At 40.5% G+C, this 72,089-nt stretch overlaps 1 protein-coding gene and 2 long non-coding RNA genes across 4 annotated transcripts; 1 reads left to right on the forward strand and 2 right to left on the reverse strand.

The window, feature by feature from the left end:
* Nucleotides 1-4,133: 4,133 nt before the first annotated feature.
* LOC147026927 (uncharacterized) lies at nucleotides 4,134-14,229 on the reverse strand. 2 transcript variants are annotated; one of them, XR_015058564.1, is made up of 3 exons: nucleotides 14,161-14,229; nucleotides 10,611-10,771; nucleotides 4,134-7,918 (listed from the first exon to the last, which is right to left on the reverse strand). It is a non-coding gene; the product is annotated as an uncharacterized LOC147026927 (long non-coding RNA). The 2 variants fall into 2 exon arrangements; XR_015058563.1 differs by lacking the exon at nucleotides 14,161-14,229 and having other exon boundaries at nucleotides 10,611-12,484.
* A 12,555-nt stretch (nucleotides 14,230-26,784) lies between these two features.
* On the forward strand, nucleotides 26,785-31,214 carry LOC147026928 (nicotinamide N-methyltransferase-like). Its single transcript, XM_085882830.1, has 2 exons — nucleotides 26,785-27,058; nucleotides 28,491-31,214. The coding sequence occupies exons 1-2, from the start codon at nucleotides 26,906-26,908 to the stop codon at nucleotides 29,142-29,144; spliced, it is 807 nt and encodes a 268-aa protein (XP_085738956.1). The 5' UTR covers nucleotides 26,785-26,905; the 3' UTR covers nucleotides 29,145-31,214.
* On the reverse strand, nucleotides 31,063-39,612 carry LOC147026929 (uncharacterized). The gene is made up of 2 exons (XR_015058565.1): nucleotides 38,989-39,612; nucleotides 31,063-31,264 (listed from the first exon to the last, which is right to left on the reverse strand). It is a non-coding gene; the product is annotated as an uncharacterized LOC147026929 (long non-coding RNA).
* Nucleotides 39,613-72,089: the final 32,477 nt, after the last annotated feature.

Below are 72,089 nucleotides of genomic sequence, written 5' to 3' on the forward strand. Positions count from 1 at the left end.
GAAAGCGAGGCTTGCTTTTTTTTTATTGCGTAGCACCAGCGCGGCAACTCGCAACCTGTGCACTTTGCCCGCGATGTCATGGCAGCTGTTCGCGTCCCTCATCTCTTTTGGACGGCACCATCTGGCAGGGATTCACCCTCCTGCCGGATTCCAACCATACCCGCAGCCATGATGACAACCGGCGCATTAAAAAAATAAGCCCCGCGTTTTGAGGGGTTCCCCACACGAACACATGTGCTCTGCCCGTCGGAGCTTCACACACACTCTCGCCTCGAGAACCCATCCGGTCCAAATCCATAATCCTGCCTAACCTTTGTCCGTCCGCGGGATCGGCAACATCCACCGCTGACGTTTCTGGATCGGGTTTCACTCCCACAAGCGCGCATGTGGCAGCCTCGTGCGTTGCACGGCACGAACCTCGCGCTCGCCGCTGGGTAAACCCGGCGCGGTCCCCAATCCAACTACGGCCGCTACCCGGCCTCTGTCCCTTATCTGTCGCCGTCGTCGTCTCCATTCAACACACACACTCCCACGTGTCATGACGCTCAAACTCCACTCCATTACACTCACACCGGGAGACGCGGCTGCATGTTCGCTCATGCCCACCGTCATCTCCCTTATGTACCGCTCTCTTACACACACACTGTCTCTCACACGGACCCTTCTCACTCACACCCAACCTTTCACTTGCACAGGGGGTCTCACTCACACTATGCGTGCTTGAAAGCACGCATCTCCGCACACTCGCAAACACACACACCTGCACAAACACACTGGGGATTCGTGTCCCCACAAGGGTTCCTGGGGCCTCTATACCCCCCAAGCTGCACGTGCACCTCTCCACAGCACTCGCCCCCTCGAACTCGCTCGACACGACCGAACCCACCTGGTCGTGACTCGCTTCAAGCGAGAATAGAGTCTCCCTCCGTAACCGAAGGAGGCCATCCAGCTGCTTGCACCGGGTCCCCACACGTTCTGCCAGCTCGCCCCCATTATCCTCCACTAACTCTGTGTGTGTGTGTTCCATTCCTTTCACCCCGTCTTTATCATGCAGTCTCTCTATTTTTTCTATCTCCCGCGTCTCTATACATTCTATTTCCATTGTCTCTTTGTGTCTATTAGTTTCTTCCTGGATCCTCGCCTCTGCTTCCTCCTTCGTTCCATTTAATTTATTCTCGACTCGGTCTGTCTCCCGTGTCTCTGGCAATATTTCTACTTCCTTCTTTGTCTCTGTTGCTTCCCTCTTCTCCATTTTTATTTGTGTCTCCTTTATTACGGTTTGCCCTAATTGTTCTTTCATCCGACGAGTGGCGTCGATCAAGTCCCGCACCACTAACATTATTCCTTGTGGTGCTGTCACACTTCCCACCTCATTGTGCTGTTCCATTTCCTGGCTCCTTTTGAGCCGTTCCTCGTCTCGGAACTTTCTGAGTTCCTCATTCTCCCTCCGGAGTTTTTCAATCTCCGTGGACGCCAATTCTGCTTCCTCCTCGAGTTCGTTAACTTCAACCTCGTTTAGTTGTTGTTTTCTCTCCCACTGCTCCTCCTGCTCTTCATTTTCCCATCTCATTGTTTCTTTCAATTGGCTCATTTCCTTCCTGTGTTTCATTCGCTGTTCTCTCATTACTCTTCCTTGTTTCCTCTCCTGTCCTTCCTTCTCCAGTTTCGTGGTTTGCTTCATTTGGTTAATTTCCCTTTTGTGTTTCATTTGCTGTTCTCTCATTACTCTTCCTTGTTTCCTCTCCTGTTCTTCCTTCTCCAGTTTCATGGTTTGCTTCATTTGGTTAATTTCCCTTTTGTGTTTCATTTGCTGTTCTCTCATTACTCTTCCTTGTTTCCTTTCCTGTTCTTCCTTCTCCAGTTTCATGGTTTGCTTCATTTGGTTAATTTCCCTTTTGTGTTTCATTCGCTGTTCTCTCATTACTCTTCCTTGTTTCCTCTCCTGTCCTTCCTTCTGCAGTTTCGTGGTTTTCTTCATTTGGTTAATTTCCCTTTTGTGTTTCATTCGCTGTTCTTTGTCTATCTCCTCGCACTCCAGCTTCGCCTTTTCTTTTAATTGGTTAACCTCAAATTCATGTTCTTTTCGTTTTCTATCCCATTGTTCCTCTCGTTCTTCCCTCTCCAATCTCCTTGTGTCCTTCAATTGACTGATTTCTGCTTCCTGCTTCAATCCTTGCTCCTTCACTTTCTCCTCGTACTCCAACCTATTTTTTTCCTTTTGTCGTTCAGTTTCAAATTCATACTCTTTTTGTTTTCGATTCCACTGTCTTTCTTGTTCCTCATTCTACAATCTCGTTATTTCCTTTAATTGACTGATTTCTTTCTCCCGTCTCATTCCTTCTTGTTCTTTGTATTTCCTATTCCACTGTCTTCCTTGTTCCTCATTCTGCAATCTCGTTATTTCCTTCAGTTGACTGACTTCCTTCTCCTGTCTCATTCGTTCTTCCATCATTACTCTTTCTTGCATCTTATTCTTTAATCTGGCCTTTACTTCCAGCTGTTCGATCTGTACAGTGTGGTTCCTTAACGTTTCATTCTCTGTTGTCGTTCTTTCTTCCCTCAACATCCTCAACTCATTTTGTAATTCTGTCTCTTTGTTTTGGTGTTTCTGTAACTCAGAAGCTTTCTTTTCAAATTCCTTTCTCATCTCCGCACACTCCGACCTTGCTTTGGCTTCTAATTGTTCGATCTGTACAGTGTGGTTCCTTAACGTTTCGTTCTCTGCTGTCGTTCTCTCTTCCCTCAACATTCTCAACTCGTTTTGTAATTCCTTCTCTTTGTTTTGGTGTTCACGTACTCAGAAATTTTTTCACATTTTTCCCTTCTGGCCTGCTCACCTCTTTTGCATGCTTCCTTCCACAATTCGTTCATTTCCTCACCATATCTCTCTCGGACTTCCTGCCATTCCTTTCCTATTTCTATCTTCCGTTTTAGGCTTTCTCTTTCCTGAATGCCTTCTTCTATCTCTCGCTTTAGTTGCTTTATTTCCAAACCTTTTTTTTTCTCTTCCAACTATTTTTCACATTTTCACATTTCACATAATTAAAAATTCACATTTTTTCTCTTCCAACTGTATTTCCCTCACTCTCCCCTCCAGTTCTTTGAACCGCCTTGTCCCTCCAATATTTTTCCATTAGTTGTTTTACTTCCAAATCGTGCTCCTTTTGTTTCTTTTCGAGCTCGGTTTTCCATTCTTCCTCCAATTGTTTCCGAAGCCCGCCGATGTCCGCCTGCCTCGCCTAACATGCCCACGTGGTTTGAAATGGCTGTTGGGAGCGCTCGCCTCGTGTCGCGCCATTCGCCGCGCCATAAATAGCCGCTCGCTCCGTGCTGCGCTGAGGTGCGATCGCACCACCATTATGCAACTCAGTTTGCCGGCAAAGTTCGTGCTCAGTAAATCGGGTTGAGCTTCCCCACGGATTGTAATTACAAGTACCGTCCTGGGCCATGGATCCTACATTACTACACATATACATTTCTAATACCCCTGGCTCCCGCTCGCCTTGAAATCCCATCTTATTTCGCCAAAGGGATTTAATTTAATGTGCTCGTAATTTGGAGGGAATCGGGGGTCGCTCCACTCACCCCTGAACTGATTCCCGTGAATTTAGCTTGGAGATGGGAGAGTTTGTTTCCCGCTCGCTGACACCAGTGTTGCGAGAAGGGGGATGGGTTCGTATCACACTCCTGACTCCAATGTTGCGAATTCGCGCCCCGTCGGCGTGCGATCGGCCGCTTGACTCGAATGGCGTCCGTCTCGCCCACCGGAACGGACAATTCAGTCGTGACCCTCCTGGGACTACCGCCAGAAACCAGTCACGGGTGGGGGTTTAACCATGCCACCACCCAGTCCGCAGTCTACCCGCGCGAAATAGGGTGAATTGCCGAATGTCAATATACCTAAGTAGCTGCGCGGGTAATCTACCGAGGGATGGGACCACGCCACAGGCCGACTCCGGACACGAACCGCTTAAGTGGTTTGTTCCGTATTACAGGGATAACCGAGCGGAGTAATCGTCGGCCTTGATGGTTCCGATTAATTACCGGGTGTTTTAAAACCCACTATTAATCCCTTACGTGATGCAAGATGGAGCTTTCAATAAGGGAAAAGACGAAGCGAAACGGGGGAACAATTGGACAAGCAAGCACTTTATTGCACACACAAACACAGACAAGCACGTATTCACAATACAATCAAGCAAGAAAACACAGTGAAAAGGAAGCAGGGAAAGAGTTAAAACCGAATATAATTATTTCAATACTTAAACAGTTCTACTTTACAAGACTGGCGCGACACACACACACTTACACAAAACCCACAAGAAATGGAAGTCGCGACTTCCCTGAGCGCGTCGAGTCCTTGGTGACCGTAACTCCGAGTCCCTCCGGCGTGGTCCGCGAGCTCGTGCCGTGCGCCTGCACGTGTCGTCCGCCCGACAGCTCGGACGAACGAACAGAACCTCCAACCAGGGACGATCACCACAACTCTCCACTATTCCCCTTCAGGAACAAGGGAACAGGAAAAGGAACGACGTTCTCGTCGACCTTCACGTCCACGCCTTTTGTCAATCTCTTGAACGAACCAAGAGCCTATTGCTTCCAACCGGGACAAGGGAACAACCAACCCACGACGACTCTTCACGCCCACCCTTTTGTAGGGGCCGGCTCCGCCCCGTGCCCCGCCCCGTTCTTGGCTCCTCCTTCCTTCGAGGCGTTTCCAGAAAGCTCTCGAAGGGGGGCATCCCCCCACTCCGACTGCCTTACGCCATGCATCCACCAATCGGGAGCGAGTTGCCGCACCCCTCCCCTTCACACCAAGCATGGTGGGGGGGATTCAGGCGGAAGCATCAGGCAGGGAAATTAGGTGGGAAAACCCCACAAGCATTGTTGGTTGAAAACCCCACAAGCACGGTGCTTGTTGAAAGCCAAGTCACGAAGATGTGGTAGCGTAGTTGTGGAAGGTGACGTCGTGTAGTGAATTGCGTGATCGTTGAGATGTTGGTTGTGGAGAGGTTCATTGTTCTTTTTGCACCAAATTAACAATAGCCAAAGAAAAACGGCTAACTGAAGCATCGCAGCCCGAATGGATCACATATATTCCCTCTATACAATGGGTTTGGGCTAACTACACATGAACTTACCGATATATCTCACCTGAGGACTCTTCATGGTGTAATGTGAATTTCCACAACCGTAACAATATCTTATGTTTATAACTTCTTATTGTATTCATTTTCCTATATTCTTCTTTCTTGTTCATCAAACAATTATAATAATTTCTGAAAGTTATTGATTTCTTTATTACATATTTCTTTATTCCCTTTAACCTTATCAATCTGATCACCATACTTAGAAGCATATGCCTTTGCTCTCAATCCAATAAACTCACTCATTACTTTCCACCCAACTCATCCTTAAACTTACCAATAACCTTTTCATTCTTTTTGGAAAATAACTCACTCTTATTATTAAAATTACCTGTATCATATACTCCAATATTTTTCTTCATATATTTATAAACATCATCAGTTTTTATATCTTGGATAAAACAATCAGTGTCCATATACAACAATGAAACATTTTCACCATTGTCTTTCTTTAAGCCATTATACAAATAATCATACATCAATATCTTTGATAAATCAAGAACTGCTGTTCCAATATAAATTGGTTTATCCATTACAATACTTTCCTTTTCCATATGAATAGCAGAAAAGTTCTCTGAAAAAATCTCTTCTCTCTTAAAACTTGGTATATTTATCAATCTAAAAGCTTCTTTCCAAGATGTTGCAAATCTAATGTTTTGCCTGTTTCTAACATTTTCCATTGTCTTTCCAAAGACAGCATTATTCATCAATTTATAGAATTCCCCATCAAGTTTTACTTTTGTATTTGTTCTCATATCTGTATTGAATTTAATATACTTTTTCATCCAAGGACTTTGTTTAAATTTTAAAACTCTATGAATTTTAGCTACTCTCAATCCTTCTCTCAAAAACATTTTCAAGCTTCTCTGATGCAAAACATATCCCTCTTTTTCATAGAATTTTGTTAATAACTTTTCTGTTGATTTGCCTTTAATATTAAAACTTTTATGATAATCACTTAACCATTCTTTCTTTGGGGTTTCTTTCTCACATGCAAAAGGAAGGTCTTTATGCTTATTATGAAAATCACTCGGGTACCTCAAATCAACTTCAAAATAATAACCTTCTTCTTCCTCATTCAATTCCTCTTGAGAAGAAATAACAATATTAATCAAAGGCTTTTCATAATCCTTTTCTTCCACCCACTCTAATTTACCATAAGGCAGAGATTGAGACATTGCCCATCCATACAAATTTTTAGCATCAAAATACATCAAATAATTACTATCTTTTTCACTATCATAATTTGGAAGATATTTATTATTTGCTTTAGCATATCTTTTTGAACATACTTGTGATATTCCACCTCTCTTAGACTTCTCAATTATCAAAAGCATATCTACATCACTGATTAAATCTATATCTTGTGTTGTGGATTTTTCTAACCCACCTTGTTGTGATCATTGAAGGATTCTACCTGGCCGATTGTGAACTCCTATTTGACTTCAGACAGAGTTTAACGTTTGTCCGATTTGGTTATAAAATCCTGCATAAAACCTATTGACACTGAAAATCCGATGTCCACACAAGTCCTTCCTTGTGAAACAATTTATTTTCTAATTATACTCCATGCACTTTTCACCCTCATACAATGAACTTAAGAATCCCCATTGATTGCAATATTTTTAATCTTCTATTTCATTTATTCGTACTTTAGTTAACAGTTAGACCAAGCCGATTCAATTCACTTCCACATTACATCAGAGAGTTTTATTCTAACTTGGTACTTGGTCAATTCCAAGGAGCACAAGCCACTGAGATTTTAATACTTCCTCAGGTACTTGCACTGAAACAATTTTACATTTCAAAGCATTTTATACTTTCATGAGAGAGTGGTGTGGGCTATCAACCCAGACTGCAGACGTGTCCTTAAGACGAGAAGCCACTTCGTACACTTCGAGGCAAAGGTTCGCTGTTATCAGCTAAGGTCACACCGCCCAGATGAAGACATTTATCATCATTTAGGGCAAAAGTCTCTTGGCCAGAAAGGACAGCCAATTCAACTTGTAGCATAAAAGTTACATTTCTAAAACTCCATTTGTTACAATTTAGAATACATTAATATTAATTTTTCCCCCACACTCCCCCGTTTTTTTCGTTTAAGGAAAAATTGAATAATTTTTCTTACACATGATTACCATGTCCCGTTCCTGAAGGAGAAAATATTTCCATTATTCAAGTTCAATCAACAATGTCAGCAAGTGCTCATATCAGAAAATGAGTGAGTTTCCATTTAATTTATGGCCTGTTCATCAGCATGTGTCACACATTGAAAACATGCTACCAGAAGTCAGAAGATAAACCCGAAGTCAGAAGAAGAAGGGTGTGGACAGAGCAGCACCGAATGGGAAGCACAATCAAAGCACTCCTTGAGCTGAGGAGAAGGTAGATGTGGGCAAGTACAAGCTTGGGCCAGACACTGGGTTGAAGGAGCGCAGTGTGGAACTCCAAGCCTGTCGTACATTGAAGCAACCACAGCAAGTTCATGATGTATTTGCAGAGCAGCTATCGAGAGTGTGGCTGGGAATATTCCTTCAGGCAGGCACCACACAACGCCGACGTTAAGACTTTGCTCAACCGTCCCCTCAGTGGGTTTTTTTCTTTCTTTTCCCACATTGCTCCATCTTATCTCCTCAGGAAGGGGCATGATCACGTGTTGAATGCTCAATCACCCAAATCTGCATTCTCCCCATCGTCCAATCTTTCAGTTGAAGTTCTTCCCAAGCTTCACTCGACAAAATCGTAAATTGCTTCAAAGACTGCTTTCAACACTCCGAAACAAACAAAGCATCAATTAAACACCAATCGATAAACGTCATGGGCACATGTATTTCAATAAGACAAACAAAGGTTTATATAGAAGCATTTAAATTGCATTATATGTCATATCAATATTTTAATCCCTTTCCTTATTTCCCCAAAACAACATGCTAAAATATACAGAAATCCCAGTTGTATGTGTACTCAAAACATCCATCTCATTTGCTATTTCCATGTAAAAGTAAACAGTCTTTATCAGGGTTCCAATTTGCGATCAATAATTCTTTTCACAAAAAGATTACATCATTTATCCCAAAAATATGAAAGTAATCTATTTCTTCAAGAACCGAATCCAATTCCATTTTGCACAGTTACCATTTTAACATTCACATCTGCTAAACAATTTACAGTTTCATTCACAAATAGTTCCAGAGCAACTGTCATTTTTTTTTTTTAATCTTGATTTAATTCTCAGTAACTTTTCCTTATCCTCAATTAACAGATTGACAAGGGTTTTTTAAATAAGTTTAGTCTGAAAGTAATTAACACAGTTACCGCACAACCCCCAATTTGAGAGTTCCACTCCGTTCGGCCATCCTGACATCGAGTTGCCGAGCTGCAGAGCAACCTTGGCTGCAGAGTGTAAAATATCTCAAAAATAATGTTTAACCAATCTCTCTTAAACAACACTCTGAATTCCATCGACATTTTAAATCTCTGACATTGTCCATCTGTCCACTTCTCTCTCACCAAAACAGCAAACATGTTGCCATTTTTCCAACTCACATACACAAACCATCTATCACTTCCTCTGACCTTCTCAATTACGAATCCATTTTCCTTTATCAAAACAAATAAATCATTTTAAACAGTTGTACAAAAATTGTCAAATCACTTGTCAAATCTGTCATCAGGCGAATATCATTTAAATTGCAGCCCAAACACTCGGTCTACACATATAGCTACACCCTCCCCAAATTTTATCCCAATCTTGGGGAAAGCATCTTAAACTTCAGACTAATAAGCATTCAATCTCTCTTAAACAACTTTTTGGTCAAAACAATAAAATATTTCCTTTTAAAATCCATAAATCAAAAATAAAATCTTCAGCATCTATCCAATTAAATCATGAATTTACATTGACTGAATTGATCAAAGGGTTACACTGGGTTAGTTGCCATTGCCTTCCCAGCAGAAGTTCAGGCAACCTCAACATTCGCAGACGAATAAAACAATACGCCTATTTCAACGTCCATCCGAGGGAATCATCAATTATCTGTGAATCACCCCACGTGCACAACATCATCAAATCAATTTTAAAATCATTCCAAATCACGTTTCTACATTTAAATCACATCTTTTAAGTACAATGGTTACAACTCAGATCAAATCTTCGAAACATTTCTGACACGTCCTCAGAGCTTGCCCAGCACTTAAATCTGCCGAGTTGTGTAATTACAAATCATCACAATGCCAGCGAGAGCTCAACACTCAAGACTTCACATTCCAAATACAGTATATCCCACATTCACAATTGTTATTTCAATTTATTCAAAATCAGGATGGTTTTTCAAATAAAACTTCAACACTTTTTCCTAAATGGACTTCACTTTAAACAGATTCAGTAGAGAGGGTGTGCCACAAACACGAAGTAACAAGGAACAGGAAGTTCTCTCCACATCCGGTGGGAAGAAAAAAGAAAAACTCTAAGACAGGCAAAACCAACAGTTTAGCATTACTCTGTCATGGCTCCAACACGCACACTAAACCACATTACAGCTCATAGACTCGCGTGTGATCACGTGACAATACCAATCACATTTCTATCTCATTTTGAAGTCATTGCCAACGGCATGCACACTTTGACACAATAGCCACCATCCTCTTGAATCTGCATATGAATCGAATTTCACACTGAAAGCTAAGACTCAAACACAGACTCAGTGGAAAGACATGCCACCCCCCACAGATCCAGTTGAGGGGGCGAGCTGCAGTGTCACAGCTTGCGACCTTCGCGTGGAAATACAACGCCAAGAATGCATAACATGCCAACCCAAACAGACCCACAGCTTAATTCAGCATGAGTTAAAATATCATCAAAATCCCAACAGAACACGTTTCATTGCAGTGAATATTGGACTCGCACAAGTTAAATTATTTTTTTTTCAGGAACACATGCATCTCAATGCAAATCACCAACCATGCTTCCAGCAGGTTAATTGTCTCCTGCACTCTACAAAACGTTTCGTGCAAATCATTGCATTTACAAATCCGTAAAACCTCCACACAATATAACATAACAACCTCACTGCCAACAAACGTCCAGTGAGTTCAATGAACAAAAAGTAACTCTTATAACTCTTACAAACAGGTGACTTATAATATTTATCTATTTAACCCTATCTTGGTGTCTCAGCCGTGTCCTTGGCCTCTCTCTCTCACAGCCGGTCCGTATCAATGCAAACATGTGGCATGTTGCTTCATCATGCCCATTTAATTACTCGTCTGGCTCCTCATCGAGCCTCTTCTTGTCATCTGACTCCTCTTCTTCTCCAGCACTTTTCTAAAACAACTACAGTACTTATCGTTTACTTTAAAACAGACTCTCTCTGCCGGATCCTCTTCTTTCTATCAATAAAATTATCTGACAATGAACTTTTCTTTGTTCAAAATGCGTTACCTGCTGAGAGCGCTCTCCCTTACCTTCGCTCAGGCACTTGTCATTCCTCCAGGCACTGCCTCCGGCAGATTAAGCACCTCCGGTCACGAGCACCGCACCAACGTCAGTTCAAATCCAAGTCACCAGGCGCCAACTGTTGTGGATTTTTCTAATCCACCTTGATGTGATCGTTGAAGGATTCCACCTGGCCGATTGTGGAATCCTATTTGACTTCAGACAGAGTTTAACGTTTGTCCAATTTGGTTATAAAATCCTGCATAAAACCCATTGACACTGAAAACCGATGTCCACACAAATCCTTCCTTGTGAAACAATTTATTTTCTAATTATACACCACACACTTTTCACCCTCATACAATGAACTTAAGAATCCCCATTGATTGCAATATTTTGTATCTTCTATTTCATTTATTCTTACTTTAGTTAACAGTAAGACCAAGCCGATTCAATTCACTTCCACATTACATCAGAGAGTTTTATTCTAACTTGGTACTTGGTCAGTTTTCCTTGGTCATACTTCCTCAGGTACTTGCACTGAAACAATTTTACATTTCAAAGCATTTTATACTTTCATGAGAGAGGGGTGGGGGCTATAAACCCAGACTGCAGACGTGCCCTTTAGAAGAGAAGCCACTTCGTACATTTTGAGGCAAAGGTTTGCTGTTATCAGCTAAGGTCACACCGCCCCAGACGAAGACATTTATCATCATTTAGGGCAAAAGTCTCTTGGCCAGAAAAGGACAGCCAATTCAACTTGTAGCATAAAAGTTACATTTCTAAAACTCCATTTGTTACAATTTAGAATACATTAATATAAATTTTTCCCACACACTTGTTTTGTCATTTTCAACATTGCACTCCAAGCTAAACCAGGAGCTGTGAAATAGTGGGAAGGATCTAATCCAGAACAATTTTATGACAGAGTGATCTAAAGGCTTCAAACATATCAGCTAACAATAAAACATCTGTTTGTAGATACAAATCATGATATTCTCCAAGGTTCTTTCTCTAAAATATTTTCCAAATTTCTTGTGTGTGTTTATATTCCTTATCACTTATCTAATCTTCATAAAGGTTATTATAGAAACTTTCTTTTGAAGGAAGTTGTGTTTCTTTAAATCTCATAAATGAATCCATACAATCATAGGGATAAATTCCCATATTTGAAAGAATTTTCTCTTTACTTTGAATTTTATTCCTTGTTTGAATATCCTCTCTAGTTACAATTCCCTCTTTAATCAGAATTTCATCTTTAATCAGAATTTCCTCATTAGTTAGAATTTCATTCATTGTTTGAATTTTCTATATAATTATAATTTCATCTTCAGTTAGAATTTCTTCATTAATTTCCTCTTTACTTTGAATTTCATCTTGAGTTAGAATTTCCTCTTTTGGAAAGAATGAATTAAGATTTGGAATAGACCCCGTGGAGCTTAGATTTGATGCTTGGTAGGCTCGTGGTGTTCCCATAAACTTGTAAGAATCTAGAAACCTAATACGAGTTAATGGTTTTATGAATATCATTTTTGTAAATGAAATATACTTTTGACTTGTGTTTCTTATGGCAGAAATATTCACTGGTGTTTTTGAAAGTTCATTTATAAATAGATGTGCATCATGGTTGGCACTGTTGTGAAGAAAGACTGGAATAAAAGAAGGAAATTTATAATTAAGATTACAACAGGAATTAGCGGGACCTCTATATTTACCAGAAATATGACAATGATCCCTAACTTTAGACTCCTCAATTTCCTCCTCACAAATATGACAGATATTGTTCTTTCTAAATTCTAATTTTTCTTCTTCGGTGAATTTCATCGGTTCATTTGTTTCTTTCATTAATTTAGTTAGTCTTATTCAATCCTTTTCTAATCGTTTTACAAACTCTTGTGAAGCTTTTTTCCCACTATAATGTTCAAGTTTATTATACTTTTCTCCAACAGATGATTTGATATAATAACAGAAACCACAAGGAATATGTTTTTGATATTTATTTGTATGTGATTCTTTTGGATTAGGAGAAGCAGTATTTATCTTTTTTAGGATACATTCAAAATCAGCGTATATCACAAATGGGTGCATGATAGATTTATGATAATCTTCAAAAGAAATCTTTTCACCAGGTTTAGGCATTGTAATTAGAGCTGATTTATGATTACTACAATATTTTGAATGTTGTTCTGATCGATCTTTTGTATGAAATGAATTAAGACATCACTTAAAAGGATATATTTTGTTTGATGTTCTGAATACCTGAGAAGAGATGAATCTTGATAAATTATTCATGAATGTATAATGTGAATTCTTTCAAACACTAAAATATAAAAGATCAATGTGTGTTTCTTCATTTTTATAGTTGTTTGAAATTTTTAATAATTGAACTTTGTTTGTATCCGTTAATCCACGTACATTAATAGAAAGATTATTATTTTTCTCAAATTTAGGAATATCTGTAAGTGGCATTGGGAATTTAAAATCTTTAATGTCCAAGGTATTCTCATATTTCATATATTGTTTTACTCTTTCTGAATTACAATTTGGTGGATGTAAGTGAGCAAGAACAGACCAGAGAAAACATTTATTATCATTGTTCTTAATATTAACAACTGCCTTCTTTAGTTTTATTTCTTTTGGTAATTCAATATAAGAAGAAGCTTTCAGAGGGTTTGATTTTAGAATGTGTATATCTAAAAAGATGATTTTTTAAAATATTAAATCCACTTCCTACCACTGTATTATCAACATCCTCCTCTTGTCTTGATAGTTCTTCATAAACCCCACTGTTCAAAAAATCTTGAAATGATGTTATAAAATGAAGATCTGTTCTCATATAAGGAGTTTTTTCTTCATCTTGTCTTTTCATATTCATTTTCACTCCCATATAAAACTTTCAAGTTTTCATTTCTTTTACTGTCTTTTTAATAACTTTTTCAACATCAGGTTTCACAATTTCAATTGATTCAGTGATTGATGATGGACCGGGTTCTCCAAATTTAAAAATCCTTCTTTTTATATGCCCTTTAAATGCCCCCTTCAGTGTTTTCAATATAATAGTCTCCCTTTACTTTAAACTCATTTTTCTTGTGTTTTTGTGATTGAAGATGTCTATTATAACTACTCTTCAAAACATCCTTTGAGCAGATATCACAATGTTTTCTTTCCAACTCAAGAGGAGATATTTGATGAAATAGATTAAATGTGTTTGTTGGTTTGAAGGTGTTTTTTATAATATTGTTTTCGTGATTACAAACATCGCAGTATGTTGTATTCACCATATTTATATAATAAAACTTTGCTTAAACGAAAATTTTCTTGATGAAAATTTCGTTTAATTTATAGCTGAATCTGTGCTTAAAACCATTTTATCCTCCAACTTTTTTCACTTAATAAATACAATGTTTCAAGACACAAAAGACAAGTTTCAATCAATCTCTTCATTTGTAAAAGATACTGAGAAATATGTCAAGGATGTAAAATTGAACAAAGATAAATATAACAACTATTGGATAAAAACAATTATGGTAAATAATATGAGTTCTTCAATTTCCTTCAGTGGAAGGGCTTTTAGCATACCTGGAAGAGCATCAATTAAAGTATCTCTAACAAAAGTTTCTCCTCTCCTTCTGGTAATATATTCAAAACTAGAAAAAGCAATGAAACAAGAAAAAGTGTCAAAAAATAAAAACCTTATGGATGAAGCTTTAGAAAGAAAATATAAGACCATCTGTCATATGCAAGGAGAAATTTGTATTTTTTTTCAACAACTCTAACGATGTAAATCCTGATGAAATAAAGGATGTTAATATATCAGGTGAAATGACATTTCGTTCAATAAAAGTTAAGGATCATTGTAAAATTACCTTTAATATAAAAAATGTTGTAGTTGAATCTGGTAATGAAAAAAAGTATATAGATATCAATGGTAATGTTGTTTCTACTAATTAAATATCAGTCAATATTCAACTGAAGATTTTGAAAGTATAGATAATTCTGAAGATGAATTTTACTTTCAGTAAAGTTTTACTTTATAAATATGCTGGACTTCCCTCATTCTCCATGTGACAAATTTGAGAATTGTCCTGCGTGTGAAAGACGGGGATTAAACAGAGAGTCAAAAGCCTATAAACAATGTATATTATGTGATTATCTTATAATTAATGAAAATAAAAAATATAAAAAGGAAAATAATTCTTTAAGATTTACACCAAAAATGAATTACTTTACAAGATTGATTAGAGAAATGAATGTAAAGTATGAGGGTGATAACACACCTTTCTTTGCAAGGGAAGAAACTGAATGAATTAGAGAAATGTTCAAAGGATTGTTGTTATATATTATTCATGGATGTGATTTTCAGGGAAACATCAACACAAGATATTGCATAAATAAAATAATGGATTGTCTTGAAATTAAACCTGAACTTAGGATGAAATATAGAGTTTCTAAAAAAAAAACAATAATAAATTAAATAACCTGTTTTCCAAATATATAAATGGATGGTTTTTTTACCCATTTGGGAAAATAAGATAAAATTTAACAACCATAAAAATCTCCCAAATTCATTAAGATGTCTCATAGTTGGTTCAAGTGGATGTGGAAAAGCCTGACCTGCTTACTTTTCAAGATGCTCCTGACTCCCAACTTTTTAGATTATGATAATTAAATAATTTTCACAAAGTCGAGTTTTCAACCAGAGTATCAACTACTCTCACAAGGTTTTAATGCTGGTCTTCGAAAAGAAGATATAATCGGTTTATTTAAACTTAAAAAAAAACCAAAATGATTTTAACATTGAAGATATAATACAACTATTTTGTGTTACACAGAGATGTAAAAAGAAATCAAAACTGATAACTTGTATTCTTAGTGATAATATGGATGATATACCGTCTCTCCAAGATTTTGATAAATCAAAAAAGAACCTCGTTATCTTTGATGATTGTGTTAATGAGAGAAACCAAACGGTAATGGACAGCTACTACACAAGAGGGAGACATTCTTCTTGTAATTGTATTTATCTTAGTCAATCATACTTTCAACTTCCTCGTCGTTCCATCAGAAACAATGCTAATACTTTTATTTTATTCAAGTTAAATTCAATAGATATAAACAATTTTTGGAGAGACAATTGCTCTACATTATGCAGTAAAAAAGAATTTGCGGATTACGTGAAGCACACGACTGAAAAATATTAATATATTGTTGTGAAACAAGATGAGCTATTAAATGATATTTTCCAATAAATAAATCGATGCGAAAGAAAGAGCAAGAAGATTTAAGGTTTATCAAGAGTTGGTTTCAAAAGTTGTAAAACAACAGGAAGACATAAAGAAGAATCGCAGACAGAAACTAACAGGTGAAGAAGCATTTGAAAGAAAACAAGAGAAATTTGTTTAACCACTTTTAAAAACTTCCAAAGAAAAAATTGTAGATGTTTCCACAGTTTCCACAGTAGAATATACTCCTAAAAAACTTCAAATGTTAAAAGATTTTGATCAAATGACGGGAGAAGAATTAGAGCATATAAGGGAATTAGAATATGACTAGTACGTGCCCGTAAAAAAATAAATAAATAAATAAATATTCCAACCGCGAGCAACAAACAACAACCACACAGGCTGTTTCTTCGCTCTCACGTGCCCATACGTGCGTGGTGCGGAAGTTCGCATATCACAGGTACAATGATTCGCAATTTAGGTTTTAATGGCCAATTATTCAATTCGCGCCAATGTACAAAAAGAGAAGAGAGGAGAGAGAAAAAATTACTTACTGGTTTGGAGCATACCAGCACTCTGATGTTACCGAAATTTATACACCGTCTCATATGAAAACGATCACAACTTGCGGAATTGTGTTTATCTATAAATGCGCATAAGAAATCGAGAAATTATTAGAATACACGAAGTCATCAATCTCCGGAAGTCCATACGTTGTAACCCGTAATGGGGAACGCAGCTGAGCTTCCCTTCCCCATCGGCCACGCCCACGCAACAACGTGTCTTGTCATTGGTTTGGTAAATAAATGGCCATAACTTGGGAAGCACTTGTCTGATTAATATCAAACCTTGAAAAGGCACATCCTCAGGGCCCCAGCAATATATCCGGCAAGTTTCAATTAGATCGAACCAGCGGTTGTCGATAAACAGCGGTCACAGACACACACACACACACACACAGACACACACACACACACACACACGCACACACACACACACACACACGCACACACACACACACACACACACACACACAGATTGCTGGAATTAATGGATTAATTAATGGATTGCTGGATAAATTAAATAATTAATAAATGGATTGCTGGAGCCAAATGCCTCATAAGAAAATAAAGAACTCAATAAGTCTGTGCAGAATAAAAATCTCCCATGGTGCAGAAGGAAACCTGATAAGTTTTCAAGTAGGAAAATGGGGTCCATCACTGATCTCAGGCCATTAAGAGGGATATCACTGAGAATAAAGATATTTGGTGGTGTTATGGTTGGAGTGTCTGCTCTGAGTCAGTAAGGTTGGTGGCTTGAACCCTGGCCGAGTCATAGCAAAGATCTTTAAAGTAATATGTGTAAGTGAGTTATGTGTGGGCTCTCTACTACAACAGAAACAGACAACAATGAAATTAGATGGACTGCATTTATTACACTTACAGGTGCTTGTTCACCACACTTCATTCGATCCCAGTTGCGGTCACAAACCAATGGAACAGCTTAACCAGCACAACCTAGTGTCTAACCACAAGTTTACCCCACCAATACAGTCAGAAACAGTTGAATCATCGAGAGAGGACAGTGGTGTCACCCAGATGACACGTCAGGCTGTAAACCATTCTTTAAAAGAAAACAGGAACAAAAGCTAATGTCAGGTCAGGTTCGATCTGTGACCTGCTGCAGGTACCATGTAAAGCTGTACTAACCTGTTCCATGGTCGGGTTGTCGGCGACTAAACCGTCTCCCCCACCAGGTTTTCTGGTGAGGGGTGTGTTTGGATATGGACACCCAGCAGGATTAAAAACAAAACCTGTCAAAGGGCGGAGGAGCTCCTTGTGAGCCAACAGCCATCCATATCTAGTGCCCAACTGTGTCTGCAGACGTCCTCCTGCAGTTGGGTTACTTCTTATTAGGAGGTTGGTGGCAGGATTTGCACTCCGGCCACCGTAAAACCCTTCATTCCGCAAAACGCAAAAACGCAAAAAAATCTGAAAACCCACTCCGTGGGAGTACCTCCTGCGCAGCTTCCCTTCGCAGGGCAGCTCACTGGATGACGGGATTGGGTCAAAGCCTTCGGGACCCCCAATCTTTGATGATAGGACGGAAACCACGGGGTAACATCCCTGGGTCAGATTGCGGGAGAGTGTGGCGGAGTGGTGCTGAGGTGTCGTCCACCAGACGGCGGTCTCCTTGGGTTAACCTGAGGAGGTCCCTTCGGGTGGGTGCCTGGAATGTCCTATCCCTAAGAGAGGATGATCACCTGTCTCTGTTATCATCTGAGCTCAAGCATTTGGACATCGGGATTGCAGCTCTCTCTGAGGTTCGGAGACCGGATTGCGGCGAGATAATGGTGGGTGGTTACACCTACTATTGGTCTGGTCGCTCTGATGGTTACCATACCCAAGGAGTTGCTGTAGCTGTGTCCAATAAGCTGACCCCAATGATAATTGAATTAACACCGGTCAACGAGCGTATTATGAGATTAAGGATTCATCACTCCTTCGGTGTCATTTCCCTGGTCTCTGTTTATGCTCCGACTGAGGCGAGTGATCTCACCGTGAAGGATGCATTCTACGCCACACTCGAGTCTGTGGTTGATCAGTGCCCCAGACGAGATACACTTATAGTCTTGGGGGATTTCAATGCATCGACTGGAACTAATAGGGATGGTTATGAGGTGTGTGTTGGTCCCCATGGGTCAGAAACTATGAACCAGAATAGCACTAAGTTCCTTGACTTTGCAAGAAGTCATGGACTTAGGGTGGCTGGTTCATGGTTTCAGCACCCACAAGCTCATCGCTGGACTTGGTATTCCAACGCTGGCAGTGTGGCAAAGGAGATTGACCATGTCCTCATTGACGGTCGTTGGAGGATGATCCAGAACTGCAGGGTCTACGGCAGTGCTCAGTTCCTCAATACTGACCACAGGCTTGTTGTAGCAACTCTAAAGCTGCACCTTCAATCCTGGAGAATGGTACCATCCCAGCCTAGGCTGGATGTTGCCAAGCTCAGGGATGAGAGATTAGCTGAGGAGTTTGCGAACAGGCTGAGTGGACACTTGGGGGGTCTGGGTGCTTTGGGGGGTCCTGAAGAGTTGTGGAGCGCCTTCAAGACCACCGTCCTTGATGTTGCCGGTGGATGCCTTGGAGCTCACCGCAGGGCAAAGAAGAATTTTGTCTCTCAAGGGACACTGGATACCATTGACCAGAGTCGCAGGGCCAGGCTGAATGGCAGAGCTGAGCTGTTCAGGGAGCTGAGGCGTAAAACTGTACGTGCACTAAGGGTGGACAAGGAGGCCTATGTGCGAGGAATCTGTGAGGGGGTAGAGCATCACCTGTGGACAGGTGATTCTCGTCCCGCTTACAGGGGAATTCGCGCATTACGTTCATCCAAGCCCATCCCTCGGAGCACTGCAGTTCGAGAAGAGAGTGGTAGGCTCTTGACAGATGAGTCTGAAGTGAAGGCCCGCTGGGCCGGTTACTTTGAGCGGTTGTACCAGGCTGATCCCCCAGCTGTCGAGTTGGATGTCAAGGGTGTTACAATCCCTGTTGCTGACCCTCGAATCAACTGTGGTCCACCTTCACTTGTGGAAACATGGGCTGCGGTGAACCAGTTGAAACGGGGCAAAGCTCCAGGGATCTGTGGCATCCATGCTGAAATTCTCAAGACTGGTGGAAATGCTGCACTCGTGTCGTTGCATGCAGTTTTGTGCTCTGCCTGGAACACAGGCATCATCCCAACAGACTGGAAGAGGGGCCTTGTTGTCCCTCTCTGGAAAGGGAAGGGTGATCGCCAAGACTGCAACAACTACCGAGGGGTGACGCTGCTCTCAGTGCCGGGCAAGGTCTTTGCCCGGATAATTCTTGATCGGGTTCGCCACCATCTGCTTGAGCACCAGCGTCCAGAGCAGTCAGGCTTTACACCAAAGAGGTCAACGATTGACTGTATCCTTGCACTTCGTGTCCTCATCGAACGCAGACGAGAGTTTCGGCAGGGGCTGCTTGCAGCCTATGCTGATCTCTGTAAAGCGTTTGATTCAGTGAATCGGGATGTCCTCTGGAGGATTCTTGGTCTTCGTGGGGTGCCACCAAAACTGATCGATCTGATGTCTGAACTCTACTCTGGTACTGAGAGTGCTGTGAAGTGTGGTAGTACCATCTCTGACTTATTTCCAGTTGTTACTGGAGTTCGTCAGGGATGTGTACTTGCCCCCACACTTTTCAGCACTTGTATGGACTGGATTTTAGGGAGGATGTCAGAGAGATCAAGTTGCGGTGCATCGTTTGGCAATGTCAAGATCTCGGACCTTGATTTTGCAGATGATGCAGTCATCTTTGCGGAGACTCTAGACATCCTCTTGGGGGCCCTCGAGGTGCTGAATGAGGAGTCTGAGCCGTTGGGATTACGGGTTTCTTGGGTCAAAACTAAGATCCAGGCTTTCGGTGACATCTTGGATGCTGCTGTCCTGTCTGTGTCTGTTTGTGGTGAGGATGTTGAGGTCGTGGAGAGATTCACTTACCTTGGCAGTGATATTCATGTCTCTGCTGGCTGCGAGTCAGAGGTCAATAGACGTCTGGGTCGGGCCTGGGGAGTCATGGATTCACTGGATCATGGGGTGTGGCGCTGCCGGTACCTGTGCGGGAGGACGAAAGTCCGAGTCTTCAGGTCCTTGGTAATTCCAGTGTTGCTCTATGGGTGCGAGACTTGGGCTCTGACCAAGGATCTGAGATGGAGACTTAATTCCTTTGGTACTAGAGCTCTTCGGAGAATCCTTGGCTATCGCTGGTCAGATTTTGTGTCCAACGAGCGGTTGCTGAGAGAGACTCGGATGAGATTTGTTACCTGCATAGTCCGTGAGCGTCAGTTGCGGCTTTATGGACATGTGGCTCGTTTTCCTGACGCTGATCCTGCTCACCAGATTCTCTCAGCGAGGGAGTCTCATGAGTGGAGGAGGCCAGTGGGCCGACCACGTGCCTCATGGTTGCAGCAGGTTGACCATCATCTCAAGGAGATGGGGATGGGCCTGGCATCTGCCTGGGGGATGGCCAGACGGAGGCCCCTGGAGTACCGGCGGAAAGTGGATGCAGCGACGCGCTGTTCTGGCACATGCTCCCATACCTGACCTGAGGAACATCCATTAAATGATATCCATAGTATAGCCAATGCTGCAATGAGACGGTTACAATGTAATGACACCTGCTATATGAAGTAATTGCACGCTGTAATGATGTCGAGGACACTGTTTATGAATATGTGCACCATTAAAGTAATCAACAAGTTATATTACCCATCTCAGGTCAGATCAGGTATTGGGAGCATGTGCTGGAGCAGCGTTTCACTGCGTCCACTTTCCACTGGTACTCCAGGGGCCTCCGTCTGGCCATCCCCCAGGCAGATGCCTGGCCCATCCCCATCTCCTTGAGATGCCGATAAACCTGCTGCAACCACGAGGCATGTGGTCGGCCCACTGGCCTCCTCCACTCATGAGACTCCCTCGCTGAGAGAATCTGGTGAGCAGGATCAGCATCAGGAAAACGAGCCACATGTCCATACAACTGCAGCTGACGCTCACAGACTATGCAGGTAACAAATCTCATTTGGGTCTCTCTCAGCAACTGCTCATTGGATACAAAGTCTGACCATGGATAGCGTAGGATTCTCAAAAATACCTGGAACTGAAGGAGTTAAGGCTCCATCTGAGATCCCTGGTCAGACTCAAAGTTTCACATCTGCAGAGCAAGAATGATGGCAGCACCAAGGACCTGAATACTCAGACTTTCATCCTCCTGCACAGGTACAGACAGCGCTACACTCCATGATCCAGTGAATCCATGACTCCCCAGGCCCGACCCAGACTTCTACTGACCTCTGGCTCACAGCATGTGGAGACATGAATATCACTGCCAATGTAACTGAATCTCTCCATGACTCGAAACCCCAATTTTCACATGTGTTATCCAGTACACTACATGCATATTGTGATATGGTTATTGTGTTACACAAACACACACACACACACACACACACACACACGCACATGCATACGCACACGCACATGCACACGCACACGCACACACGCACACACACACTGTCTGTCGCGATAATCAGCAAACAGATAAATGGGACGCACCAGTGGTGCAATGGCAATCACCGCAACAGATTTCAATTGATCACTGACGACAAGGACCGCAACATGAAAATCGAAATATCGTGCTCCGTAGCGAGTGGGGTCCCTGGTTCATCGGGATGGGTTGCAGCAGGTGAAAGGCAATGGGGAGGGAGTATATTTGGGTTAACCGTGCACCCGTGCACAGTCTACGGCAACCCCCCCCCCCCTTGTTGTTTTTGCGTATTATTATAAAGATAGATGGAAGAATCTCTGTATGAAAACATTAACAGAATAAATCGCTGGACAGAATAACTTGAAAACTGGATGTTATCACTAAATAATAAATCAAACTCCTGCAAGTGGTGCAACTTGTCTGGGAGAAAGAAACACTCCCTTGCAGCTCTCCGAGGCAGCGGATGTTTCTAGTAGATTGTAATGGATCACCGCAGCAGATTTCAGTCAATATAGATTGTAGTGGATCACCGCAGCAGATTCCAGTCGAACACCGAGGACGACGACCGCAACACGAAAATCGAAATATCTTACTCCGTAGCGAGCGGGCCCCCCGGTCCATCTGGACATGTTGCGGCATGTGAAAGGCAGCGGGGAGGGAGTATATTTTGGTTAACTGTGTACTTTTTGTGTATTATTATTTAGATAAACCTACTGTGTCCATTACTATAACAATATATCAGCACGGCCAGCCTTGATTACATACGACCAACAGAGCCTTAACACTTTACGATGAAGTAATACACACGCGAGCATATGCAATGCATGCAGAACTTGGTGAGGTTAGTCAGCCTCTAATGCAAGTCCTAACACTTGTATCACATGGCTGGAATTGGATTTTGTATACTGTTTCAATATTTTGACAATTCCCTCACAAGTAGGCTAAATCACAACTATCATGAATAAAACATATTTACATGAAGCCTAAGAGACACACTGACCAGCACCCGTGGGCCGACAGTGCCACTATGACTGGCAAATCTTCTTAAAGTCGAAGAACAAAAAGCTTCACGCCGAATGGTTCAGCACAGCAAGGAAACCAAGAGAACACTCCATCACACGCGGTCGCGTCAGTCAACAGAGTCCATCCACCAGGAGACCACATGTACATCCCTGACTCAGTGCAAATCTTAACACCCACCACTCGCACAAAATGGCTTCCTTCTTGTCATGCCGTTTCCAATGTTGTGCACCGGAAGGACTGACACATGCCAAATAGCGCCCTCTGTGTCGTAAACAATTACAACATCCGGTCCAAGGAGGAAAATAAACCCTTAACATATAAACACAACAACAAAAAAACAACAAGGTGAGTCATGCACTCCTAAAATGACAAAGACAATTCTACACCAAGACACATATGTGCTAGCTACTTCCTTGCTTGATGCTCAGCATTTCAAAAAGATAGAGCATGTATAAACGACCAAAGATTGGAAACCATTGTGCAAGCTTGATTTACCTAATAGCCTCTTCCTGTGTTGAAGTTTATTGTAAGCGCACTCAAATTTCAACTTTCGACTCAAACTATGCTACTCGGTTGGACAGCATCAACTCACATTTCCTAAAAACTTGTTCTGCTGCTCTTGCACATCCTCTGCCATTTTCAGCCAATCGTTAGCCTAAGGTCATCTTCCATCTGCTTGAAAATCCACCAATATCTCTGCATTACATAAAAAGGTGCAAAAAATGATCCCCTGAACTACAGACCTATTAGCTTACTTCCAATCATCAGCAAGGTCATGGAATCCATCATCGCAGTTGATATGAACTTATTCCTTTTCTCCAACAACCATCTCAGATCACTCCACCTTGGATATGATCCTACTCACCCAACAATGGATGGAGGCTGTCAATGTCAGACATGAGATCAGGGCCGTCTCTCTGGACATATCTCGTGCTTTTGATACAGTCTGGCATCCTGCCTTGTTCGCCAAACTCTCTGCCTATGGCATTCAAGGCCAACTCCACAAATGGATGACTGACTTCCTCTACTCTCATAGCCATGTGCTACTCAACGGAATCCTTTCATCTCCTCTACCTCTCATGGCTGGAGAAACCCAAAGCAGTGTTCTGGACCCAGTCCTATTCCTAATCTTCATCAATGATCTCTCTGACTCTGGAAAATCCCCTTTATCCATTTGCTGATGACTCCACCATCTGCCGTGACATTCCTCTTCCTTCAGACAGGCAGGCTGCAGACTCTTCCCTCTCTTCAGACCTTGACACATTTACAAGCTGGTCAAACACTTGGAATGTCTTTCAATCCATACAAATTTCACACATTCCTGATCTCTCTCTGACAGGACCATCTGGCAAACCCTCCTATCTACTTTCTTTACAATCCTTTTGAGGAAGTTCAGTCATTCAAACTCCTGGATCTCACTTTCAGCCATGACCTTTCTTGGGCAAACCACATTTCAAAATTGGCCTACAGAGCCATCTTCCGACTGGGCACCCCAAATCGTACAAAGTCCTTCCTTGGCACACCTGAACTCATACCCACAAACAAGGCTGCAGCTTGATGGAGTATTGATCTACCCTCTGGGCTGGCTCCCTGCCTCACATCTTGCTCATCTGGAGACCATGGAAAGCAAGGCCTTCAAGATTATCAGTATCTCCCACGTTGAAGCTGAGTCGGTGGTCTCTCTGTCTTCTACCACCTCCATTCTGGTCTTGCACCCTCTACTCTTTCCATGCTTCATCCACATGGTGTGCAGGGCACACTTGGTCCATTATCAACCCCCTTCTGGTGAAACTACCTAAATCCAGGATCATTGCCTGGATTAAAAGTTGTTTCACCTCCCTAAATCTACCAATTTTTTTGGTGAAACTACCAATTTTTTAAGTGATTCTTCAGCATTGAGAGATTGGGCTGAAACGATATACATATAGCATGATATCTCAAAACTTTGTGGATGGATTCGGCCGAAACTTGTTGGACACGTTGGATGTTTGACAAGGATGAAGTGATTCGATTTTGGTGAAGATCCGAATCCAGATCTGGATAGGATAATTATTTAATTTTTAAAGTGATTCTTCACCATTGAGGGATGGGGCCAAAACGATATACAGTGGGGAGAACAAGTATTTGATACACTGCCGATTTTGCAGGTTTTCCGACTTACAAAGCACGTAGAGGTCTGTAATTTTTATCAGAGGTACACTTCAACTGTGAAAGACAGAATCCAAAACAAAAATTCTGAAAATCACATTGTATGATTTATAAATTATTAATTTTCATTTTATTGTATGAAATAAGTATTTGATCACCTACCAACCAGTGAGAATTCCGGCTCTCACAGACCAGTTAGATTTGTCTTTAAGAAACCCTCCCATTCTCCACTCATTACCTGTATTAACTGCACCTGTTTGAACTCGTTATCTGCATAAAAGACAGCTGTCCACACTCAATCAATCAGACTCCAACCTCTCCACAATGGGCAAGACCAGAGAGCTGTCTAAGGACATCAGGGACAAAATTGTAGACTTGCACAAGGCTGGGATGGGCTACAGGACAATAGGCAAGCAGCTTGGTGAGAAGGCAACAACTGTTGGCGCAATTATTAGAAAATGGAAGAAGTTCAAGATATCAGTCAATCTCCCTCGGTCTGGGGCTCCATGCAAAATCTCACTTCGTGGAGCCTCAATGATCATGAGAAAGGTGAGGGATCAGCCCAGAACTACATGGAAGGACCTGGTCAATGACCTGAAGAGTCTGGGAGTCTTTGCTTTTCTGCAAAGGGGACAGGACGACTGCACCGTATTGAGGGAAGGATGGATGAGGCCATGTATCGTGAGATCTTGGCCAACAACCTCCTTCCCTCAACAAGAGCATTGAAGATGGGTCGTGGCTGGGTCTTCCAGCATGACAACGACCCGAAACACACAGCCAGGGCAACTAAGGAGTGGGTCCAGAAGAAGCATCTCAAGGTCCTGGAGTGGCAGAGCCAGTCTCCAGACCTGAACCCAATGGAAAATCTTTGGAGGGAGCTGAAAGTCTGTGTTGCCTAGCGACAGCCCCGAAACCTGAAGGATCTGGAGAAGATCTGTATGGAGGAGTGAGCCAAAATCCCTGCTGCAGTCTGTGCAAACCTGGTTAAGAACTACAGGAAACGTCTGATCTCTGTCATTGCAAACAAAGGTTTCTGTACCAAATATTAAGTTCTGTTTTTCTGATGTATCAAATATTTATTTCATGCAATAAAATGCAAATTAATTATTGAAAAATCATACAATGTAATTTTCAGGATTTTTGTTTAAGATTCCGTCTTTCACAGTTGAAGTGTACCTATGATGAAAACTACAGACCTCTACGTGCTTTGTAAGTGGGAAAACCTGCAAAATCGGCAGTGTATCAAATACTTGTTCTCCCCACTGTATAGCATGATATTTCAAAAATGTATTGGATCCGATATGTTCTGCTGAATCAGGCATTGTGTGGCAGAGGTATGCACTCCACCGAGTGCCGTTCTAGTTTAAAACTGTAATAATTTGCAGAATGTAACTTATTGTGTGGCAGAGGTATGCACTCCACCGAGTGCCGTTCTAGTTTAAAACTGCAATAATTTGCAGAATGTAACTTCTTGTGTGGCAGAGGTATGCACTCCACCGAGTGCCGTTCTAGTTTAAAACTGCAATAATTTGCAGAATGTAACTTATTGTATGTAAAGAATATACAAAGTAGGTTGATCTAAATGTTGTTTGTTTCTGCCCCATTTGTTTTAATCCCATAGCATTCTTTATCTCAGGTATAAATGGTAAAGTTTAAAACGACAGTCAAGTTATTTGACATATGTTATAGTTTCAAACTGTAAAATAATGCAGCAGCAACAGTAACAACAACATATAATAATTCAGAAAAATAATGTAGAAACCATCAGCAACAGCATCAACAACAATAACAACAATAACACCAACAAGAGGCAGGTAAAAAGAAGAAGAAGAATTTTTACCAAATTCACCACGTAGCCCATACCGTATGTCGCGACACAGCACCATGGCCAAAGAATGTTCAGGTGAGGGCTATAAGTCGCACTTCAAACCTCGGGAATACTTCAGGAGTAACCTTCGAGGTCTACAGAGACCGCAGGAGGGCAACTATCTGCCTTGGGCGCTGAAGATGCTGCATCAGGTGAGTTTGTTGAACACAATGAGGGCCCATATACTGTTTGTTGACTTTGAGTTGGATCATATATATTTGACGATTTATAAAGTGAAGGTTTTACAACTTGAAAATGTCAATGATGTGCCTGCCAACAGTGAATTAAATATACCTGGAAAAATGAGGACATTTGACTCATAATGCCAGTCCATTAATCAACCAGCTTGAATCGAAAAAAGCTTGGTCCAAACAAAAGCTCATGAATGACGTCAGCGTTCCTAATGGCAGAATAGCTAAGTTGTTATTGCTTTTGTTTTAATTATTTGCTATTGTGACTTGGTGAAAAGTATGGTGTATTTCTTATTGCTTAAGGTTGCATTTGTGTTTATGGTGGATTAGCAAGTATGTGTATTAGATTTATTTAACAGCTGACTCGTTTATAGTGGCTAGTCATTCCGCTCTCAGTTATGAAGGACGTTTTTGTATCTTGGGATTGGATTAGTTGGTCAGCAGTGCAGGTAACAAAAAGGTCGTAAAATGATGGTTGGAACATTCTACAAATATTTCATGGGGGCAGTATCAGTATCAGAGACAGAATGTGCTCCTTGCTGTAGGAAGTATGTAAAAATGGCACAGCTGAGGGTTGTTCCAGGAGGGTCGGGGAACATAGCAATTTTTAAGGACAGAACAAAGTGTGAAAAATTGGTATATTAATGTTGGTTACATTTGTGGATGGAGTCTGTAGAGGAGATTGGCAGTGATAAAGGAGGGGTGGGTGTAGGCAGTGGTGAGGGGTGTGGTGAATACAGGCAGCGATTAAGTCGAGATGAGTACAGGCAATGGTGAGGGTGGAGTGAGTATTGGCAATGGTGATGGTGGAATGAGTGCAGGCAGTGTTTAGGGTGTGGTGGAAATGGGTTGGGGTTAGCCTCGGGACATCAGGCTTCAACATTTACGCAAGAATCGTCAGGGTATTTAAGAGTACATCTTGCTTGGTAATCTGTGCTTGATGAACTATAGTACAAATCCAGTTTAATAACTAAGCTTTTCTTGCTGTGTCATCACAGTAATATACAATATAGAGGCTTGATTGTGGGTGGAGCAACATTATCATGAGAATTGTCCAGCTGTAACAGAAGGGCCGTTGGTGTGGTCTTCACTTATTTTTCTTAGGAGCAGTGGCTGCTCCTTTTGGCTCATGTAACAACATTGCCCATTCACTCCATGTCATCCCAATGTTCGATAAGCATTAATTTTGTATAAAAAATAAATAATTACAACTGATTAAAAAAAATTATTTCAATGAAAGAAACATCCATGTGAGTGAGTTTTAAGGATTTTAGGATTTTAATGGAGGATTTTAATGACAAGAATGGTTGTAACACATGCTTACTGAAAATAAGGGTAACAGCAAATGCATGTTTTTGCATGTGATGTACCTTGTCTTTATTATATCCATCAGGTGTTTAGCCACTCAGGTCTGCATGGGCAACGCTTGTTGGACGTGGGATCTGGACCAAGTATCTACCAAATACTCTCTGCAGGTGAGGCTTTTGATGACATCTACCTGTCAGACTTCATAGAGTTGAACAGAAATGAATTGCGCCTTTGGCTGGACAACTCACCTGAAGCTTTGAACTGGAGCCCAATCATCCAGTATGTGTGTGACCTGGAGGCAAATGGAGACACATGTGAGTCAAAGTCTGAGCGGCTGCGAAAGAAAGTTCAATCTGTACTTCCATGTGACGTCAACCAAGATCCTCCAGTGTGCGGAATAGATCTTACATTTGACTGCATCCTGACTACCCTATGCCTTGAGTGTGCTTGCATGGATATTGAGAAGTATCATCAAGCTGTGGCTCGCCTTGCTGGGCTCATGAAGGCTGGTGGCCATTTGATAATGGTTGTCGTGTTAGATGAGACATTTTATCAGATTGGAAACCAGCGTTTCTATTGTTTGACACTCAGTGAGGCCACGGTGCGGGAAGCATTAATGAAGGCTGGTCTCTCTATCACTGTTTTTGAAAAGTGTTCCAGGTCAGAATTTGCAGATGCTTATGCAAATTTCACTGCCATCGTATTTGTGGTTGCTCAGAAAAATCCTGAAAAAGAGTAATTTTCTTTGCTCTTTTGCCATTGCTTTAAAAAAATTGCACCCATGTCTGAAGGAAGTGGTTCAGTTTGGCATTTTTAATATGAAATAGGCAAAGCTTAGAAACTAATGAAACCCAAAAGAATTACCCTTTAGAACCCTTTAGATTTACCCTTTATAACTACACTTTGGAATTACCCTTCAGAACTACCCTTTAGAACCACCCTTCAGAATTATCCTTTAAACTACCCTTTAGAATTACCCTTTAAAACTACCCTTCAGATTTATCCTTTAAACTCCCCTTTAGAATTACCCTTTAAACTACACTTTATAATTACCCTTTAAACTACCCTTCCCAATTACCCTTTAAACTACCCTTTAGAATTATCCTTTAAACTACCCTTTAGAATTACCCTTTAAACTACCCTGCAGATTTATCCTTCAAACTCCCCTTTAGAATTACCCTTTAAACTACCCTTTATAATTACCCTTTGGAACTACTCTTCAGAATTACCCTTTAAACTCCCTTTTGAATTACCCTTTGGAACTACCCTTCAGAATTATCCTTCAAACTCCCCTTTAGAATTACCCTTTAAACTACCCTTTAGAATTATCCTTTAAACTCCCCTTTAGAATTATCCTTTAAACTACCCTTCCCAATTAACCTTTAAACTACCCTTCAGAATTATCCTTTAAACTCCCCTTTAGAATTACCCTTTAAAATTATCCTTTAAAAAACCCTTCAGAATTACCCTTTAAAATTATCCTTTAAACTCCCCTTTAGAATTATCCTTTAAACTACCCTTCCCAATTACCCTTTAAACTACCGTTCAGAATTATCCTTTAAACTCCCCTTTAGAATTACCCTTTAAACTCCCCTTTAGAATTACCCTTTAAACTACCCTTCCCAATTACCCTTTAAACTACCGTTCAGAATTATCCTTTAAACTCCCCTTTAGAATTACCCTTTAAACTCCCCTTTAGAATTACCCTTTAAACTACCCTTCCCAATTAACCTTTAAACTACCCTTCAGAATTATCCTTTAAACTCCCCTTTAGAATTACCCTTTAAAATTATCCTTTAAAAAACCCTTCAGAATTACCCTTTAAAATTATCCTTTAAACTCCCCTTTAGAATTATCCTTTAAACTACCCTTCCCAATTACCCTTTAAACTACCGTTCAGAATTATCCTTTAAACTCCCCTTTAGAATTACCCTTTAAACTCCCCTTTAGAATTACCCTTTAAACTACCCTTCCCAATTACCCTTTAAACTACCGTTCAGAATTATCCTTTAAACTCCCCTTTAGAATTACCCTTTAAACTACCCTTTAGAATTACTCTTTGGAACTACCCTTCAGATTTATCCTTCAAACTCCCCTTTAGAATTATCCTTTAAACTCCCCTTTAGAATTATCCTTTAAACTCCCCTTTAGAATTACCCTTTAAACTCCCCTTTAGAATTATCCTTTAAACTACCCTTCAGAATTATCCTTTAAACTGCCCTTTAGAATTACCCTTTAAACTACCCTTTAGAATTATCCTTTAAACTTGCTTTAAAGTTGGTTCCCATCATGATGGATAAACGACCCAGGCCTTTAATAGCCAATCGAAAGCACAAACGCCAGTGTGACAACAGCAAGTGCAAAAATTAATTGCTCTTTTGCTCCTGCTGGTGTGAGATGTTTCGTTGCATGTAAATGTTCATCAAATCCAAACGAGTATGCTCAAATAATTGATGACGATGAGTAGACTTGTTGCTACAAACTACTGGTTGCACTGTTAAACTATTTTGATGTTACAAAATGTATTGTTCGACTGGATCATATACTTTCGAGAACGAGCGATGATACAAGCTTTGCTTTGCATTAGGTTCCTTCGTTTTTCACCCTGATGGTGAATCAGTCTTGTATTGTTCAAGAACATGTATTCTTACTTTATTATTTTGTTATTCTTGTTACTTCTGCATCAATGCATGATGATGATATCAACTGTTGACTAAACTAATGTTCACAAGATATAATATGGAACAATAAAATGAACTGAACTGATAATTTTGGGTTTAATAAACAATTTTGGTGATTTTTGGTGAAACACCGTTTCCTCTTGCATCCATCATCCATCATATAGCCCCAAGAGGTTTTCTGAAAATATATGAAATGGACAACCATTAGGCATTCATACCAGAGATTTTGAATTTTAAATGAAGGCTGAGATTAAAATGAAAATGTAATGTTTAAGTATCATAAACAATTTCAATGATTTTATGACTAAAATGACCTAATTTTGACCTCTCAAGTTCATCAGAGGTCAACTATTAGGTCACCAAATGAAAGAGGATATAAAATTTCTTTTATATATTTGTTTCCCAGATTGTTATCTTCATTTATTATGTAGTTATCGGCATTATTCGGTAAACAAGCGAAACCGAAAAGCGCACCTATTTTACAATTGGGTACCAACCTTCAAGCCACTATTCTGGTAGTTTCGCAAGACAGATGGCTGAGCAGGCCTATTGATTCTGAATCCACAGCCACAAACTAATATAAAATTGTGATCTGCAAAGTATAGAAAGAGTTGTCTGGTCCATCCCAAAATCCTTGGCCTGGATGACGGACTATGTGCAAACATTACATCATCACACATCAAGCAGCATTATCTCTCAAGCAGGGCATTGCGGTTTACCTTGGGGAAGGCGATTCTACACATCACCTCCAACATGTTCTAATTCACATTGTTACTGTGTCAATATTTGTAAGGTTATTTCCCTTTCAAGTGAAGCATTATATTCTTTCTTATTAAATTGTGAAGATGCTTACAAGCAGGCACATGTCCACATTTCCTGGAAGAATGCTGAATGACATCAAAACATATTGTCCAATCATTAAGACACATCGGTTGTAAATAAATCTTTCAAAAGACAAAAGAACAATTCCAAATTTTGTGTTTAATTTTTAGTTTTTCATTGAAAGTGGCAAGTACGAGTATATGTAGAATTATATTATATGTGCAAAACCAAATATCCATACTTGCTTCACCGGTATTACTTTGCCTGCAGCTACTGAATTCTACGGTTCTGTCCTTTACAAGTTTTTACAGGCCCTCGTGGTGTTTTTTGTCATCCCAATAGTTATTTGAAGCACCTTGCTTTAATCCAGTGCAAGTTTTCTTTTCACCTTAAAATAGATTGTAATTGCAGTGCATATCAGTAAGGCTTTGAGAAAACCACGGGAATTAAAAGGAGTTAATTTCTCATTAATAAGCAGAAGATGTCAAGTTTGTTTGCTGCAAGCTTTGTGATAATTGGCAAAAGCAGAATGCCGTTTAAAAATAAGATCGCTCAATTAACTACAACCGGGAGCTAAATGTTTTCATCCATGTTTTGTGTTTTCCTGTTGAACACGTGCTCTGGTTTTGTGCCACTTGATGGCAGTACATATCCATGGAATAGCTAACATTGAAAAGCATCCCTCTCACAAAGCTCATAAGAGATTAAAACCTCTTTCCTTAGCTTCACCCCAGATATTTCTCTTTAGAGATTGTGATAAGGAAGCTTGCAGATCGACTTTTCATATAAGTGCAGGCAATGGACATTTCTCCAGGGCATTATCAGTAACCAAAAGTATAAAGGGGAAGTGTGCAATGTCACGAGGACTTGTTCAGGTTTATCGCAACAGCTTTGCAGGTCATTGATTCTCTATGCAAGCACACTTTTCTATTAAAAAAACAAACAAAGGTAAAGAAAGAACAAGATTTTGTTCACAACATTGAACATGTGAAATGTGAAATTTAATTCAAAGTCTGAGGTATGGGATGGGAAACAAAATTGTGACAATTTATAAACTTAATAGAATTTCACATTACATTTTTGTGGCGCACCCTGTATATGGTCAGGTAAGGGCATCATGATATCATAACGAAAGTGACTATAATGTACCACATGCCCTCATCCGATAGCCAAAATGCATGGTTATTCAAAGGCACAACCGTTGGTAAGAAAAAGAGAGAAGGGAATAGAAATGGGAAAGGAGGGAGAAGAAAAGAGTGAGAGAGGAAGACAGATGGAGACAGAGATGTGTGTGCATGTGCGTGTGCGTGTGCGATAGAATGGTTAGGAACAGAAAATGATAAAAACGAGACGTGTGTATTCTCCACCAGTTGCTCTGTCTGTCCATCTGTTCAGAATGGAGCTTCCTGGCATGACACCACCCGCAATTCCTACCTCAAAAATTCAAATCACCACCATTTTTTTTGCTCGAAGGAATGCAGCAGAGTAACATATTCCTCAGTGCAAAGCCTTTTGTTCCGTGCTCTGGCTCAACCCTATAAAGGACCTCCGACCTTTTATATACATTTTATCTACATTATTATCTACTATAAAAAGGTCCTCTAACCTTTTATCTACATTTGCTAAACCAGTCTTCACCAAATTGGGCATTGGCAGACCATCTTTGATTTACCAGTTTTTCTTTCTGGAGATTCATTGCTGCTGCAAAGTATAAGTGCAATTATTGTGCTTCATTCACACGATTTGCACAGGATTTATGTAATACATTTCCGGTGAAGCAGTGCTATTCTAAAGAAAGGACCATCACCACCTACTTTTGCCATTGGTCACGATCTGGTCTCCTCCAATAGTGTTTTCTCTCGGTGATTCAAGATCCTAATCGGGCTGAAGCTTCAACCTTCTGGTGTACATTTGAGGACTGAACAACGTGTCTTCTTTCATTAAATAAAGGTGCATTTTGATTACAACTCATGCAGAGGAAATGAGGGAATGCATGTTTTGTTTGGGAGTCATTGCGGCAGCAGTCAATTGTACACCACCCAAAGAAGGTACGTTTACATAATGCAGAGGAAAAAAACAGCTCTCTTGAATATAAAAAAACTTGGATTTTACCCTGTGCTCATGAAGCGAAAAGCAGGGTTCGGCATTCGGTTGCGCACGTGTGTACATGTGGCATACATGCGTATGTGCATCTGAATTTTTAAAATTCATTTTCTTGGCAACGATTGGTCCAATTCACACAAATTTTTACCATAGGAGTGCCACCGTCTGTGGAATTTTTTTATTCATAATTATGAGGTCATAGGTTACGTGGTATGGACGCCATTTGGAAAAACGTTACACCTCTATATCTCCCAGACTGCTCAATCAACAAAAATTGAAACATGGCTCATTATCAAGTATGCCCAAAGCGGAAAAAAGAAATGTTGATGATGATGTCATCAGTGCCTTCATTATGATGTCATCATTCGAGATGTACAACGCTTGATCTGATCAGTATGAAAAAAAAAATTCCTCTGCAACTATTAGTCTGATGGACATAAAACTCAGAATATGAGCAGCTCCTCCTGTAGAATTTTATTTTAATGATCATGACGTCATAGGTCATGTGGTACAGGTGCCATCTTGGAAAAATCGAAAAAAGTTGCACTTCTATATCTCCAAAATCGCTCCATGGAAAAAAAAATTGAACATGGCTAATTGTCAAGTACTACCCTTGGGGAATAAGATATGTTAATGGTGATGTCATCGTAACCTTAATTTTGACATCATAATTAAACAAGTACAATGCTTAATTTGATCAGTATGAATTTTATTTGTCTGCCATTCTTGGTCCGATTGACACAAATTTTTCGCCAAAGGAGCACCTCCGCCTGTGGAATATAATGATTAATTATTATGTCATAGGTCACGTGGTACAGGCACCATCTTGGAAAAACTTCGCACCTCTATCTCTGAAACCACTCCATGGAAAAAAATTGAGACCTGGCTCATTGTCAACTACTCCCCATGGGGAATAAGATATGTTAATGATGATGTCATCGGTGTCTTAATTACGACGTCATAATTTGACAAGTGCAACTTATCCGATCATTATGAATTTATTTTTCTCAGCAACTGTTGGTCTGATGGACATTAAATTTTACCATATGAGCACCTCCTCTTGTAGAATATTTTAAAGATAATCATGATGTCATAGGTCACGTGGTACAGGTGCCATCTTGGAAAAACCGAAAAACGTTGCAACTCTATATCTCCAAAACCGTTGACTGCGCAGGGTAAGTATTCTTTGAATGCCATCTAGTGCCCAAGTTTTCAAGGATGAATGGTGTGTAAATGCAGGATTTTATCAACAAACTGTATTTCACATGTGCATGGACATATTATAATTCACATATTATGTGAAGTAAATATATAGAGGTATAACATGCACAGGTTGGAAAGAACAATAAGTGAGTTTTATTCTATTTATCTACTTTTTAACCTAATGTCGTAAAGGCAAATAATTCAATATTGTCAGTGACACAAAATACATGAGAATACTGAGATGGCTGTTAATTGACAAGTAATGACAAGGACATTCCAAGTAAGACAACTTCAAACTCATGATATTGGTGACATGATATTAAATATGAGGTGATCAATGTAAGAGTGCCCTTTCACTTTCATGAGTGGGAGGAGTGAAGGGGGGGGGATGGGGGAAGACAAAGATTTGATTTGAGGTTTTAATGTGGGGGGGGAGCAAATAGAGGACAGAGTTTGGGGGAGAGGTTGAGACTTTGGGAGGGAATGGGTTGAAGACTTTCTGGAGAGTGGATGTGGGGAGGAGGGGTGGAGGACTTTCAAGGGGGGAGGGGGTTGAGGAGTTGTGGTGGGGAGGGGTTTGGAGGGGGGAGTTGACGACTTGGGGTTTGGGAGGGTTGCTTAAACACTTGAGGTTCAGGAGATATTGCCTAATGTTGCCTTGTGTCAGCTAGGTTGGTAACATGGTAACTATATATGTATGTGTATATATATATATATATATATATATATATTTTTTTTTTTAAGAAGAAGAAGGCGCTTCCAACGACAAGTAAAAATTCGATCGACTCCGCTAATTTGAGCAAAAAAGTGAGAGCAGACCCGGTCTCAGGCAACGTTTCACCGGCTTCGCAGCCGGATTAATCAGGCACGATAGACCCCGAGTCTCGGTACGTGTCCGGTTATTATTTTGATATGACCGCTCATTTCCAGCCACGTGCTGGTGTCCGAGGTCAAATGGAGGAGTGTTTTTTAAATTTCATTTTGAAAAAACAAATGTCAAATCACATCATTGAAGGGATGCTCTGCTCTATTTTTGTTTTTACTTACACGTGATCTGATGTTGTATGTGTGTGAGTGGGCACTTGTGCGCTTGTTGTTTTTGTTGTATTTGTGTTTCCGGAGCATGAACAAGGCTGGTTTCGTGTCCGGGTTTGGCATGATGATTGATGAGGTGTTGGTTGTGCAAGTGTTGGGGTTCTCCTTTGGTGTTGTGCACATGTGGATGTGGTGTTTGGGATTGAATGTTGTTTGTTGCTCACCTTGTCCAGCCGTTTGCACCATCCAGCTTTTGCCATTTGCATCAAAGGTGTGTATTGCATGGGTATGTCCACCATCTCCCCAGTTAGACCACCCTCCCGGCTCTTCATGTGCCATGCTTCCAAAATCAACCTGTGTTGTTTGTTATATGTAGTGTGTAGGACACACGTCCCATAAAAGTCAAATTTATGGCCATATTGCAGGCAATGGCATGCTATGGCTCACTGGGTCACTTTTCCAAGCCTAATTGATCTATCATGTTCATCTAATTGTTGTTTCAAATTTCTTCCAGTTTCACCAATGAATGGTAAACTACTCCAGATTTATCACCATTTGGTATTGGGTCCTTTAGTTTTGAGATGATATTACGGATGGTGCATAGAGGCTTGCAGGCTGCGTCAATCCGTGCACCAAGTACTATCCTGCCAATTATTTCTGAAAAGACCGGGTAGTATGGCAGAACACAGTGCCCAAGTGTGTCTGGCTCCTTCCATTCTGTCATTTTGGGTTCATCCAAGGTGGGGAGTATCCCATTGTTGTACCCATTATTGATCAGAACTCCACTAACTAATCTGATTTCTTCAATTGCCTCAGCTTTGGAAGATGATACCATCCATGCCCAGGCTGCTGCGGTCCGTGCTACACTGCATTTGGAGAGATTTGGTTGCAGGAGTTAAAATCCAGTAATCTGCTGGTGTAGGTTGGTTTCCTGTGAACCGAAGTCTTTTGGGAGCCATTTGGTTTTCGGTAAACCTCCACGTCAAAAAATGCCAATTTGCTTTCTTTTTAAATTTCGATTGTGAAGTAAATGCTGGAAAATCCCCAGCCAAGTTGCTCCAGTAGGTGATCTACCATGTTCGCACGCACAATGATGATGGTGTCATCTACATATCTGTTCCAGTACAGTGGCAGCCAATTCTCATGAGACTCAAACATCCGTCATTCGAGTTCCTCCATCACTAAATTAGCTACAGCAGCAGAGACCAGTGAACCCAGAGCTCTGCCAAATATTTGTCGGTAATGTGCACCGTCATAGACGAAGGACGTGCTGTTCAGACACATCTCCAGCAAGCTTGCAACGTCTTCACATGTTAGTTTGCTGTTTTGACAAGTCATTTTCCAATCGTTTGAATGTTTCAATCGGTTGAGTGTGACGCTCACCGCAAGATCGACTGGGATGTTAGTGAACTGGGATGAGTCGACCATGCTGCCATTTGAAATGAAGGAGAGGATGAAGGGGGGGGGGCATACACCAGAGACAGACTTTACAAGGTGCTACCAGGTTTTAGAGGTGGGAGACAAGCTTGAAAGTTCCTTCTTAAGGTCAGACAGATGTTGTTTTCTGGTTCTCCTGAGAGTGAACACACACTTCTTGTGGGCTTTCTTTGAGTTTAAGAAAAATAAATTGTCAGCTCACAAACAGTGGGAAAGTTGTCGAATAAAGTGAAAGGATGTGATTGTTATGGAGATGTGGGAGGGAGTGGTGGAAGGAGAAGGGAAAGGATGATAATGAGAGGGAAGATGCAAACTATATGGAAGGTCAAAGGAGGAAGGGGGATGTTCAGCAATTTGCATACATTACACATAGATGGCCTCAAAAAATATAGCACCCGAAAGACTCCAGAATGTACGTGTAAACCTATGACAGAAATGCAATCCATCCATTGTGTGTGTGTGTGTATTATGGGGAAAGGTAAGAGATTAAAAGGTCCATTAGTAGCATGTTGAATATTGGGAAGTAACACTCTCGAGGCCATTAGTAGCATGTTGAATATTGGGAAGTAACACTCTCGAGGATGCATTCATGTGTGTTTAGCAGGCAGGATTATTGTGTGAGTACATGGGTCAACTCTCTGTCAACTGCGAAGAGACAATGAAATCAATGGCTGTTCAAACAGACACCAACCCAATAACTCAACTGTGTCATCCTATCCTTTTGGACTCACCCCTGACCGTCCTCACCCTAATCCGAACCCTTAGGACTGAATGGCATTTCAACACCGAAGAGAGGAAATGCACAGACGGAGGCTCAGAATGCAAATCAAAATAGTCACGACATTCATCCCAAAGTGACTGCTACCGAACTGTCTGCACAATGGGATTGCCAGAGGTTCGACTCATCATGGTGGAAAACTTTTCATGATGGCATCAGAAAAAAAAAACAGATTGCTTCACTGTCATTGTCTTCAATAACTCCTGCATATAATATAACCTTGAGTTGTGCACCAATATAAACAAAGTGTTACTGTACAATTTTCTGTAATGCTTAATTAGGCATCACACACTCCGACGAAAGCAAAACATGTGGCCATTAGCAATTTGCATGCAATCTTAGTTGTTAAATGCTACTTCGCGTGAAGCAGAGATAAAAGTAAATGTTTGATTGTTGGAAGGTCACATTTATTGAATGCTAAAATTAGGCCCATAATAGTAAAACGGATGCACATGGCTGGAAATAGTTTATAGCACACCCTAATGCAGCTCTTTGGCTTTAGTGGTCAGAAAAGCAAAACATACCTTTTAACTCATGCACTTGAGGATGCATTTCGAGTTTGTTATCCGTGATGAATCATCATTTCCTCTTTTTGTGTACCAGGCACGTTGCCTCTGGAAGGACGGTAAAGTGATGGAGAAAGAAAATGACATGATGAACTGGAAGTGATACCTTGTATCTCTATTTCTATACATGGTTAAAATGAAAGCTACTTCAAGAAAATGCAATACTTTGCGTATTTCGCAATTCATTTCAGCAGTAAAAGTGCAATGGAATATCATGTCAAATCAAGCATTCCATTCTGTTTGAACAATGTTTGATTTGTTTTCCAAAAGGAAAACTCTTTTCCTTAAAATTATTTTATAAAAAGCTCCACCGAACCAATTCTGACTTCACATCTGGTTCTCTCCCCACACCTCGACCCTCCGTCCATCCTCAGCCCTACTGTCTTTGCCCTCCACCCCCAGGTCACACCTGTTCTTCTTCGAAATCACACTTGGTACCTTCAATACGTCACAACTGCATGCTCACCTTTATCCCACTTATGCTATTGAGTGTGGAAACAATTCCCCGTGTCTGTTGGCCCATGCTTCTCCTTTTAGTCTTTCAAGAATGCTACTCATTGTCACTTTATGGTGTCTCCCATGCCCACTCCTATGAGCTCTTCTTCATTCACTGAAACCATAACTCATATTTCTCCCTGCACACCATTTCTCATAATGTTATGTGATTGTGCAATTATTGTATGGCTCTATCTTGGCCTCTGCTGTTAGTGTTTTCCCCCTCTCTCAACTGTTCCTTTTGTCCTGTTGTATCCTGATCTATTCAGTGTACTAATACTAGCTCTTCCACAAGCCATGACGATGTATACAAAAAAAAGCAGTGTCATTTGGGTCTATCACAAGCCTCGACTTCTTCATAAATAATTATGAATGAGGAGCACAATGTTTGAAGCTTATTGTGTAATTGTTGTTTTATCTGAAAGTTAGTATAACAATTGACTGTGCAAAAGTGAAGATCGCTTTCTCATAGCTATTCATTTACTGTAAAGTCAACGTTGTGTGTAAGATACAATGATAGTGAAAAATACTTCTTTTTCTTAAGGCACCTGCAAATAATAAAGCCACATAATTAAGACTTAGGTCCAAAGTTTGCACCACCAAGTGGTCTTGATGCAGGACTTACCTTTTATATTTTTAGCCAACATTTTACTTCCCTTCCGTAGTTGTCAAATTAGAGATTTTACCTGTTTAAAATTTAAAACCATTGTCCTGCATGTTGCGCTCAAAGAATATTACATGAAAGATCGATTTCCTGTCCGAAAGATTAAACGCATGTGTATAATTCCACTAGTCAAATATTTTTGCCCTTATCCATTGCATAAAAACTTTTGCATACAAACACCATCCATTGGAACCATACACTGTGCAGAGCGTCGGTGCTGCTGGAGCAGTCACCTGGGCGAGTTGGCACAATCCTGGACGGGTCGCCACTCCAACACAGGATACCAGCAATCTGGTACTCATTTTGCCAACCTCAGAAGGATGACAGGCTGAGTCAACCCCACCTGGTATAAATTCAACAGCCAAGAGGGATTTGAACTCAGGACCCTGGGATCCAAAGCCCACCATTCTAGCCATTAATGCATGGAATGGCCTCCCTGGAAAGGTAGTGGCAGCAGAAAAAGTAGATAAGTTTAAATTAGAATTAGATAGGTAGCTGGAAGTTATGGAGATAGAGGGGTATAGGGATGTTGACAGGACTTTTAGGGAGTTTAAGCAATGATGGGTGATTGTGTGTATGTGTGCAGAGTGCTGTTGGTGGGGTTCTCGTCAAGGGGTGTTGTGTGGTTGATGTTGTGTGTTTTTAACCAAGTCCATGCCTCCTCCCCTGAGGGGAAGAAGAAAAAAGAAATACAAAAACGACAAAAACTTTAAATAAATAGATTTAAAAATATCTATATATTTTTTTTAATTTGCATTTTCTTCTTTGGAACTTGTGTTGATAAATTAGTATGGTGTTCATACAGGCATGTTGGGCTGAATGGCTTCCACTTGTGTCTAATTTCCTTGTATATTCTTGTATTACATGAGTAGTCGCTCCCATGGTGAAAAATTTGTCTCACTCCGGCAAGTGGTTGTGGAGAAAAACACGAAAGTTCTGTGCGGACAAACAAACAAACAAGAAGTAGACGTCATGCAGATCACAACACTTGCAAAATCCAGAAAACTAATTTGACCTCAAAAATAATTGGTGGTTGAATTAATGACCAAATATGCAAATATGCAAGTTCAAATTTCAAGTCAATCGCATAAAAATTGACAATTTTAGAAATTTGGCCTATGTTGAACTTTTGGCTTATGTTGACCTCATAAATAAATGGCTGGTTGAATTCAGTAACCTGAAATATGAATCCTCTTCAAAGTTCAAGTCAATGGGAAAAAATTGAGGATTTTAGAAATATCACCTTAGTTGTTGACCTTGTAGTCTATGTTAACCTCCAAAATAATTATCTGGCTGAATTCAGTGACCTCAGAATCCTCTTCAAATTTCAAGTCAATTGGATGAAAATTGAGGATTTTAGAAATAGCATCTTAGCTGTTGACCTTGGGCCTATATTGACTTTTTGGTCCATGTTGACCTCAAAGGAATTGGCTGGTTGAATTTGGTGACCTGAAATATCAATTGTCTTCAAATTTCAAATCAATCGGTCGAAAATTGAGGACTTTAGAAATATCACCTAAGCTGTTGACCTTTGGCCTATGTTGGCCTTTTGACCTTTTGACCTAAAAAAACAATAAGCTTCTTCCTTATGACAAACTCTACCATGTGGTGAAGATTCGTGAGCAGCGGTTTAATATTGTGACCTGTCGGCGATTGACAGACAGAAAAACAGACAGACAGAATTTACAAATATCAACAAACCAATAACTTGAAAAATGTTCGATTTTGCAACTCACAAACAAACAAGAAGAACACGTCATGCGGAGCACGATGCTTACAAAATCCATGAAACAAATTTGACCTCAAAAAGAATTGGTGGTTGAATTCAATGATCAAATATTCAACTCCTCTTCAAATCTCGTCAATCAGATGAAAATAGACAATTTTAGAAATTCAGCATATGTTTACCTTTTGGTCGATGTTGACCTCAAAAATAATTGGTGGTTGAATTCAGTGACTTGAAATACAAGTACTCTTCAAATTTCAAGTCAATCATATGAAAATTGAGGATTTTACAAATCATACCTAAGTTGTTGACCTTTGGCCTATAATGACCTTTTGACCTCAAAAACAATAGGCTTCTTCCTTATGACAAGCTCTACCATGTGGTGACGATTTGTGAAAATCGGTTTAAAATTGTGACCTGTAGGTAGTAAACATACAGACAGATAAACAGACAAGCCGGTAGGTGGAGATGGGTCGCCGAGCATGGAAACTATAAGATATAGAGCAAAATGGATGTCATATAGCGGATAGGGAATCACCTTAAGATTATGCATATCAAATCTCATCCAGTTCCATCCACTGATAACTACTCGGTATCCATTTGAATGAAAAGTACCGAAAATGCGGTTTAAAATCGGAAATACCCATAGTTCGAGGGGGTGCTGTGGGTGAACAAAGATCTAAATCGAAAATCCGGCTCGATTGTTTGTGCACAATGTATTCTAGACGATTAGTGTGAATTTTCATGACCATCCGACCATAACCCTAGGAGGAGTAGCATTTGGTGCGAAGGCACCTCCAGCTCTCGCATATTATCGATTTTTGCACTAATTGACCTTTGACCCCTGACCTAAGTGAAATCGGTCAATATGTCCTGAGGCAAAGTTGTAGTACTCATTCAGTACCATGAACCTGCAAAGTTTCATTCGTATCGATGCACTCACCTGGTCGCTAGGGGGCCTTCAATTTTCGCCAATTTTCGCGCATACCCTAATTGTAGGGGGCGCTGCAGATAAAGTATTCCATATATCACAAAAACTGGAATATATTTGATAGAGCATCACCTGTGGATCATTCGTGCCTAATTTCATAACCCTACGTGGGATAATGGCTTTCGGAATTGATTTTGCGTGAACGGTACCGATTTTGAAGGTTTTTCGGTTATTGCTCAGGAACCAAAGCGTCCTGAGCAACCATCACAATTTCCAAAGCACTAGGACATAAGATGTACCTACCACCCGAGTTTGGTCAAAATCCGCCCACTTTTCCTACCAATTATGCTGATGACAAACAAACAAACATCCAAACAAACATCCAAACAAACAGACAGAATTACTGACAATAAGGGTCACCTACTTAGGCGACCCAACAGACAATAACAACATCGACTGACCAATATATTTAAAAAATCTTCGATTTTGCAAGTAACAAACGGACCCAAACGCAATACCCTCTCCTTTGGTGAGGGTAATTTTACAAGGAATTTATGTGCAGGAGGAGGCCATTCGGCCCATCATGCCTGTGCCACACCCATACCAGATTTAATAAGTTCGTCAATACCCCTTCCCTTCACGTGCAGCCTTTCGGTTGCTACACTGGTACCCATTTTGCCGACCTGAGAAGGATGACAGGCTGAGTCAACCCCCTGGTGTTAATTCAGAAGAAAACAGGGCTTGAACTCAGGACCCTAACCGCTAAGACTCAAGACCCAAGGATCCCAAGCCACCACCCTAACCACAAAGCCAACACCAGGTTTGTAATGAAACATTGGGGTCCCAAACTTTGCTCGGATCCCAAGCCACCACCATAATCGCGAAGCCAACACCTGGTTTGTAATGATACTTCGGGGCCCCAAACTTTGCACGCATCCCAAGGAAACTCCAAGGGAGTGCATGAATGAATATTGGGTGTTTGGGTTAATTTAAACACCCATTTTGAAGATAATTAATGACCTTATTTAATTATCCTTTACCAAGGCATCATCTTTGGTCAGCCCTCAATCAGATTTCAAGGGTCTTAATTCACCATTTTTTCAGCCTATTCAAACCTGCCTTGATTTAGAAAAACGATCTACTCCTACAGACTTATTAAAGTATAGCATATAAATATTACATTGGATTTGAGAATCAGATCTCGTGGACGAAATGTGTCAAAATCTGGAGTGAAATCTCAAAATTTAAACAAATTAGTGATTTTTATTAAGAAGTGTATTTATTTAAACAAAGCATGAAGCTAATTTTTTCTACTGTTTGTGCAATTATATTTAGTGAATAAAAGATTGAGGATTGTGTAGAAAGTGTAACTTCATTGAGTGCAACGCCGTGCTGTGTAACCTACTTTTACATGCCATGACTATCCAGTCCAGATGAGTCTTTTTTTTTTTTGCAATTACGTAGTTTACTTTTTCACTGTTTTGTGAGATCTGCTTTCATTCCAGAAATTCATATAAATATACTAATAGTTGCTGCAATATATTAATAGTATGTATCGTTTCTGAAAGTGAGGAGGTACTTTTTTTCTGCTGCAAAAGGGTTTTTTTGCATCGCACCATTTTGTGTGTTGTGCTTTCATTCTAAACTAGTGCGGGCCCGTAGGTGCATGCCCGTAGGTGCATGCCCGTAGGTGCATGCCCGTAGGTGCATGCCCGTAGGTGCATGCCCGTACGTGCAGCTTCATTCCTTCACTCTCATAAACGACGACTTGATTGGGGCATTATTTCAATTACATCGGACCAACCATATCATAAATGGCCATAACTTGGGAAACACCTGGGAAACATATTCAGGTCCCCAGCGTCAATTGTTACGTCATATCAAATGAAGAAGAAGAAGAATTGTGATGCCTCCTCTCCTCTCTCTCGCCCCCCCCCCCTCTCGCTCCCATCTCTCTTTCCCTCCTCTCCCCCCTAGTCTTGCCCCTCTTCTCTCCCCCATCCTCTCTTGCCCCTCTATCTCGCCCCCACTCACCCCTCCTCTCCCGTCCCCATCTCTCGCCCCCTCCTTTCTTCCCCTCTCTCGAATTGTGACGCCCCTTCTCTCGCCCCTCTCTCCCCCCCCTCTCTCGCCACTCTGTAAATGTATTCACAAATGTCTACCAAGCACAACAATTAAATCAAACCTTGGGAAAAAACAGCTTTCAAACCCTTGGAAAAGAGTTGTTTCCCTTGGGAAAATTCAAACCTTTGGATTAATTAATAATTAAAGAAATTAAAAAATTAAAAATAAATAAATAAATAAACAAACATTATTGGTGACGTCATTCGTGACGTCATATCACCGTGTCCTGTCACTGGTTGACAGATAAATGGCCATAACTTTGGAACCGCTCATCCGATTGATATCAAACCGTGAAAAGGCACATCTGCGGGGCCCCGGCAATATTCCTGGCAAGTTTCAATCAGATCGGACCGGCGGTCGTCGAGAAACAGCGGTCGCAGACAGACAGACAGACAGACACACACACACACACACACATTGTCGGAATTATAGATAGATATTAGTATAAATATATGAATAGTTGTTGCAATATATTAGTAGTTGGCAGTTGCAAAAAAACGAAAAGGTACTATGCAGCACAAACGGACGTGGTAGAAATGGGTGCAAATGACTCTCCTTGGTGTGTGTGTGTGTGTGTGTGTGTGTGTGTGTGTGTGTGTGTGTGTGTGTGTGTGTGTGTGTGTGTGTGTGTGTGTGTGTGTGTGTGTGTGTGTGTGTGTGTGTGTGTGTGTGTGTGTGTGTGTGTGCTTGCATGCTTGGTGACGTGTGTGCGGTTCACATGTATGCGGTCAGAACTCGAAGATGTATCCAGGCCCATGGTGCATGGCTCTGTGGAGGAGGTTATGCGACCGTCTTGCGAACCATGTGCTTCCACATGTGGGGAGCAGACGTGCTGTGACATCGAAGCCATGTGGGACGTGCCACCGTGCAATGCAGATGTGAGTAAATACTTGCATGTGAGTGAATGAAAAGATGAGTATATCACCAGTGCACGTGCACGGTTAGCATGAACCACGAGGAAGTTGGAGGAATGCATATGGGGGGGGGGGCGGGGGGGAATGCATATGGGGGGCGGGATGCATATGGGGTGGTGGGGTGGGCATGCATGCAGGCAGACCTTTGCGAGGTGGACAGCATGGTTTTTCATTTGTAAATGCTCCCATTTGGTTTTATATAGAATATGGCGGTTAAAAAGAAAATGTTGCTGTTTGGGCACTTTTTATCACCCTGGTAATGTGCGGGTACACTAGCTTCCCTCCCCTTACACTGCTTTCCCTCCCCCCTCCCCTAACGCTGACTCTGCTCCCCTTATGCTGTCTTCCATTCCGCTCATGCTGCCTTCCCTTTCCTTAACGCTGCCTTCGCCTCCACTCATGCTGCCTTCCATCTCCTCACGCTACCTTCCCGTCACCTCATGCTGCCTTCCCTTCCTCTCTCCTCATGTTATCCTCCTCCCAACCCCTGCCATCACCATACAATTCTCTGGATGTCAAGGAGATGAAGGGGGTATTAATGAATGTGAGAATTGGATAACATAAAAATTGTTATGGTTCGCGGGCGCCAGCAGTGACCACTATTTTCGTTGTGTCTGTGTGTCTGTCTGTGTGTCTGTCTGTTTTTTACTCTCTCCAGAGCATAGCTCCATGACGTTTGATGCGATCTTGATGAAACTTGGACACAAGCTAGATATCATGGTCTCGTTGTGTCTTTTTGTATGAGGGGCGTCCCACGCCCCTTGTGGGCAGAGCCAAGCCCACTTGAACTTTTTATTGGTTCACGGGCGCCAGCAGTGACCACTATTTTCGTTGTGTCTGTGTGTCTGTCTGTGTGTCTGTCTGTTTTTTACTCTCTCCAGAGCATAGCTCCATGACGTTTGATGCGATCTTGATGAAATTTGGACACAAGCGAGATATCATGGTCTTGTTGTGTCTTTTTGTATGAAGGGCATCCCACGCCCTTTGTGGGTGGAGCCATGCCCACTTGAACTTTTCTTTTTCTCGATTTTTTTTCTCGCAATTTCATTTCCTAGAATCTGTGCGTAATGTCCATAAGTACAACATATAAAAAAATCCGATTTGATTTGGTCAATTTTGACGGAAGAGAGAGGTTTTTACGGTAGGGCTTTCTCAAAAGCTTCCACTAACTCAATTGTGCCTATCATGGCATTATTTAATAATGCCCGCAAACCATCGTCACCTCCTCGCTAGTTTTTTAAAGCTGTCGGATCTGCTACTCAGATCAATTCCACAATTAATCTCAGGTTAAGAGATTCTCGTGTTTATCATATGTGTGGAAATTAAATAAAGGCATGAACACTGGCACAGCTTTTTCAACGATTGAAGGAAAATGCCCTTACTTCCCTTCCCCTTCCGTCACACTTACCTCCTCCCAAAGCCCCTCCATGGATGTCTCTGGGTGGTGTCTGGTCATTGTTTAGTATGACCCATTTGAACATGCACTTCAACGTACCAAATTTTGTTCAACACTGTACTAATGCCGGCAGAAGGAGACCACCCCCCCCTTTCACTCGCTTTCCCTCAGAAGGAGACCATCCCCCCCCCCTTTCCTCACCCGCTTTCCCTCAAGTCCCCCCTTTCAAATGCATGTCCAGAACACCCCCTTCCCACGACTCCCATCTCTCCACCATCCTCCTCGCTCCCTCCCTTCTCCCAGAGTGGACAGCAATGTGTGGTGAGGCTTCGCTCTCCCCTCCCTTCCTCGCTCTCCCCCCCCCCACCCTTGCTCTCCCCCACTTCGCTATAGTTAAAAATAATAATAATAAAACCTCAAACCTACAGAAGCTTTTTTTTTTTTAGTTTTTGATATAAGGGCATACAGCAGTACAGGCAAACTTGGGCAAAGAAATTAATCACAAATTCATTGCCTCAAGATGGAAAGGAACCAATTATATTAAATTAATGAGCCAGAAGCACTTTTCTGGAACCAAAATGATTTTGTAAACATAAATTGACATTAAGCATTCTGCCTAAAGTGCAACCCTGATTTTGTTTTAGGACTTAATTAAAATACATATTGTTATTCAGAAATACAGGCTTATGGAGGAACAAAACAACTGAAAGCATCAGGTTCACAGATCATCAGGTTCATCATGTTCACAGATCACACAAGAGTGGATGAGAGGCAGAAAGGAAAAAGGCAAGAAAATGGAAGGGGATAAGAGAGCAGGAATGGCTCGTTGGAGAAAGCATGAGGTCATGATAGGCAGCACTCTTGAAGGACTTGGTGGAGGGGGGTAAGACAACAGACACAGGGAGATGGTTCCACAGACAATAGACTAGAGGAATGAGGTAATGGAGGTGAACGTTCAGTTCAAAGTTGGGGAGGGTAAATAAGTGTGAGTTTGTGGGAGAATGCGTAGGACTTAAAGCAGGCGAGGGGAGAACAGAAGGATACGAAAATTAAGGCCATAAAAGAGGCAATAGAAAACTGAGAATCCTCCAACCTGTGTGCAGAGGGTGAGAAGCAAAACTTGTGACAGCTTCCTACTGGGAGATGCCGATGACATGGAAAGTCTTGAACTCGAGTCTCTGGAGAGCAAGAGAGGAAGCAGCTACATCAACACAAATTAGGGTCCACAATCCATGATAATTTGGAAGAATTCTTTTTAAAATGCAAGAAGCTCTGAGGGACTCAAAATGGACTTAGCCCTGGGGAGGATATTGAGGCAAGCTAGCTTGGTAGTGTGATAGGCCGAAGTAAGGTTGTTACAGATTGTGAGTCCTTAGAGACTGTAATGAACTCAGAGCAACACAAACAGACTTAGCACTGTGTAGGATATTGAGGCACTGGCCTGCAAGCTAGTTAGGTAAATTGATCCACCTATGACAGGTTGAAAACAAGAAAAAGAGCAATCACAGATTGCAGATTCTTGTCAGAACTTGTTTTGTATGGTGTTTGTGTAGTTTTGTGTGATGTAATTTGTGCGGTGTTTGTGTGTTGGTGTGTTATGTAATTAATAAGACATAACTAGAACTGCCATTTTATAACTGCTGGCAGTGATGACCGGACACCAAGATGCCCCGCTTTGATGCAACCCCTCTGTGATCACACACCTGACCCTGACCCAGGGTAGAGGTGTCAAAAACAAATAAGGAAAAAAAATAAAAAATAACCCCGATCAATTAAATAAAATAATTCTGGCTGCCAGATCATGTGTTTGATCAGGTTGAAATTTAAAACCTATTTTCCCCATCAATACTACATGTCAAATGTGAAGTTTCACATCGACTGATGAAGCAGTTCAAGAGAGAATTTTTTTTTAAAGAGTTTTACTTGATCCAATATGGCTGCTAGACCATGTAAGTGACCTTTCAATTATTTGTGAATATCTGGTATCGCAAATAGTTCACGGGTGCCAATTCAATTGCTTGGGAAACATTTGTGTGGCTTCCCCTCAATCTGTCCAGCCATTCTGGCGAAGATTTTAATAGGTTTTCGGGTAAATCAAATATGGCTGCCAAACCATGTGACCTATGACGTCAAATGTGTGAACGTTTTGTTCCTCATGGATAGGCGGTGATACATGTAAAGTTTCACCTCGATCTGTTCATCCGTTTCAGAGAAAATTTTTGAATGTTTCTTTTTTTAAACAATATGCCTACCGAACCACATGACCAATGAAATTTTCAATTTTTTTCTGAGAACCAAGTTATCTCGAGATGTCACTAAAAATGTTCATACTGATGGGATGTAGCATTCCACGTTTGCAATTATGACGTCATAACGAAGGCACCTATGACATTAAAAAAACAGCACACTTATTCCACATGAGGAGTACTTGCCATGTGTCAAGTTTAAATTTTTTCCTCACGATCTGTGTGGATAAACAAACAAGAAAAAGACTTCGTGTAAAGCATGATACCAACAAAATCCACCCCCCCCCAAGTCTCCAAAGGATGCAATGGATACATCAAATTGTCCATTTCATTAATATTAAAATTGACAATCTTAATCAAAGCTCAGGTCAATGTGATGAAAATTGAAAATTTCAAATTGATGATTTTAGAAGTTTGACCTTGAGTTGACCTTTAATATTTTTACCTCAAAAATAGTTGCTTTCCCAATTCAGTGATGTAACTATGCAAATCCTCTTCAACTCTCAAGTTAATAGGATGTAAATTGACGATTGATAAAAATTTATGATTTTACAAGTTTGACCTTGATTTGACCTTTGACCTTTTGATCACAAAAATAGTTGGTTTCCCAATTCAGTTAGGTACTGTGCAATTGCTGTTTAATATTCAAGTCAATCGGATGAAAATTGATGATTTTTCAGATAAAAATTGATGATTTTAGAAGTTTAACCTTGAGTTGGTCTTTGACCTTTCAACCTCAAATATAGTTTGTTTGCCAATTTATTGACGCAATATGCAAATCTTGTTCAAATATCAAGTCAATCGGATGAAAAATGACGATTTTAGAAATTCGACTTCAAGATGACCTTTGACCTCAAAAATCAATGGGCTTCTCAGTTGTAACTACGACCACAACTTGGTAAAGTTCCATGACTATCGCTTTAGAATTGGGACCTGTAGGCGACTGACATAGAGACAAACAGATGATAAGAAAATCGACTAACCAATATACTTGCAAATCTTCGATTTTGTAATTAACAAACGTAGTGAAAACCTCAAGATAACGTTTGACCACAATATCAAATAGGCTTCTCAGTTGAGACTACCTCTTCAAATTCATAAAGTTTCATGACGACCAGTTTGGAATTGTGATCTATAGGCGATAAACAGAGAAACAAACAGACAGAATAACAAAATCGACTGACCAATATAATTAAAATATCTTCGATTTTGCAAGTAACAAACAGACAAACAAGAAAAACATGTCGTGCAGAGCACGGTACTTGCAAAATCCATAAAACACATTTCACCTCAGCAATAATTGGTGGTTGAATTCAAGAAACAAACATGCAAATTCTCTTCAAATTTCAAGTCAATGGGTTGAAAAATGAGGATTTTAGAAATACCACCTTAGTTATTGACCTTGGGCCTATGTTGACATCAAAAATAATTGACTGGTTGAATTCAGTGACCTGAAATATAAATCCTCTTCAAATTTCAAGTCAATCGGATGAAAATTGAGGATTTTACAAATCTCACCTAAGTTGTTGACCTTTAGCCTATGTTGACCTTTCTGGTCGATGTTGACCTGAAAAATAATTGGCTGGTTGAATTCAGTCACTTGAAATACAAATCCTCTTCAAATTTAAGTCAATCTGATGAAAATTGAGTTTTTAGAAATCTCACCTAAATAATTGACCTTTGGCCTATGTTGACCTTTTGGCCAAAGTTGACCTCAAAAATATTTGGCAGTTGAATTCACTAAGCTGATATGAAAATCATGTTCAAATTCCTCATCAATCAGATGAAAATTGAGGATTTTAGAAATTTGACAAATTTGTTGACATTTGGCCGATGTTGACCTTGTGACCTCAAAAACAATAGGCTTCTTGCTCATGACAAATAGCACCATGTGGTGACGTTTTGTGAAGATCAGTTTAAAATTGTGACCTGTAGGCAATTGACAAACAAATAAACAGTCAGACGGAAGAACAAAATCGACTGACCAATATACTTGAAAAATCTTCGATTTCACAAGTAACAAATAGACAGACAGATAAAAGGACCAAAATGCAATACCCTCTCCTCTGGCGAGGATAACTAGAACTGCACTAGGTGGAGTGCATACCTTCACCAGGCTGAACAGTTTATGTTTTGTATCTCACTGATAGGCCGGATCTACATCCAGGCTGTAACCAAACTCGAATCAGCTTGTTCTATTCCTGATATTACCCAACTCATCCATCAAGTTTTCTCATAACATGCCCACAACTGTTTGAGATATTGTGCTCGATATCGTTTTTGGCCCTATTCCTCAATTGTGAAGAATCACTTAAAGAAAATTATCGTTTCTGTTTTCGGATTCGAACATAACCGAATCCGTTTATAACTTTTTGAGATATCCTGATAACAGACAAACAAACATGGGTGAAAACATAACCTCCATCCACCTTCGGTGGCGGAGGTAAAGATTAAGGGTGTGGAGCTCAAGGAACTTCACTACTTCCTGGGGGTTTTTTTTTTTCAAGTTTGCACAAATGATTTCTGCAGCAGCCTGACTCTCAAAAGTGTGGTATACTGTTGCACAAGGAGTCATCATCAGCAAAATTGTACAATGGAATACCCAGGGAAATGCAGAGGTCATATATGTAGACCAAGAATAAATGTGGTCCTAAATTTGAGATCTTGAGACAAAATCCCATCAAGGAAAACCCATTGTTTCTGCTTGTAGAGGAAATTTGATAGCCATTCATGGAGGAGCCCATGAATACCATTATCAGACAGCTTTGGAAGGAAGGCTGGGTGTGAGACAGTATTGAAAGGTCACCTTTACATATGGTACCTCATACTCTCATCGTCATGGCGATACCATTACTTACACTGATTGGTTAATGTAAGAACAAAAGCAATAGTGGATTTGGGAGTCTGCCACAACTGGATTGTCTGTTGACATGACAATTTGCAAGTGGAGACTACATTCAGAGTCAATGGCACTGTAATCCAAAGTACTTTTTTTCATAATTGACACAATAAACATACAATTTACATTTTGTGTGCACCATAGCCATAATTATTGCAATTTCCCACAAATATTCCCAATCTGCAGGATGTCAGTCAAATGATTGCATGTGACAAGCACTATTCGGGCACTTTTTTAAGACCTGTCATCCAATGATATGCTAGTTGTTATGTTCCGGAATTTGACATGAAAATTAGGTTGGTCACATGTGGTATGGCATGTGATGCCTGCAATAACCATAAATATAAATATGTCATGGAAAAAAAAGTCTCGTGAATTTCCAATGCACCCCCATTGTGTTTTATGAATAAGTGCTTCATGGGAGCACCATGGAATCTCATGCTGGTGCTTTGGCATCTCAGGCAAACACCATGGGAAGTTGAGACATTTGTATAATAGTTAAATAAATCTGGAAGGAACAGCACAGGAACACACTGTTGAGTTTGTCAAACAGATTCAATGGTAACAAAGCCAGATTAGTTGACATTTTGAGGATATCAGTCATGGGAGCAAAGAGCAAATGATGGGAAAGTCATCACCAAGAGAAACATTTCTGGGGACAAACAGTTAGAGATAGACGGAAAAAAAATACATGGCGCTGTAAAAATTGGACCACCATAAATTGATAGCAATAATGACAAACCTTTGAAGTAAAATAAAAAAACAAACAACTCAAATAGAAAACATTACAACGATGAGCTGATACTCCATGCCCCACACCTTTTGGGTGGTATGAGCAATAGATCTGTGTAAAATGAAAACTAAATCTTGAACAGTTTTTGAAATATCACGTGAACAAGCCTGCTGTTCCTCCTCCGCATCACGTGCTGCTGTTCTTCCTTTGCTCCAATCGGTTCTTCTGAGCACGTGCTTGCCAAGGTGGACATCTCTCTGGCTATTATTAGAGAACCACCTCAGTGCTGTCGAGTCTGGCATTTCACTCAGGCTGACTGGCAAGGTCTTGAAGCAGCCATCAAACTTCCAGACTGGTCTCCCTTCGCTACTTTCTCCGACATCAATTCATCCTGAGAATTCTTTCAAAGAAAGCAAACCCAACTGAGGGTAATCTCAGGTCCTTCCAAAAGCTCAGAACAAGTATGTATCTACCCTCAGGAGTGCCAGAAAACAACATCTTTCTAATCTCAAGTCTGATCTCTCAAACCTCTCTCCCTCCTCCAAATCCTGGTGGTGTCCAAACAAATCTGTTTCTGGTGTATGTTCCCCCTCCATCCCCTTCCTGACCTCAAATGGCCACACCGCCTTGTCTTCTGACAAAGTGGAGAGCTTTCTGTCAAAACTCAACTCAGATTCTACAACCGGTCCAGACGGCATCAGCCCACGTGTCCTAAAAACCTGCTCCACTGCTCTTGCTCACCCTCTCTCAGTGCTATTCACCCTATCATTTGTTCAAGGTCATCTGCCATCTGCTTGGAAATCAGCAAGCCACACTGCTCTGCATAAAAAGCTGCAAAAATAGGTCTCTGCAACCACAGAGCAATCAAACTTCTCCCAATCTTCAGCAAGATTCAGATGGAATCCATCATCGCTTCAGACATTAAATCCTTCCTCTTCTCCAATGGCTGATTTCTGATCATCAATTTGGATTCAGGCCAGGTCATTCTACCCTGGATATGCTGCTTCTGCTCTCCCAACAGTGAATGGAGATCCTCGATGCCGGACATGAAATCAGAGCCATCTCTTAAGAAACATCACATGCTTTTGATAGGGTCTGGCATCCTGCCATGCTCACCAAACTCTCTTTCTATGGCATCCAAGGACATCTCCACTCATGGCTCGCAGACGTCCTCTCCTGTCACAGCCATCGTGTGGCCTGAAATGGAGTTTTCTCACCCCCCCCCCCCTTCCTGTCCAGGCTGGAGATCCTCAAGGCTGCATTCTGGGCCCTGTTCTTTTTCTGCTTTTCATCAATGATCTTTCTGACTCTCTGGAAAATACTTTTTAGCTCTTTGTTGATGACTCCACCCTCTGGCGTACCATCTCTCATCCCTCAGACCGGCAAGGAGCAGCTTCTTCACTCTCTGCAGATCTGGATAAAATTACAAACTGGTCCAACATGTGGAACATGTCTTTCAATCATGACAAATCTCACTCTCACTATGTATCTCCGAAATGACCGTTTGTCACCCCCCCCCCCATCTACTTTCTCAACAATCCTCTGGATGAACTCCTTTAATTCATGCTTCTGGGTATAACTATCTGCCATGATCTTTCCTGCAAAATCTACATTTCAAACCTCGCCTCCAAAGCCAGTTGCCAACTTGGAATTATCCATCGTGCAAAGTCCTTCCTCGGCCCAACTGAGCTCCTGACCACATACAAAGCTTTCGTCTGCAGCCTGATAGAGTACTGCTCTCGCCTCTGGGTTGGTGCTCCCGCCTCTCACCTTTCATGGCTTCACGCTGTGGAAACCAAGGCATTAAGGATTATTGGTATCTCGCGTGGTGAGGCTCAGACATTGGACCTCTGACACTCTCACCGCAGGCAGGTTGGTGGTCTTTCTGTCTTCTACCATCTCCTCTCCGGTCTCGCCCCCCCCTGCTCTGTCTGCGAAATCCCCCCCCCCCCCCAGCCATATTTCCGCAGGGCGCTCAAGTTCCGCCAGTAACGCCCTTTTGGTAAAACTACCAAAATCACGAATCACTGCTCACCTTCACTCTTTCTTTCCTCTTTTCCCCACCTTTGGAATAAACTCCCACTCTCTCTTCTTTCCCAGGTGATCTGTGCAGAGTGGGTTCTCATCCAGCGACATTCTTGCTTTGTTGTGAGTGCCCTGATGCTCTGTGAATATTTTGGGAATACCTATTCCTTGATTTAAATGTATGTACAATCAATGTACAGTATACTGTACATGTACAGTATCAATGAGCGTAGAGCTTTTCAATTAGCTCTTGTGCTAAGTGGGTAAATGCAGAGGAATGTTATACTGGTGAAAAAGTTATAGTTTTAAGGTTGATATGTTGAAGTGACCAAAACATTACCTGAGTATGACAGAGGTAAAGCAACCAGCAAGGCAATTTACCATATTTCCTTCAATAAGCACCCCTCTTCCCACCCCCCAAGAGGGGGATGAAAAAATAAATGCCTTCTCCCCTTCGAATTTAAACATTATTGGGGGGGGGGGGTTGGTGGAGTCCAACAGAAAATCACTGCCAAGCAATAATGTATACCTTCGTAATATGTGTATCTATTACTAAAAGGAGCAGCATCCATCTGCGTGTTCATCACCCTTTATTCTCAACGGTTCCCACTGTCATAGAGTAATAAAAACTAGAAGGGCACTCTTCAACACTGCGATGTCACCAGATATGCCTCTGCCCACATTATTACATTATTATACATGCCTGTACCAATTTTTAATTAAATCCTTGAAAGCAGGTGAAAAATATTAAATAATTCTGGCTGCCAGACCTTGCATCCGATGAGGTTGAAATTTAAAACCTATATTCCCCGTGACCACTAGATTATAATTTTGATATTTCACATCACTTGATGAAGTGGTTCAAGAGAAAGATTTTTTTTAAAGATTTTCATTCAATTCAATATGGCTGCCAGACCATGTGTCCTGTTAATTATTTGTGAACACCCTGGTATCCCCAAGGCTTGGGGAACATGTGGATGAAGTTTCCCTCGATCTGTCAAGCCGTTCTGGAGAAGAAAGTTTTTAAAGGTTTTTTCTTGAAAAAAAACATAGCTTCCAAATCATGTGACCTATGATGTCATAGGTGGAAAACTTTTTGTTCCTCATGGATAGGCGATCATACCTGTAAAGTTTTGCCTCTATCTGTTCAGCGGTTTTAGAGAAGATTTTTGAAGGTTTTTGTTGAAAAAGAAAAAGAAAAAAAGATGGGTGCTGAATCATGTGACCAATGACGTCATCAATTTTTCCCCCATGTACAATTATGATGTCATAATGAAGCAACCTATGACATCATCAAAAAAATCACCTTTTCCATGTGGAGTAATTCACATGTGCCAAGTTAAATTTTTTTCCCATGGAGTGGTTTCGGAGGTACAGAGGTCCAAAGTTTTTTCCATTTTTTCCAACATGGCTGCCACACCAAGTGACCGATGTCATAATTATCATTAAAACATTCTACATGAGTTGTCACACTTTTGGTGAAAATTCTGTGTCGATCGGATATGTGGTTGCAGAGAAAACAGAGGAAATTAGTATGGATGGATGTACGTATGTACGTATGTACACACGGACTGACACAAAAAAACCACAATACCTCCGACAACTTCGTGGGAAGAAGCATAAAAATAAAAAAATAAAAAAAAGAAGAAGAAAATGTTGCTGTTGGAAAGCTAATATAATTGATTTATTTGGTTGGAAAGCGAATGTTCAATTTACTTGGAACAAAAATTTGTGTCTGTTTCATCATAAACATGCCCCTTTTAAAAGCCTGTCTCCAGGGAGGAAGAAGAGAGGAAGAGGAAGAGGTAGAGGGAAGAAGAAGAGGACAAGATGTAATGGCTCCAATGGTTCCATTTTCATGATTCTACGACAGCAGGAAATCTTGAGAATAAAGCGTGAAAGACACAGAAGGAGCACAGAAAATCATAACAAATCAATAGAAAAGTATATAAAAGTACTCAGAAGGAGCACACAAGCAACAACAACCACCACAGCCACGACACAACAGCAACAACAATTACGTGTTATAAAATGTACATTTTTTGCATTTCATTTCATCTTTACATTCTCATTGAGACTCACCGATAGACATGCAATATGCTTGTGAAGTGCAACATGCTGTCTCTCTTTTGATTAAACCCGTCATCGAAGTGACAGGTGGGCACGCTTAGTCGTTCATTAAACTAAAGCAAGGCAGTCAGTGACGTGCAAGATGCCCTCCACTCGTTGAGACGTGTTCTCCATCCATTGAAAGTGCCGTGGGTATTTATAATGAAGGGAAAGTCCGTTTATGGATGATAGCGATGACTCCATTGAGTTGATGTAATGTGGTAAGCATAAATATACGGATGTGATGAATTACTTCATTGTGTGAAGAAAAATGGAAGTTCGCTGAAGATGCAAAAATGAAAAACCACCACACATACAGGATGTTCCCTCCAATAAGCACCCCTCCCAATGTGTGATGAAAATAAAAACACCCCCCCCATCCAATCAAAGCACCTGCCCCCTCTATTAAGCACCCCCCCTTTTCCCCTGCTCAGAGGGGATTCAAAATAAATGGCCAGGGCGTTTATTGGAGGAAATATGTTTTTGGACGTTTAGTGGAGATAAGTCCATTGTCCTGAGCACTGCTGTGTTATGGCCACAAGGTTGGATATGCTCAACCCTGTTCAAGCGATTGTAGATGAATTCATCAAGGTGCTCAATTCAACAAGCAAAGGCTGATGAAGAGATAGGAAAAATATTCTTCACGTGTAGATTTACTTCTATTTGACATTTGGGTTGCACCATGGAATCTTGAAGGAATACAGGCCTGGAAATAAAGATGTACAAAAGAGCGATCAGGATATCAAAGCATCGCTGCGTGAAAGAGAGAGTTTTTCTGCTTTCTGAATGTGGGAGCACAAAATCATTGCGGATGTGTACCGCAAGCTTTTTAGTTCCTATCAAAATGGAATCTACTGTATGTCAGATAATTTAACATCGACTTTAAATGCCGGATATAGCTACCTGCATCAATGTCATTGTTTGTACAAGATAGCTTCTGGAAAATATTGCGAAATGATTTTGGAGATTAAATGATGGTGAAAAATGGGAAACCACCAAAAAGTTTGGATTTGCTTGGATAACACTTTATCCCGTGGCAAATGCATGGTCCAAGGGGTGTTTCGAATAACAAATTAACGCGAGAAAATGGAGAGATGAATGCCTGACAAATAAAGGATCTGATAAATCTCTATAATCCTTCAAACAGTCATCCCTTCTTATCTGATCCATTGATTCTCTTGGTGTTTGAGTGCGAAAATAGAGCTGCATTCAAAACATTGAACTTTCCAGGAATTACTTTATGGTTTTTTTTTTTTTCCACATGTGAAACTTGGATAGTTGGGGGTTGTGGGGAGCAAACATTTTTCTACAGGTGTGTACCAATGGCGTCTTGTTATGCAGAACAAAAGTGTTAACTTGGGAGCAAAATCTGTCACAATGAATGACGGTTTTCCAAGAAGAGGTGCTAGAATAGATGGCCTTTGTACGAGTGCACAAATAGAGATGTTATTTCTCCTGAGATAACGATGAAAAATCTTCTCTTGGAGGTCTCTAATAGGAGTCGTCCACCCTTGAAGTAGACGATTCCATCTTTTCAATTCAAAATGATTGGTATTTGTCTGGTTCCAATCATTTGGAAAATGTTTACTTCGCTTCTCCATAAACTAGGTTCTGCTGATCTAAAAAGTTGTGCCTGTCTGTTGCTTCTGATTGTTAAATAAGTGGAAAACAAATGTGTGTCCATCACTTTAACTCAAGGTCTGAAATCCCTTGGTTGATATGCTTTTGTGTTACTTGCTAAGAAGATAGAGCAGGACACGGAACCTGCTGTACTGCTCTTTGTTCTGCTCACACTTAGTCTTCATCTTTCAGCTCTCTACTACCTCTCTCAAATACATTTATTTTGCTTCCAATTGTTATCCCGTGCACATGAAGCGAAAAAGTGGGGTTAAGCAATTGGTTCACTTCTATCTGTCTGTCTGTCGTTCTGTCTCCAAGTTTATGATTGAGGAACAATTTAATTTCAACTGAATGTTATATTTTGAACACGAATTAGAACAAGAATCTGAAAACAAACCTGTAGTTTCGTAGTACATTGGCTTTGAATTTGTCCTGATCACGCATACGCAAAAAGTAGTAAAATAATATTTTTACTCTATCTGGTAGTCAAGCTAAATTGAAAATAATTCCAAACAGGAAACTTACCGTTTTTAAGGATGTCACAAACGACGAACAACAGGCATGAAGAACTAATGGAACGTGTTAAATAAGGTGGTGTATAAGACACTGAATCAATGGCGGTAAACTTCCGAAATGTTTTTTTTTTTCTACAACCTTTAAAATCTTCATTTTATTTCAATTGAGTTACATACTTGAACACTGTAGAACACAAATCACCTTTTTTGGCACTTTCAAAATCCTTCCGTTGAGCAGTATTTCAAAAAATATTATGGCATTTTACTCATCTCAACCAATCAAATTTTTGGCGACCAGACCTCGCCCATGTCCTTGTTTCTCAAGAAAGCATGTTGTCAGTTGTGGTCTTGAATGGCAAGCAGTGGACTCAGATTAATTGGTTTGCTTCGGTGATACCAGCCTACCCTCTGGGTACTTGCAACATGACTGGCCAGTCACACTTCAACCTGTGCACACTCAACTGGGCAAGGCTGTTTCAAACGTGTCCACAACTGACCTCTCCATCCATTCGTATCCTGCTGGAGTTATATTTAAGAACTGGGTACCTGAGATAAGTTACCGACTCACAGTCATGAGTTTATTCAAAGCTGCATTGAAACCTGTGAAATGTGAATACAGTATTATTATTTGGTGAGTTTTAAAATCATTGAGTGTTTCTTTTACTTTGAGGGTTCTGGGGAAAATAATTTTTCTGGGATGCCTTTAAATGGCATTAGTGTTTTAAAGGTAGAAAGTAGAGATTAATAAATTACTTTTTAAATATCCTTCTCTCTCACATCGGACATTGGTTTTACCTGTTAAACAATGGACAGAACATATTATTGTCCAAAAATATTTTCTAGTTCTACCTTTTGGGTGACTGGTGCACTTGCGCCGGTGCCTCAAAGAAGGACTTAACAACAAAAACAAACCTTTTACATTGTTTCATTGATTAATCTCTTCCATTCTCTTTTCTTACACTCTCTTATACATGTGGTGGGTGTGCTCATTCTGTCTCCTCAAACAAGCTAGGGTGGATCATTTGCTGTTTATTCATCCCCTCATCGACTCAATCTCCCCTCCGCCACCTTTCCAATTCCCCCCGTGCTCACTCCTAGGTTTCTCTTCCCTTCCTTGACACAATTTAAGTCTATTTCCTGCAATATCCATCATGGTACGCCAGTAAAAGCAGACAATATCCTGACTTTTCACCACTGGTTTTACCTTGTATTGCTTTGACAGATACAATGTTTGTGCTGGAAATGGTGTTCTGGTCTGTCCCTTCCCTATAGTCCCTGCTATTTCCTGTACACCTCCTCCAAAATCACTGTTGAATATCTCAATATCTCAGTCCATCTCCATCGCAATGCATTGTTTATGTGTGTGGTCTACCACTTTCCCAACTTTAATGACTCTGTGCATGAGGCTCAGCAAACTTTAACTGACTCCTGTCCTCAAACTCCAACTTGGAGGCATCTCACAAAAAGGACCCTTCCAAATACTTCACCAATCAAGTCAAAACAAAATTATTTGTTTTGTTGTAATCATTTTGAGCAGGTCTGCTTGGCACTCCCATTAGAGCACACAACTCATAATGCTGGGATTATTGGTTCAAATCCTATAAACTGTGCAATGTCCTGCATGTGATTATTTCTACAAGCTTATCCATAAGCCTCAGACATAGACAATTTCTACAGGGTGTAGACAGTCTTCCAGTAGCCCTCTTCTTGTTAAACTCCCAAAATCCAGGCTCATTGCTGACCTCCACTCCTTTGTTCCTCTTTGCTCTGACATGTGGAACCAACTTCCCCAGTCTGTTCAGTCCATTATTCCTTCCAGGGCTTAAAGACAACTGTTCACTGCTCCCTCAGGTCATCCCCCATCCATACTCAATTACTCATGATGTCTACTATCCCAAATTACCACATTCCCAAACACCCCACCTTTCCAGGTTATTGTGACCCACCCTCTCCCTCACCTTTTGTTTGTTTGCTAGTTGGTTGGTTTGTTCTATTTCTGTTTCATCCCTGCTTTCCCGTTCCTCTCCTTGTTGTGTTGCAGCTTTTGTGCAGCTTGTATTGCTTTGACAGATGCAATGTTTGTGCTGGAAACTGTGTTATGGTCTGTTCACCACCATGTGTCCTTCTCCCCCTCCCTTTGATTTCACTTTCACTCTCACTTCTACTCTGCTGTTTGTGTTTTCCTTTTCCATTCCATTGTGCTCTTAGCTCTTCCAAGAGTCTCGACCATGTGTACAAAAAAGAATGTGAAAAAAACAGAAATTTCAAATCCACTGCAATTCAATAACTAAAAACATCTGAGAAATGATGAGAGCAGGGATCAAGGATCACATGATGTATATCTGCAGGAGTTTATATTGTATCAAACCGTTCTAATATCATTTCAATTATTATTCTTTATACGATAATTCAAGGCTCACGGAAGAGCTTGTACATAAATCAGATGGAGGACAAAGACATTATGGGAGGAATCAATGTATGATAACATGATTTACAAGAACATTATTAAACAAAGTACAAACGCAATGGAATATGGGATTTAAACCTGGGTTCGCTACATCATGAGCAAGGGATTCAGCCCAAAGTTAAGTTAAAATAAAATGGATTAAAGTTATTCTGATTATCTATGCCATTAAACATCAGTCATGAAAGCCACTCCATCTGCAGTTCGGTTGCACTAAACCTTGTGGCTCTGTTGATCCCGTGACCTTGCTTCAGTGTCATTTATCTGAGTGAAAACCCACTGGAAAGTTGTATACACAATGGAATAGGGCTCTAGGCTGATAGAGAAGATGAATGACAAAGGGCAGTAGGTCCACAAACGAGCAAAGGGTGTGGTCGAGGATGGACAAATGAGGAGGAAAGGAGGAATGACACAAACATTGTTGTTTTAAATTTGTGGAACAACAGTGCTCCGTTTGAACATGGGCAAGACTTCAAATTGTCCACAGTTGTCAATGCTGTGATAATTCCATTGGTTGATATTATTCAAAGTTTCCCAAATAACTGTGAGTATTAAAAGGTACGACAAAATGGTGACCCATCCAGGGTTGGTTCTCAGCCAAGGCAACTGCTTCAACAGAACCTATGCTCTTGAAATGGATCATAGTTATGGGTAATAATAATTAAAAAGTGTAGATCAATGCTTTCTAACTAGGGGTCAGTGCATCAAGAACGGTGCTCAACTACATTATATTGGAAAAATATAAAGGAAATCTTTATTTATTAAAATTTTGAACTGGCCAAAAAACCAGTGACCATGTGCATAGTTCTTAATTACTGTTTATTTATTAATATAATTTATTCGCATTTGGGATTGTTCTAATAAAAAAACCAAAATTTGATACACCACTAGATTGACACAAACACACAACTTAATGCAATTAGAGAGGTTAAAGAACACCTTACTTCAAACAGTGTTCAAATATATACTGTAATTCAATTGAAATAAAATAATGATTTTTATGATCGTATAAAAAAAAATTCCAGAACTTTAGTGCCATTGATGCAGTCGTATACACAACCTTATTTAACACGTCCAAGTACTGCTAAATGGAAGGGTTTTGAAAGTGCCAAAAAGGCAATTTGTGTTCTCCAGTGTTCAAGTCTAAAATTCACTTGAAATTAAATAAAGATTTTAAAGGTTGTAGAAAAAAAACAAATCAAGAAGTTTACCATTACAAATGCAGTGCCTTATACTCCACCTTATTTAACATGTTACATTAAGTTCTTCGTCCCTGTTGTTTGTGTCTTTTATGACATCCTTAAAAACAGTAAGTTTCTATTTTTGGAATGATTTTAAAGTTTGTCTAACTGGCAGACAGGCAAACAGAGTAAAAAAAAATATTTCACTCCTCTCTGCGCATGTGCAATTGGGACGAATTCAGAGCCAAAGTATTGTTAAACTACAGGTTTGTTTTCCGATACATGTTCTGATTCGTGTTCAAAATATAACATTCAATTCAAATTAAGTTGCTCCTCGATCATAAACTGACGTTTGTGGATGAAGGGACGGATGGACATCAAGAAGTGAACCAATTGCTTTACCGCACTTTTCGCTTGGTGTGTGTGTGGGATAATAAGAAGCAGCAGGAGAGAATAGGTGAAGGTTGTTTCAAAGGGTGTATCATGTGACAAGTTAGTGACATTTTAATTCATAGACTTAAGTTGTACACAATAAAGACATGTAAACGACTAACTATTTGCCAGGTCTATGATAAAATAAATAAATAGTTGCATGTGCATATCATGTGCACGGTTAAGCCTCGACAAGACTATTAGTAAATATCCAAAATTCAAAAAGTGTCTTTTTGTGTGCATTTGACTTCTAAGCACTCCCAAATTTCTGGACAGAATTAATTGAAAACTGTTGGTTGTACTCAGCATGTGCACAGGAAGGTTGTAGGTGGTAAATACAATTTATAGTTCCCTAGATTCTTGATTGATAGGGGGAGCATCATTATTATCTCTATGCAAATGTGTATCAATTGTTTTCGGTGGGGGTGTCACACTAAAATTTATTAAGTCATATTAAAATATGCCAATTCTGGGGTAATTATCCCATCTTCAATTGTGGGGGAATTAACCAGTGTAATTCTGGGATAATCAACTCACTTGTAATTCTGGGGGAATTAACTAGTCTGTAATTATGAGGGAATTGAACTATCTATCCATAAGGATGGCTTATTCGCTAGTTAATGCAAAATGAGAATGTTAAATAAACATTCAGATTTTTTGTTGTAACAGAGATAAAATGACTGACTTTAATTTTTTATCAGTTACGTCCAAGAGTGTTTCGAGGAGATGCAACATGAGCGGAGCAAAGCTTCTCCCAAAAGCTGAAGAATGCTGATAGTCATGCTGTAGATGGAAATGAGTATCTCACGCTTCTCAATGCAAACTTTTACTTTCTCTAAAAGGGAATTGAATATTACGGGAAAGACATCAAGATGTGGTTCATTGGAAGTCGTTATAGGCCATTCCAGAGCTGCCTAGATAGCCTAAAAGGTGTGCACTCAAGCTGTCTTGCTTGGGTTCGAATCTCTGAGCTGTCTAGTCTGGGTATAAAACTGTCATCCTGGTGTTTTGCATGCACGGCGAATAACCATTATGTGCACCGTTCCTCGGATGCATGTTAAGCGCAGATGAAAAGCGATCAAAGAAGGTGAAGCTTTGAATTATAACAGTGGCATTTTAAATTTGGGTTCACTGCAACAAAATGTCTTGCCTCCAATGCAGAAATACCTCGATGGAATAACATTCTGATGGCTTGACATTCACTTCAAAATACTGTACTTAACATTCCTTGAATTTTCCTGCATTGAAAAGTAACAAAGTACGAGAGTGCATTAAATAAGGGAGGGATTTTCGGAGCAGTCTATTAAAAGAGAGGTGAGGACGAGGTGTGGGAGAGAGTCCTCTCTCTCTCTCTCTCTCTCTCTCTCTCTCTCTCTCTCTCTCTCTCTCTCTCTCTCTCTCTCTCTCTCTCTCTCTCTCTCTTGATAGGTCTAACTACCCTGGTGTAGATGATGTAAAAATACAAATTTAGGCAAACAAAAACTGGAGAGTTCATAGAACACCTTACTCTATGCAGTGTTTTGTAAATAATTAAATTGAAATAAAATCATGATTTTAAAAGTCGTTAAATTTTTTTTCCAGAATTTTACTGCCATTCATGCAGTCTAATACAACACTTTATTTAACATGTCCAAGTACTGAAAAACTAGAGGTTTTTGCAAGCGGTAAGAAGGCAATTTGTATTCTACAGTGTTCAATTATGTGTATTCCGTCCTCGCTATGCGTGACTGCACAGCTAGACAGAGGGAGGACAGCTAAACACTGTCCCAAATGATTGCCCGAGACTGGATGCACGTCTAACTCGAATGCTTAATGGAACAAGTGTGAAACTGCAAAGACAAAGCAGAAACATGCAGAAGTTAACACAGAGTGGAATGTATGCCTGATAAATTAACTATATCCACCTGGCAATCTAAAGCACACATCACACGGCAAAGTGTACTGCTTATATTACGCAGCCACAGAGAAAACATCAACTCTCAGAGCTAAAACACCATCTCAAATACAGCATGCAACAATAATCATGTATCTGTTACAATCATGAAGCATATCAAACTTTTACTTGCAGACATAGCCTTCCAAGGCACAGATTAAGAGCGGCAGATGGCACGAGGAAAAACGGCATGGCCATCGCTTAATCACAAAATGGAGAATCTGCTCCCTGACATCCAGGTGATATGATTTCTAAGAGCCAATAGAAGGGCTCGAAAAAGAGCGCTTACAAGGGAGTAATTGAAGCCATACACCCGGGGCAGCACATTAGCAATCAACAATGTTAGTGAATGCACAGCGATGTGATTAAAATGAAATAAAACAAAAATTGCAACGGTCGTGTAAAAAATGATTCCTGAAAGTTTTCCATTCATTGATGCAGTATCTATTACACCACCTTATCCAGCACATTACAATGGTTCTTCATGCCTGTCGTTTTTGTTCCTAATGACATCCTCAATTGAGATGTGATAACAAAATAAATCATTGTAATATGAAAGCTAAAGCACTTTCATGGTGCACTCTTAAGGATATAACAACAATTTTTATAACAGGACAAAATCAATTCTGTCTTTACGTATCTATAGCAATAAGTGTACGTATGTGTCAGTATGTCAGAATGTCAGTGTATTAGTGTATCAGTCAGTTAGTCAGTCAGTATGCGTCAGGTCAGTTCAGGTATGGGAACATGCACCGCAGCAGTGAGTCGCAGCATCCACTTTCCACCAGTACTCCAGGGGTCTTCGTCTGGCCATCCCCCAGGCAGATGCCTGGCCCATCCCAATCTCCTTGAGATGCTGACAAATCTGCTGCAACCACGAGGCATGTGTTCGGCCCATTGGCCTCCTTCACTCACGAGGCTCCCTCGCTGACAGAATCTGGTGAGAAGGATCAGCATCAGGTAAATGAGCCACGTCTCCATACAGCCACAGATGACTCTCACAGACTATGCAGGTAACAAATCTCATTTGAGTTTCTCTCAGCAACCACTCGTTGGACACAAAATCCGACGAGTGATCGCCAAGGATTCTCCGAAGAGACCTGGTACCAAAGGAATTAAGTCTCAATCTCAGATCCTTGGTGAGAGTCCAAGTCTCACATCGATAGAGCAAGACTGGAAACACCAAGGACCTGAAGACTCGGACTTTCGTCCTCCTGCACAGGTACCATCAACGCCACACCTCATGAACCATTTAATCCATGACTCCCCAGGCCTGACCAAGATGTCTATTGACCTCTGGCTCACAGCCAGCAGAGACATGAATATCACTGCCAAGGTAAGTGAATCTCTCCATGACCTCAACATCCTCACCACAAACAGGTACAGACAAAATAGTAGCAACAAAGATGTCAATGATTGCCCAGATCTTAGTTCTGTTTTTTTTAAAAAGAAATTTCCCTATGATCTATGTTTCCCCCTGGCTGTCAGTTTGTCTTTCTGTTGGCAGGATATCTGAAAAAGTTGTGGATGGATTCGGACAAAATTTGGTGAACAGGTTGGATGTGTGACAAGAACGAAATGATTAGATTTTGATGAAGATCCGCATTTGGATCTGGATACTAGAATTTCTACAGGATACTAGAATTTCTCTAGATACGAGAGAATTTTTCAAGTGATTCTTCACAATTGAGAGATCAGGCCAATAACCATATGTAGAATGATATCTCAAAAAGTTATGAACGATTTCAGCTGAAACTTGGTAAACAGGTTGGGTGTGTGACAAGGATGAATTTATTCGATTTTGATGACGTTTTGAATAATATGGGTTGGGTTTGAAACAGCAAAATCCAAAAGGACTTACCTTGTTTAGCTTTTCTTGGTGCTTTATGTAGGTTTCTTTGGCTAGAAGAGCATGGGAGTTAAAACACACACACACACACACACACATGCACACACAACCCTAAGATTACCAGATTCACCCTAACACCCAATAGAAGAACATCCAAGGAAACAGGAAAGTTGATACAGCTACTGTACATGGATGATTTAAAAGTCTTCGCACCAAACGACAAAATATTGGAAGAATAACTAAAATTGGTGAACTGATACGCCGACAACATTCAAATGGACTTTGCCCAAGATAAGTGTGCCAAGTGTATAGCCATACAAAGTAAACCCCCCCAAAAAAGTACAACCTAAAAATTGACTGAGATACAACAATCCAACAGCGACAAAACGAAGCATAATACAAATACCTCGAAGAAGAAGAGCACCACCAAATATGTCACAAACAAATGCACAAAACAGTTACCAAAGAATGTCTATGTTGAACGAGGCTAATCCAGCAAACATACCTCTCCCCAAGAAAAAAAAGAAAAGAAGGAAAAAACTATCACTACCAGTGTTCCAATACAGCTGCAGAATATCAAACTAACCATAATCAGAAATTAACAAGCTAGATATCAAAACAAGAAAACCCCTCACTATGCAGAAAATATTCTACAAAAGTCAATGCATCCCGAGGATGTACCTGCTGAGATGAGGAGGAAGTAGCGGTTTGCTGGAGCTCAACCACGTGCACAGAATGACAACCGTATGATTGAGTGAGTACGTGTAAAGTTCACAAGACTACAGAATCCAATTTGTATGCAAACACGACGACAAGTCATAAAAGGTATCCCGAACCCACCAAGCAAATATTTTCCAAAGACAGATGCAAATACCCTATGTCACACATGAAACCAAAAGAGCAACAAATACAGCCTCAGCAATTGCAAAAAAAAGCAAAATAAAAAATATACAGTGAAATATCAACAAATATACACTGACAATGGGATAATGATAAAAGAGAGTAGGGAGATAGAAAAAGAGTTTGATAAATTGGGCAGAGAAAAAGAAGGCTAATAGGAGTGGCTAAGAAGAGGGCAGCTCAACTGGGATGGAGAGCAAATCATAATAAATGCTCAAGACCAAGGCTCCCAAGCATGTACCATGTGCAATGACATTAGTAAGGACACTACATTTTCTTAAAGTCATTACTAATGCCACTGTACCAATGGCTTTAAGAAAATGGCAAGACTGACACAATCAGGAGAAGGTTCTGCACGGTAGAAACGAGTCACCTTCTTCCGGGATGTAAAAAAAACTCATGTCAGAACAATTGAAGACAAAAAGGCACACCAAAGTATGGAGAGTAATCCACTGGCACATCTGTAAAAAAAACTTCAATATCCCAGGTCCAGAAAACCCATGGAAATATGAACCAAAAGCAAGGAAGTAATGCTCACATTATGACCTGATGATCCCATCAAGCGTGAGGAAAGAAACCAAAGCATTGAAACTGGATATCTTACTTGGGTACAAAAATGAAAACGGCGTTGCTAAATGAGTTGTCAGTACATAGCCATTTTGGCCAAGAACCTAATGGGGAAAAAAAAACATCTCTGGGAATATTACTTCAAACAAACTTAGATTTGGAAGCTGTCCAGGGCTCAGTGACAATCCTGAAAAGAGCCTTCAGAACAAAACTTTGAGAACAAGAATACGGCACAGCTTGGTCCATGAATTATGATCCATTACCTAAATGGAGGTGGACACTTCGAGCCCTCATAGGACTACGTTCCACATTTTGAAACTGGCATATGGAGATAACAACTGATGACACACACACACACACACACACACACACACACACACACACACACACACACACACACACACACACACACACACACACACACACACACACACACACACACACACACCATTAGAGACGATAGAGTCAGCTAAGATGTATTAAAATACCACTGCCACATAAATTTGTACTGATCACATTTTTGATATATCATCTCATCATATTCTTTGAAAAGTGTTGGTTGTTCACAAATCATTCCGATACCCTTTCAAATTGCTAATTATGAGGCGCTTATGGTTGGTTTTCTTTGCTGTCCTTATTAACCTTTCAAATGCTGTCTAAGGTTGTTTATGAGTCATCCAAAAAGTTTTATCGCATCTTCCACAGAATACAAATAGCCCCATTGACAAGCTTTAATCATGTCACACTATTTTACATAATCTCAATCCTCTTCAATCCACTTAATCCAGTGATGAACCAACTTTTTGATTGCAGCACAGATGCCTTCCTTCTGGAATATCCTTAGTGTGGTGGATGTGGTTTTGCTTCAACAAATGGGAAACAACATCCCGGTACCTTGTTTTTAATTTTAGGGAAGAAGTCGAAGTCACATGGACTTCCATTTGGTGAATATAGTGGGTGAGGCAAAGTCACCAATCACGTGACTCTATCAGGTCATGAAAATTATGTTTTACATGTGGTGCAGGACTGCCTGGTGGAGGAGGATGGCATTTTACAGAACAGTTGGATGCTTCATGGACACCGCAGGTCTCAGATTATCATACAATGCTGTATGGTATATGGTATGAGTGCGCATCTGGTGTTTTACTGTACAAAGCTCCTCAATTTTACAAGATTCAAATTTTGTTGTGAAATGCAATGTTGAGCACCTTGATGCTCTCGTGTTGGTGTTTAGTCCTTAAAGTTTCAAATCTGCTTCACGAGACTTTCATCCTTGTTAGTAGTTGTGGTACCAGAGTCAGTCTCCAGCAATGTGAAGGAAAGTGTTGCCTTTCTGACGAAAATGCCGAACGTGCTGTTGACACAGAGTAAGCCAGCTTAGATTTGTTTTCTTCACGAGTTTCTGTGGTACGCATTTTACCCTTCATTATTTTCCCCAGATCCACCGTGACATTGTAACGTCATTGGCTTGCATATTCTCTACTCTGTCGCAAGTTTTTGAATTGTAATATAATTATCATGCAGCAGGAGTTCATTAATATAACAGTGATATGTCCTTGACATCATTTGGTAGAAGTCTGCCTGAACATGCTCCATCATGCACATCCGTTGTTACTCCAAGAAAGAATGATCCTCATTGTTGAACAGTTCTCGAGCATGCAGACAAGTGTTCGGAAGATTTACAAAAATTTAGTAGTAAACTTTAAAAAAGAAGGGTTACAATTTTTTTTTTTTTACCATGCACACGCAAAGCATAAAGCATGGTTAAGCAATTGGTTAATGTCTGTCCATTTGTCTCTCTTATCAGTTTATGATGGAGCAACATCCTATTTAAATTGAAAGTTATATTTTTTACACGAATCGGAACATGAATAGAAAGACAAGTCTTTCGTTTTAGCACACATGCACAGAGAGGAGTGAGATAATATTTTTACTCTGTCTGCCTCTCTGGCAGTAAACAAAATTGAAAATCATTCCAAACCGGAAAGTTACTATTTTTAAGGCTGTTATAAAGGATACAAACAACAGGCATGAAGAACTAATGTAATGTGTAAGATAGGGTGATGTAATCGACGTTGAAGAAAATGGTGGTGGAACCAGCAATTTTTACCTGGGACATGCCGCAGGTCTACAAGAGCTCCGCATTGCTATTGTTGTTATTGTTGTTCTTGGGGTTCTTGTTGGGGGTCGATTTTTGGTCTAAATGTGCACCCATTGGTCGGACAGCTGCCAGACCACAGCCGCATCTGTCACTTTACTCCATCAACCATGACACCCAGCCAAAATGACAAGGCCACCATCTTGGTTTTCTGGTGGGCTGAACACAGTAGACCTGTATGCATTTGTTGAATAATACACTGTTCGAGTTTGTTGCATCAGATTTCAATTGGCTTTGCTTGTTAATCAGTGTTGCTCATGATGAGGGACTACAAAAAAGTCTAATCATATATCAAATAAAAATTATTAAAAGGTTTAATGAAGCCCGGACGTGCCTCCCGAAAAAAAATAGCATTACGTAATTTTTGATTGGCCCCATATTGGGTTTAAACATCCATGACCGTGTGACGAATCAGCACCTTCTGATATAATTGTTCTGATATAAGTGACAAACCAGGTCGTATAAGAGTGCTTTAAATGCGCATTTCCCAATTGGCCCATAACGATTTTTAAAGCCAATTCACTCGCACTTAATAGCGAGGTCCAAACCGCGAAAGACCACGTTCAGGTTTATAATGAACAAAAGGTTTATTATCACATAGAGATCAGGAGGGTGAAAGAGAGGGAGAGGGACACACACACACAGACACAGACAAAGACACACACACACACACACACACACACACACACACACACACAAATTGAGGTAACAAATAAAAAGGTAAATCACCTGTTCAGAATCACGATGAATCTCATATATCTAATCTTATTCATTCTCGTGGGAACACGGGACAGACATGACACAAGGTTAATGTTGAGACAGATTAGAGAATGTCATCTGAGACATGGGTAATGATTTTTTTTTTTAATTCTTAGACGCAGCTTTCACCACATAGACATGGCCATGTGGGACATGAGCAAGGATGAGGGAGTTGAGTGGACAGAGGAGGCAAAAAAAATTATATTTTGTGTTGCAGGTTGTGACCACAGTGTGGTCATTGTTGGTTTATTTATTAATATATGCCTTTAAAGCTCTTTAAACCTTTATTTAAATTGAATTATATATTTGAGCACTGTAAAACACAAATCACCTTCATAATATTTCCAAGAACCATGTAATATATCGATATAGAGCATTCGAGGGCATGGCTGCAATATGACTGTGTCCTGTACATCGAT

Source organism: Eptatretus burgeri, chromosome 5, assembly GCF_056783735.1.
Source record: "Eptatretus burgeri isolate ZD-2024b chromosome 5, Ebu_testis_v1, whole genome shotgun sequence".
Lineage (NCBI taxonomy): Eukaryota > Metazoa > Chordata > Myxini > Myxiniformes > Myxinidae > Eptatretus > Eptatretus burgeri.

Excerpts from the sequence above, each read along its gene's own strand:
- LOC147026928 (XM_085882830.1), top strand. The coding sequence starts at position 26,906 with ATGTCGCGACACAGCACCATGGCCAAAGAATGTTCAGGTGAGGGCTAT. Across the intron at positions 27,059-28,490 it reads CGCTGAAGATGCTGCATCAG|GTGTTTAGCCACTCAGGTCT; the intron begins GTGAGTTTGTTG and ends TATATCCATCAG.